Here is a 72,089-nt window from a genome sequence, read left to right as displayed (position 1 = left end):
TGGTCTTTGGTTTCTGTCCATTTGTTTTTCTGCTTTTCATTCAATAATGTCTGTGTCCTTCTGTTAAGGCTTTAAAGACATTAATAAGAAGGACTACTTTATTTATCCCCGTAGTAGAAATTACATTTTCTAGAGATAACAGGAGGACATGATCAGTTAGGCCAGATATTTGACCTGTGGGTGGAGGAGCAATGTTTTTCCATTATATGCTGGTCATTTTATCCATGTGTGTCTGTGTGGGGTGTGTGTGCATCACTGTGTTGTAGAGGTAGGTGTTAGTGACTATCACCTGCGCACCTGCATGACGTCATTAGTTTTGCTTTGTGTAAGCGAGGGGGTGAGGGTGGACGCATTTCCAAATGAGTGCTGTCACGGCTTTGTCCGGTGTGTTACTGCGCAGCATCACATGGTGTGTTTATAACAAACAACCACATCACGCTCGACTGAAGGGACGTGACTGAGGAGATCATGTGTATGCAAGCACAGAGGCACAAAACACGTTCACACATAAAAACACAAACTGAGTGTGTGCACAACAGGCTCAGGATCAGCAGTGTGTGTGTGTGTGTGTGTGTGTGTGTGTGTGTGTGTGTGTGTGTGTGTGTCAGAGTGTGTTTGCAGAGCGCCATCCGCCACGTGGCGCCACAGCGACATCAGACAAACCGTTTCCATGGCAAGGGCCAACTGAAAGGATCGGTACGCTCTCTCTGGGCACTGCCAACCCAGGGGGCAGGTTTGGCGGGAAGTGTGTGTGTGTGTGTGTGTGTGTGTGTGTGTGTGTGTGTGTGTGTGTGTGTGTGTGTGTGTGTGTGTGTGTGTGTGTGTGTGTGTGTGTGTGTGTGTGTGTGTGTGTCTCGTTGGGCCTCAGATTCAACTATCAGGCAGTACAAAAAAAAGGTCACAAGCCAAAAGATTTGGGAGGCTGTGGTTTGGTCTTCCACACTGGCTTGTATTTTTAGTTTTTTATATATATAATGTTGTAGAAGTATGAAGTGAGTAAGTTTAGACTCACCACTTATCAACATCTTTGTTTGTTAGCGGAGCCAGAAAGTCCTGAAGATCAGAGATAAGATGAGGAAATGAGCGTGATAGAGTCAGACGTGTGTCAGTCAAAACAATTATGACAAAGTATTGGAGAGAGCAGAGATAATGTTGCTAAAAAGGCAGAAGAAAAACTTCCTATGGACAAAATCTAAAAACATTTTCTGTGGGTGCTCAATAATATACATTATTTTAAAGCGCACTGTGTTAATAATTGCCCGCTGGTGATTTTTTTTTTTAAGTGACAGGAGGGAAATGAAAAATATGAACCTGATCAAAGAGCTCAGAGTCAGAGGCTCTTCAGCTCCCATAAAAGACACCTGAACTTCTCTGATGGAGGCAAATGTTTGGAGTGTGTGCGGCTGGCTTTATTCTCAGTCAGTTGACCTAGACATGCAATAATATAATTGACCTATATGTGGCAGGTTGTGTTTTTAGCCCACAGCATGTTTGTTTTGCCTTCTGTTACTGTACATCCTGAACACGCATCGCTGAGAGGCCGGTTTAATTAATATCTGTTTTTGAGCCATTTCAAAGGACATACTGAAGGAAATAAGTCATACTCTGTGTCAACACAGATTGATCCGGAGAGTAAAGGAGTGACATGATAACATTTTGTCACATTTGTCCAGCTTGCAGACTCCCACCTGTTATCAGCACGCTCACCTGTCCTCACAGCAGTATAACCATAAAATACTGCAATACACAGTACAGCTCAGAAAACATGGACGGCTATGGCTGACATTAGCTGGATGTTTTGAAATGTTGAAAATGCTTTTGAAAATTGAGGGAAAGGGTGAACTCATATATTTAAAACGTTTCTGACAGCGTGCGCTCGGGCAGACAGACGCTCTTTTTTCCACCGTCATCCGTCTGTTATCTCTGGGAGTCTTGGAGGCTGTGGCCTTCTGCCTCCTTTATCCTGCTGCTGTTTAGTTTTAGATAACAGGTGGGTTGAGCACACAGTGTTTGATCTTCATATTATCATTTAACCTTTCATGTGACTCACCTATACCCAGTTTGTTCCTGCTGTTATGTGATCTGGAGCCATAACGGCTCTCAGGCACAAAGTTTTATGTTTTATAGAGGAAATGCTGCAGTGAGTGTGCGAGTCAGACATTATAAGAACAGAAAGTGTGTGGATTATTGTGTTAATCTCCAACATGTTTTAAGGAGTTGTTCAGGAAGCCTCAGCCAGTGGAGGTACTGATGTCAGAAACTCACATGATGTGACTTTACAAGAACATCAGTTCTTCTTTTCCACACGGTTTCAGTTTCACCAAACAATGCGTAACTCACATTATTTCCAAGGTCTGAAGTGTCCAAAGGGTACAACACCATAAGAGACTTATCTGCTGCTTCGTGTGTGTTACTGAGCCAACTGAATGCTTCCACCTTGTACTGCTGTTTAATGTACATGCACACACCATCCAAAACAAACAGCCTGTGGTTGGCCATTTAATGCCATTTTAAGAAGGTATGTGCCTGTTTAAGTTGTTTTTTTGCTCATGTTGAAACATTTTCATCTTGGAGAATTAAGCAGTGTAATTCCAGATGACCCCGGGGTGGATGAACCCAAACGGTTACACCTGGATATTTTTCTAGTTTGGTGCATCTGAGGGAGGAAACTTTAGCCACTGCATGGGATGAAAACAAGCCCTGGTTTGAGTGCTGAAAGGTGACGTTGCAGACAGTTTAGGGTCCATGCATCATCACATGTAATGTTTTACAGTCAAAAGCTGTGAACTCTTTCTCCACTTCTCACAAAATTGAATTTAGCTCTTGGGGATGACATCATCCCAAAATTCCATATCAGGCAAGATATTTCACTAAAATCCATAGTGAAGAACATGTAAACAACATACTGGTCATTTTATCTGGCTACTTCATTCATTGATTCCTATAGAAGGACAGGTGTTGTTTACCTGATATGTTTTCACTGCCATTGCAATGACCTCTCCGTCTTGCTTCATGACTGTCCACGTCTTTAGTGGCGTTTCACCGGACCTTTGCGAGCGGGTTAACCCAGCAAACAACCGTAACGTAAAGGTCATCATTCAGCACCGTCCAGACACAAGGCTGTCTGAACGTCTGGACTTTAATACTGAAACATCACACACTGCTTCTAATGTCCTGAATGATGTCTGTCTGATCAAACTCATCTATGAGATCACACACACACACACACACACACACACACACACACACACCTCTCTCTCTCTCTCTCTCTCTCTCTCTCTCTCTCTCTCTCTCTCTCTCTCTCTCTCTCTCTCTCCCTCTCTCCCTCCCTCCCTGGAAGTGATTTATCATTCTAATGTAAAGCCAAAGATAGCACAATGACATTACCCACCTGCCTGTGTGTGTGTGTGTGTGTGTGTGTGTGTGTGTGTGTGTGTGTGTGTGTGTGTGTGTGTGTGTGTGTGTGTGTGTGTGTGTGTGTGTGTGTGTGTGTGTGTGTGTGTTTATCCCTGTGTGTCCCTATAAAAAACACTCAGCTTTGTGCTGATAATGACCTCCTGGTGACATCACCATGATGCAGGACCAGGGATGAACTCTGGGTGATGACGCAGATGAAATACACACTGTTGTGTCTGTTGCACACACACATACTTTTTATTTTTATCCTAAGGGAGGAGGAAACATTAAGGATTTTATTTACTCAAGCGTAAAACCTCGTCATTCAGATAAAGTCCTTTCAACCTGTTCAATCTTAAACCATTTTCATTCTCAAACCAGACACTTTGTTCAATGTGTAATGTATTATCCATAAAGATCTGTAATCATTCCTAGTGAAATCTAACCCTCTTCAGACCCTGTGTAATATCCCTATTTGATCTGAATTCCTTGGTTTGGCTGTAAAGCTATCCACCGTAGCAGCATCTTCTCTTTTTTGGATTTTCATTGGCTATGCAAAACACTAGTCATCACTCGCAGTCGGGCCAATCTTTATACAAAAGAAGAGAACAAGGTACTTCCTTTCAGTGGGTCTCTCGTTGACTATTGTCAGCTGTGGACATGACATGGAAGATCCTAATTAGTCCTAAGTGAGAACAGACTGCAACAACCAAACAACATATTGCACATGTGTACTTGCTTACTAGAGTTATAATACCGTGTTCCTGTCTTAATTATTCATTTATCTCTTGGAGATTGTAAATATGTGTCAGACGCTTCTTATAACAATCCCTTTCCTTTTTCCTGCTGTTAAACATTAAAATATTTTTGATAACTCATCTCAAACTCAGGGACAGTTACATTAATGTATCCAATTAAATATGATTTTGTCTGACAAGCTAATAAGAGGGGAATGGGAATCACAGAGCATTTTGGGATGCTGCAGCCATTTTTGGTCAATGGAGTACTAGCTGTCATCATCTGTCACTGTCACGTCATGTGTCAATCATTCAGCATCAGAAATCATAAATTATATACCTGAAAGACAAATGTCCATGTAAAGAGAAGCTCTCAGCAGAGGCAAACAAGTAATATATTACAAAATAGAAGCTTGTTAAGGCTAAAATGAGCTAATTTTATGCAAACTGAATGACAGTTAAACATCAGCTAATCACGCATAATTAATCTACCGGTATCTAGCACAGTGAAACGTTGGTGGATGACTGTATACTGCAGCATTTCATGTTTTGTATGTGTATTTCATGTGTTGTATGAGTGTATTTGTGCTTCAGTATTAAGTTCACAGAATGACAGCTGTCTTCTTTTCCAGTCCAGACGAACTCTGATCTGCTGAAGCTTCGTCTTCACTCAGAGAGCAATTGGTCAGGATGATGGGAAGAAGGCTTCATATTTACCATTAGTGAATCATATTGTCCATGGTCCAGGGTATTTCTCCTTTCCTCCTGGCAGACTTTGCAGCCATACCCAGAGACCACATTGTACTGTCTCCAACCTTAAAATCCGAGGTGGGAGTCCCTGAGTTTAAGCCTTCAGAGCCCAAAGCAGATAGTGATCAAACCTCTCTGGGTTTTCAGGAAGCTGCTGTCCTTCTTGTCGCACACTGGTCAGATCTTCAGACAGGATGAGTTCTGGATGAGCAGAGTTTGGATCCAGAATCACAGGAGTGTCGGAGACCATCTCCTTGATCTTGTTCCAGATGTTGAAGGCCAGGTATTCAATTATATTTTTATTGCAAGCGTGTTAAAAAAAAAAAAAAGCATGTGTAAGAGGTTTTTATAACCTGGCTTCTCCACAGTGCTCAGTGAAGTATGTCTTTAGCTATATGATATGCCGCTGCCTCCGTTATGTCTTTGTGCCTTTTAGATGATTTGTCATCAGGCACTGAAGCAGAATACGGCTGCGCTCCAAAGAGTGAGTGCGGCCAAGGTGGTTTAACAAGTTTGTGGTTTTACCGGTCTTGGTTGGGGCCAACAGTCTTGCATAAGTTAAAGACCACATTGGTCTGACTATGGTCCGACTTATAAAATCCAAAAAACTGCCATACTGGCGAGCTGTCTTTCCCTGTTCTATCGACAATTTCTTCGCTCGCTGCAGCGCTCACTTTCTGTTTTTCATCTCACTCGAGATGACGCAACCAAACTTGATACTGTTACATGATTGGCGTGTTAGCGTGTCACTCCCACTGATCAGCGATTACTCCCTACGTTGCTCAGTTACCTGAGAACGAGTGCCTTTGCTCATGCAACCAACCTCGCTTTGCAACTTCAGGTTTCTTCCGACGAAGGAAAAAAATTATCAAATGTTTTATTGAACGCATTTTTTATTGATCTTGATTACGTGTCTATCGCGAGACATATCTTTATCGTCTTATCGCCCAGCCCTAACACCAACTTCACAAAAGATTGTGAACACAAAATAAGATGAAATGTGTGACATAGTAAAATTTAAAATGAGGGACTTGCACAGACAAGATCATCAGTAGAGTTGTCCAATGTTTTACCCCTTCCCCTCCATTTTACTCATTGTCTACTTGAGTATTCATTTCGAGATAGATCACAATAACATTACATTTAGCTACACGTATTTCCCTTTCAGGTGTTGTTAGAATAACACACTTTTTTTTTTATATATTACTTTATCGAGGAGGATGAAGTTGAGTCATCATTATCATCCTCATCCTCATCACTGTCATCGTCCTCATCGCTGTCATCGTCCTCATCGCTGTCATCGTCCTCATCGCTGTCATCGTCCTCATCGCTGTCTTCATCGTCGTCCTCATCGTCATCTTCATCATCTTCATCCACCTCTGTTATAATCTTTATTGGGAATTCATCTCCATTGTTTATGTATGGAAAGAGCTTCTTGGTCCAAGTGTGTGTGAAGGTGTGTATGTGTGCTTCAGTATTAACTTCAGAGAATGACAGCTGTCTTCCTTTCCAGTCCAGGCGAACTCTGATCTGCTGAAGCTTCGTCTCCACTGAGAGAGCAATTGGTCGGGCTGATGGGGAGATGGCATTATATTTGCCATCAATGAGTCCTATTACCCATGCTCCAGACTTTATTTTCCCTTTCCTCTGGACAGACTTTGCTGCCACACCCACAGACCACATTGTACTGTCTCCAACCTCCACATCCCAGCTGTGAGTCCCTGAGTCAAAGCCCTCAGAGCCCAGCACAGAGGGACAGTGATCAAACCTCTCTGGGTTTTCAGGAACTTTCTGTCTCTGTCCTCGTCTCACACTGGTCAGATCTTCAGACAGGATGAGTTCTGGATGAGCAGAGTTTGGATCCAGAATCACAGGAGTGTAGGAGACCATCTCCTTCATCTTGTAAAAGATTTCGAGGACCAGGTTGCCCAGGTGTTTGGCCACGTCAATCAGAGCTCCTGAGGGCAGCTGTGGATCATCCAGCAGGGGGCGCTGCTGGACTCTTTCCACTGCAGCCTTGTAGCTCTGCAGGAATGAGACGTCTTCAGCTCTCAGCTCCTCCTCTGTGGCTCTGACTGTGTCTGAAAGAGCTGCTATCTCTCTGCTCACATCCTCCATCTTCTTCTTCATCACTTTACTTTTTTGCTTTTCTTCCTTTCTCAGAGCGCTGATCCTGGCCTCCTCTTCCTCTTGTAGAAACTGGTGAAGCTTCTTAAACTGCTCCTTAATCTGCCTCTCTGTGTGTCGGGCCTGGACCTTAATGTGTTCTGCTGTTTGATCACAGTTTCTTTTAACTTGTTCAAAGAGCTTCAGCTTCTCCTGTAAGGGCTTCAGGGAGTTCTTGAGCTCCTCTTTGTGATCCTGTGCAGCTTCATCGGTGGGTCTGAATTTGTGGTTGTTGTGTTTTTTTGAGTCTCGACAGACCACACACACTGGCTGCTGATGGTCCAGACAGAAGAGCTTGAGTTTCTCAGAGTGCAGACTGCAGAGAGCCTCAGATCCTGCTGCAGAGCTCTGATCTCTCTTCGGTGAGAAGCCCTCACACAGGTTCTTTAATACCAGGTTACGAAGTGGTTGACTCTTCGATGATCTTCTCTTACAAACTGGACACTGCTGTGTTTGTTTCTCTCCCCACCAGGTCTGCAGACAGTCTTCACAGAAGCTGTGGCTGCATGATAGGACAACAGGATCTCTGAAGATGTCATGGCAGACAGGACATGAGAGATCCTCCTCTGATATGGAAGCCATTGTGTTTGGAAAAATGCAGAAAACAAAGCAGGCAGGCAGACAACACACTGCAAGTTTGCAGCAGTGTTTCCAGTTTTCCCTCCTGTACTTGTCCTCTCTCAATGGAAGTCCTAAGTTTTCAGCAAAGGTAAAACTTTCATCGTCTGTCTGTCCGTCTACGACTCTCTCTGTTGAGCACTGAAAAATGTGTATTTCCTGGTCTGTGTTAGGTGAGCCACGCAATGGGTGGATCTTATCAGAGCCCTTTTTGTAAATGCTGAGCTGTTAACCGTAATAAACCGTGGGTTCATCATTCTAACATGATGTATTGCTCCAGGTGGGCTAGAAGCCAAAGACCTGCACTGTCCCGTGTTATCACCTCGTTTGAATCTAGCTGGTGATCTTTGTTCCATGTCCTTGTTTTTGTCCTTCTGCTCTTTACTTAAACACAATACTTAATCCCCATCAAATTGTTTCTGTACAGTTTGAGAGCTGCTACAGCTCTGTGTTTGTTTTTCAGTCACCGTGCACTAACTACAGGACAGACTGCTTCAGATCAGTCCTTCTCTGCTCTCTGCTGTGTCTTTAGAGGAAGGCTACTTTTCTCACTCGCTGATGAAAGTTCAGGGCTGATTCAATCTTTGGATGTGGTGCTGTTGGTCACTGTGTTCATGCTTCTGTACCTTGTAAAATGATCCTAAACCTGCAACCCAAACCCTTCATCCTGAAGTGTGTGTCTGCAGCCCATTTGACCTTCTGCTTGGATACTTTGGATTCCTGCCTTCTTTCCTGGATTTGTTTTCAACCGCCTCTCTGGCTTTGACGCTGCCTTCCTCATGGTCCTGTAAGCCTTTAACCGTATTGCTTTGTACAACCCTGATTCCAAAGAAGTTGGGACGCTGTGTGAAACGTAAACAAAAAGAGGCATGCTTTTGCACCCTAACCTTTGCAGCTTGCACCTGAACTTAAGAGAGTTGGCCTGTAGCGAGTACAATAAGCCGCAGGACCCTGAACCTGATGCACTCTCTGCACACACTGCCGGGGTCGAGTTGTTTTTCCACTCCTGAAGATTTCATTGTAGTTGTTAACATACTGCTGTTCGATTTTCTGTTTGATGCTTCTGCACAGCCTTAAACTGCATCTTCAACTGTAATACATTAAATGCAATCACAATGAACCGCTGTTATCAAGGTACAAGGTTAATTTATGATTTCTCAAGGCAGGGTTGTGTAAGGAAATGCCATAAAGTCATATAAATAGATGAATGTTTAATAAGTAATAAAAATAAACTATTTTTATTATGGCGCAGTGTGGAGGAGGTATTGAGGAGTCTTACAGCTTGAGGAAAGAATCTGTCCGATGGTCGAGTAGCAGATACTTCTGTATCTCTTGCCAGACGGCACTGTGTGTGACGGCACCTCACCAATATCACTGGTGCTCAGTAGATACCAGTGATCTGGGCATATTTAGTCACCCACTGCAGAACCCTCCACTTCTGAGCCGTGCACATCCAGTATATGATGCTTCCAGTTAGGATTCTTTCTATCACTCTTCTATAAACGTTGACAAGAACCTCCTTACATATAGTCTACACAGTGGTCCACTGAAAGTCTTTTGTCCAACACCAACATTACTTCACGCTCTGTTTACTTCCTGGTTTCTGTTTAGAGTTTCCTCCTGGATGCACATGTAGAATAAGAGGAACTGGGGGAAATGCATTAAGGACAGCACTCGACCATGGCCAGTGAGAGAGGGCAGCCATCCCAGTCCAGGGTCATCTCATGCATTCGTCAATCAGATCCACCTTTGCCTTCCCTGAACCTGTCCCACAACATCTAAATGAGCGTGAGACTCGGTTTCCACTTGTTGTGCGAGGGACTGCTGCGAGACATTAAGTCTAGAGGGCAGTTCTGGGGGCAATAAGGATTAGGTTGTGTAAGTGGAACAAAACCCTGATTCCTGTGTAATGGCTCCAACACCATACAGTCCACACACTGGAGAAAGTGCACAGAGCCAGAGAACAGCTGATTTGGTGCTGATACTATTGTTATTGTCTTTGAAGGAGAAGAACAGGAATTTTCTATGCCTGGGAATGGCAGGGGTGTGGAAATACTCATTTCACAGGTTCCAATGTTGTGAGCGAACCAGTCACTGGGATACAAGCATTCAAGCACGTCTGATTGTCAGCATATGGAACGGCCACTTCATTATGTGCCTGTTGAACAGAGACAGGTCCTAAATCAGTCTCATTTGTCCCCATAAGGAAACTGGGTCCCCACAATGTGACAGTGCGAATAGATGTTTGTCCAACAATGTAAGGAATACATGGACACAAACACACTTACTTCAGTCACTTCTGGGGACATCACGTAGATTTATATTAATTTCCTGGAGACTCACTCTAACCCTCGCCGTAACCACTACTTGCTTAACCCAAGCACTTACCCTGATTTTTGCCTGTCAAACACACGCACGCATGCACGCATGCACACGCACACTTCTGTTATTGAAAAATCCAGGACTTTCTTGTATGAGTTCATTTTTGTTATTCCTTTGATTTGTGTACATGTACAGATGTCAGATGTTCTTTCATGGGCAGATGAATAAGTAACTCAGCTCTTTCACTCAAGGACAATTTTGAGGTTCTTGCACTTTGCTTGCGTATTTCCATCTTATGCTTCTTTATACTTCAACTCCACTACATTCATTCAGCTGCAGTTACCAGTTACTTAACAACACAAGATCAGTTTATGAAACAACACAGTGTTGAATCTCAAACCTATTTCTTGTCGCCTTCTGTCACATTTCAGATGAGCTGTTCGGTTCCCCCAAAGAGATATTTTCCCTCAAAACCTCTCACATGGTTTCCTTTCAAGGCCCTTTCAAATGATCCATTGTTTCACCAAAAAAGAGATTGCACAACTTTGTTTAATCTTCCTCCATTCATCGTCTCATGACCCTTCAGATACATTTTGTGACCAATTGGAGGGGCCCGACTGTCACGTTGGGCACCGCTGCTCTAAACTGTAAATACAGCCATGAACACTAACACCACCTCCATCACATACAACAGCACAACACTGTTGTAGCATCAGTGTGTGAAAGATCTGACGTCACATATACTTTAAGTACATTTAGCTGATAATACTTATGTACTTTTATTAGATGTTCTTTGCAGAGGACAAACTCAAATCTCTCCATTTGTAGAAACCAAAGATTGTGAATCAGAAACAAAGAAGACATGCATCTGTTTCCATGTAGGGGGAATATTCTGGTGGTGAAGCAGCCTCTGCTCTGCTCTGCTGTGGCCTCTGCTCTGCTCTGCTGTGGCCTCTGCTCTGCTCTGGTCTGGTCTGCTGTGGCCTCTGCTCTGGTCTGCTGTAGCCTCTGTTCTGCTCTGGCCTGGTCTGCTGTGGCCTCTGCTCTGGTCTGCTGTAGCCTCTGCTCTGGCCTGGTCTGGTCTGCTGTAGCCTCTGTTCTGGTCTGCTGTAGCTTCTGGTCTGGTCTGCTGTAGCCTCTGCTCTGGCCTGGTCTGGTCTGCTGTAGCCTCTGTTCTGGTCTGCTGTAGCTTCTGGTCTGGTCTGCTGTAGCCTCTGTTCTGCTCTGGTCTGGTCTGCTGTAGCTTCTGCTCTGGTCTGCTGTAGCCTCTGTTCTGCTCTGGTCTGGTCTGCTGTAGCCTCTGCTCTGGCCTGCTCTGGTCTGCTGCAGCTTCTGCTCTGGTCTGCTGTAGCCTCTGCTCTGCTCTGATCTAGTCTGGTCTGCTGTAGCCTCTGCTCTGGTCTGCTGTAGCCTCTGCTCTGGTCTGCTGTAGCCTCTGCTCTGATCTAGTCTGGTCTGCTGTAGCCTCTGCTCTGGTCTGCTGCAGCCTCTGCTCTGGTCTGCTGCAGCCTCTGCTCTGATCTAGTCTGGTCTGCTGTAGCCTCTGCTCTGGCCTGCTCTGGTCTGCTGTAGCCTCTGCTCTGGCCTGCTCTGGTCTGCTGTAGCCTCTGCTCTGGCCTGCTCTGGTCTGCTGTAGCCTCTGCTCTGATCTAGTCTGGTCTGCTGTAGCCTCTGCTCTGATCTAGTCTGGTCTGCTGTAGACTCTGCTCTGGCCTGGTCTGGTCTGCTGTGGCTTCTGCTGTAGCCTCTGCTCTGGTCTGGTCTGGTCTGCTGTAGCCTCTGCTCTGGTCTGCTGTAGCCTCTGTTCTGCTCTGGCCTGGTCTGCTGTAGCCTCTGCTCTGGTCTGCTGTAGCTTCTGGTCTGGTCTGCTGTAGCTTCTGGTCTGGTCTGGCCTGGTCTGCCGTAGCCTCTGCTCTGGTCTGCTGTAGCCTCTGCTCTGGCCTGGTCTGGTCTGCTGTAGCCTCTGTTCTGGTCTGCTGTAGCTTCTGGTCTGGTCTGCTGTAGCCTCTGTTCTGCTCTGCTCTGGTCTGCTGTAGCTTCTGCTCTGGTCTGCTGTAGCTTCTGGTCTGGTCTGCTGTAGCCTCTGTTCTGCTCTGGTCTGGTCTGCTGTAGCCTCTGCTCTGGTCTGCTGCAGCTTCTGCTCTGGTCTGCTGTAGCCTCTGTTCTGCTCTGGTCTGGTCTGCTGTAGCCTCTGCTCTGGCCTGGTCTGGTCTGCTGTAGCCTCTGCTCTGGCCTACTCTGGTCTGCTGTAGCCTCTGGTCTGGCCTGGTCTGGTCTGCTGTAGTCTGGTCTGCTGTAGCCTCTGCTCTGGCCTGCTCTGGTCTGCTGTAGCCTCTGCTCTGGTCTGCTGTAGCCTCTGCTCTGGCCTGCTCTGGTCTGCTGTAGCCTCTGGTCTGGTCTGCTGTAGCCTCTGCTCTGGCCTACTCTGGTCTGCTGTAGCCTCTGCTCTGGTCTGCTGTAGCCTCTGCTCTGGCCTGCTCTGGTCTGCTGTGGCCTCTGCTCTGATCTAGTCTGGTCTGCTGTAGCCTCTGTTCTGCTCTGGTCTGGTCTGCTGTAGCCTCTGCTCTGGTCTGCTGTAGCCTCTGGTCTGGCCTGGTCTGGTCTGCTGTAGCCTCTGCTCTGATCTAGTGTGGTCTGCTGTAGCCTCTGCTCTGGCCTGCTCTGGTCTGCTGTAGCCTCTGCTCTGGTCTGCTGTAGCCTCTGCTCTGATCTAGTCTGGTCTGCTGTAGCCTCTGCTCTGATCTAGTCTGGTCTGCTGTAGCCTCTGCTCTGGTCTGCTGTGGCCTCTGCTGGTGCACAGTTGAAGTGCAGCTGGTGTAACACTGGTGCAACACACCTGACGCACGGATTTCTGCAGAGTCACTGTGATGTGAGCTCTGAGTCATCGAGCAGCTGCCACACTGAGAGGCTTAGTGTCCTTCAGTATGTGGGTCAGTCTGACTCACCACCGTGACTTCTGCATGTGTGTGTGTGTGTGTGTGTGTGTGTGCGCAGTATATGTAACGGTGACTAAGTGCCTTTGATGTGGATCGACTTGTCTCTCTCTGTTAAAAGTGACTTTGCTGGCCTGTAAACTGTCTGATGTCCACACAATAACATCTGATTTACTGGATGGAGAAGTGTGTGTGTGCGCGCGTGTGTGTGTAATCCAAGTCCCTCGCCCTCCACCTGTTGCCCCTGAGCATCCGATGACTCACACTCGCAGCAGGTGAGGACAGACAGAAGAGGAGGCTGAATAGAAAAGGTCTGAATCATTGTTGAGGTGATCAGAGAGACCAGCCTCTGCTTCGGTCTCATCAGCTGCTGTTTGTGTTGGATTGTTCAACTTTGGCCTTAATCCTGAGAAACATGTGACACAGTACAGTGGTCCTATTTATGTTTCCCACTTTAACCCCAAGGCTTACTGATTCTTCTTCTTCATTAGTAGTTGTAGCAGTAGTGTGTTTCCACCAAGTTTTGACTCCTTCCTTAAAGATGAAGAAGAAAAGTGAGGTGGAGGAAGATGAAGAGGAAAGAAGAAGAAAAAGAAGAGGAGGAAAGAAGAGGGAGGAGGAAGAGGAAGAAGACAAACTTTGTTGGTCGTCTTTGTGTGGAGGCTCAGCTGATCTGTCTCAGGGCTCAGGATGTGGGTCATGTTTCAGTCCTCATCCAGTCATAAAGAGCAGCTGCTGCCTCTCATCGAGCTCTTTGCTCCCGCTGTGATCTGAGTACTCAGCCTGAAATTTGACTTTTAAGTGAAAATGGAGCACGTAGCATCCACACGAGGCCTGTTTGGGAAATGATACGATGAGAGAAAAATGAAAAGCATGAGCAGGATAAGACCCAGTTAACGCTCAGTGAATGGACTCCAGGCAGGTGCTGGTTTTCTTCCATTAAAGGTCATCTGAATGTCATTAGCAGCTCCTGTTTGGATGTAGCCAAGAAGTCTTAAAAAGTGATGATTGTCACGCAGATTCTTTTCTTCTTCTATGACTTCTAAGTGATTTATGGACGTTTATTCACAGTGGAGCTCACAGGTAATGTCTCAGGAAATGAAAGTCCCACTGATGATCGATGAGTGTTTCATGTCCGTGTGTGAACATTTAACTGAGTTACAGCTTTGAGAACTGTTCGATTTTTGACTCAGATTCACCTCAGGGAGTATCTGTGCCTCCACGCCTCACTTTCAGCCCTCCCAGGCCGCCCCGAGGAAGCTTTTGGCTGCAGACCTGGTCTTGTTTTTCCCCGGCGAGCTGGAATGAAGAGTTAAATTATGGAGGAGCAGAGAATATTTCATCCCCCACCTTCCCCTGCAGTGCAGCTCCCCGAATGGAGCTTTTCACACATCTTAGATAAAAGGCAATAACAGAAATGTGGATTATGAAATGAGGCCTTCTGCTGACGCACCTGAGACCAGAGAAGCCGTTTCTATCAGCGCCACGACGAGGGTCAACAAGTTTGTCTCCCTGTGTGTGATTTAACGTCTCCTGGCAGCAGCGAGTGTTTCTCACTTGGGAAATAACTCATAGGAGATCCTGAAGTGACAACAAGATAACAGAGGGAGCAAATCATAACGTACACGCACACACACACACACACACACACACACACACACACACACACACACACCCCTGCAGGGTTTGATTTGTGTGCGTCTGTGTGTGTTTGCGCTCCGCCCTGGCCTAAATTAGGATGATGGGTAATCACTGAGGATGTTAAACCACAGAGTGTGAGTCAGAGGAGCTGATGGTTTATCAGCTCTGCTGCTCTGAAACTGATCTGAGGACGAGACATTTCTGTCCTGTTGGACAGTGAATGCCGTGGATGGACATTTGACCTGTCACGTCAGCTATGACAGCTCTGACCTGAAGTGGTAGAACGAGCAAACTCAGAGCGACGCCAACGAGTGCTGAAGGACGTAATCGCCTGCGCCAGGAGCTTCATGAAATGGGTTTTCAGGGCAGAGCAGCTGCACCACAATGCAGAACGCCAAAGGTCGACTGGAGCGGTGTAAAGCACGCTGCAGCTGGACTCTGGAGCCCCCCTGAACACCTCTGGCAGTAACTACAACGCAGACTGTGAGCCAGGACTTCTGGTCCAACATCAGTGCCAGACCTCACAAATGCTCTTTTGGCTGAATGGACACAGATTCCCTCAGACACACTCCACAATCATGTGGAAAGCCTTCACAGGAGAGTGGCAGCTGGTATAACCATAACAGGAGGTCCAGGTCCACATTAATGGCCACGGTTTTACAATGGGATGTCCAACAAGCTCCTGTGGGTGTGATGGTCAGGTGTCCACTGACTTTTGGCCATGTAGTGTATGTTTGTCTAATCTTGAAGCAAACAATGTATGAGCCTCATAATGAGTTTACTCATTGTTCAGCTGTTTGGCCACAACTTGTGATCCACTCAGCTCTCATGACAGACAGTCAGTGACTAGCTGGTGAACACAGTGGAGCATTTAGAGACAGACATTCCCCTCAGGAGACCAGAAACAGCTCAAAGAGAGGGAATGTGGCCGCACTCCAGATGAGTCATCACGTTGCTCTGTAACTGTTGGATGTGTAAATACACTAAATCAACTGAAAACATGATGACCTTCATGTTCACGTGTTTGTTTCTGTTGCCCCCAAGTGGCCAAAAAATCCCTTATTTCAGGTTTATGAAGAACAAACTTAACTGCAGTAATTTTAACTGTGTGTCAACCTTTCTGCTTTTTTTTTTTTTTTTCAGGCAGCGTTCACTGCAGAGCTGCACGTCACAACTCGGTCTGGTATGTATGAAGCCACATTTGACTTCTTCACTTCGTGGAAAAAAATGAGCAGGTCAGGTCCTTCTTTAAGAGCCATCATAGTGTGAGTGACAGTGGAGCTAATTAAAATATTCTGTCATCATATCTTGTCATCTGTTTGTCTTAAGGTTAAATTAATACAGTTAGGATCATGAATTGATTGTAATGATTGTCACTAATGAAAATGATTGCTAATCACAGCGCTCACTGTTTTTATTCATCGCTGTGTCTGAACATCCTCTGAACTGAGTGAGTCCATCGTCCAGCTCCTAACCTGGACGTGACCAGCAGAGGGCAGCAGACCTACAGAGAGGTTGAAATAAATGACACACATCTTCTGGGAGAGCGGAAACAATACGTCTATTGATCGATTAGTCAAACCACCGAAAACCAATCTGATTGTCTTTCAATCTTAATTTTTCAAGTAAAATGCTAAATTTTCTTTATCTTATGATAAACTGAACATATTTTGGGTTTTGGACTGTTGGTTAAAAAAACGGTTTGCAGATATTGTGACACTTATTTAAGCTCAAGATTAATTGATTAATACAAAATAATCCTTAGTTTTAACCCAAACATTTAAGATTAAACATTCTAGCAGCAGTTTGTGACTGTTGTAATTCTGCTGATGTGATTCTTTACCAACTTTTAAATGTAAAGAAAAATGAATCCCAGTAAACACGAAATATGAACTGAAATACAGGACCAAAAAATAAAAAAAGAACCACCAGAATCGATGAATCAGTTATTATTATTATTGATCCCACAGCGAACATCAAAAGGTGAAAGACAAAACATTTCTACATTCTGCTGGTTCAAGTCGTCCATTTGTCTGTTTAGTCCTCCGTCCGCTTCTCGACAGTCAGACGTCCAATCAGGCTTCAGATCCTCAAACATCAGGAAGTTCACTGGGTCTCCTCCTTTAAAGCTTTTCTACAAAAATAACGACGAGTGACAGCCGCCGGCGCCGTTGGATCTGATCACATTGTCTGATTGATAAATCAACAAAAATACAATCAGGATATGTTTACATACATTTTATATATAGATTTAGATCTCTCCCAGGAACAGAAGCACGAATATATACACAAACAACTGCTGCGGGGCCAATCAACCAAGTGAATATCAGACACAATCCCTAAACACACCGAAAGGTTCCTCTGAGAACGGATCGACACTGGACTGCATTTCCCAGCATGCAGCTGGTCTCTGCGGGGCGGCTTCCAGGCAGGGCCGTAGAAATACTGAGGTCCTGAGCACGAGTTCACACCGGAGAAGTGTTTGATGAGCCACCAACCAAACTCTGTTCACTTTTGTGAGTATTTAAAAGAGAAAAACTAAATTTTCCTACATTAGAGTCTTTCCTATCCTTTGAAAAGTATTTGGATACTTTAGTGTTGGTTATTTGGTCTACAAATTTACCAGAAACACCTTTAAAAACAGCGTCTGAAATGTGTTCAGAATGTTAAGTGTAGAGCTGAGACAATCAGTCCATCGACATGAAGTTTCTTTCTATAACCTTTTAATCATTTAAGACGTTTGTGCAGCTCCTGGTTTAGCTTTTCAAATGTTTGTTAGCTTCTTTGGACAAAACAAGACATTTCTGATACTTTATAGACCAAATGTTAAATTAAATGATAGTAAAAACAAACATTTGTCGCAGCTCTTAAGTCCCCTAATTCCCCGAAGCTTTACCCGAGGACATGAGCTCAGTCCTCAGAGGAAGCTACGGCCCTGCGTCCCGGCACGCGGACAGCTCGCCGTATGAAGCCGACACTCGACGGGCAACTTTTAGAGGCAACGCATCATTCATCAAATCTGAGTCCATTCACGTCATCATTCAGTCTGACGTCATGTTCACAGTTGAGAAAGGGGGATTATTTTAGCCACAATCATAGAAGAAATACGCTGATTTAAGACTCACTTCGTTAACTAACACCGAGCATTAAAGCTGCTTTGATCAAATCCACGCTTGTTTCTATTTTTCTGGCCACGTGTCTGAGATGTCAGAGATGAACTACAGGTAAACAAAACAAACCTAAATATTTTACCAGCTTGGAACAGGATCCAAAATAGAACCAGCTACTGGAGCCCAACCAAACTTAAACAACCACAAATACAGTTTCATTTAAAAGCTGAACGCAAACACAAGTCCTCACAGTCCTGCGCTCTGATTGGCTGCAAGCAGCTCATTCAAAACAAATCCGCCAAGTTGTCCAGTTCAGATGCTGCTAGCTGAATGTAAACACGGCAACAAAACCAAGAAACCAACAGAAAGTTCTTTTCATGTGACGGTCCCAGATTTCTGTCTTTGGAGGGTAAATCGGAGACGGTGAGCAGAGGTTTGGAGTTTCATGGTTCAGATTTAAACACCGCCATGTTGGAGGAGCGACAAAGGAAAGCGCCGTATCAAAATGATGATATTCATGTTAAAAAGGCTGATCAAGGCTGTAAATATTAAATGATGTCAAATCACAAAAGATTTATTTTCTGAGGCAGCTGAGGGTTTAATGTCCAACATGGCGGCGTTTGCCCTTTAACTGCTAACAACCACCTTCAAACCATCCCACCTGTCGGCCGCCATAAACAACGACGCCTCTAATAGTTGCATCAGCTTCGTCTTATTCCTCAAACTAACCAGCGAGTTATTTACAGTAAGCCAGACGTCTGCACACAGTAACGTTTTTCATCCTCTCCCACAAACGGTCAGCCGTCAGTGACGCCGTTTGGAAACTTTGGAAACGTATGACTCAGCTTCACTTCAGATGTCTGTGCGGGTCAAACAAAGTGAGTGACCTTTAACGACGCACCGTGAAAGAAAACATCCAACCTGTCCAGGTGCTCCCAAAGCTTTTTTTTTTGTTCAAACATATTTACAGTCTACAGACCCGGGCGGCCATCTATTCAGAGTCATGAGCGTCTGGTTCGGTGTTTGACAACCTGGAACAAACCAACACTCAATGCTCAGATGCACTGACCCACAGCCAGCCAGTTAAAAGCTCCACTCACATCATGGTTCGACCATATGATGCAGTGCAGCAACTGGACTAATCACTAAACCCCACCCTTCTGGGATCTAGGCTAAAGGCAAATCAAACACACTGAGGACTGAAGAGGATCTGAGACACTAAAAGCTTCCTGTGCGGCCAATTACCAAGCCCCACAAGGATCACCTGACCAGGAAGTGAGGACTAACTAAAACAATGAACAGTTCAATGGGTAAGACTCACACAAACACTTTATGCAAACATGTACCAAAAAAAAAAGGCAAAAGATGGCCGCTGCAGCAACAAGAAATGACAAAAAGAGCTCAAAAATGTTTAAAACTAACAAATCTAAACAGCCTAAATGGAAGCAGAGTTTTAGAAAATAAGACAAGTGTCGAGTTCCAGCAAATCGTCAGTCCACACTCTGCGTCTAACAGGAAGTCTACGCGTTTGATTTTTCTGTGTGGTCTGAGCTGAACCCATCAGGCTGAACAGAACCTGCAGGGAAGTAAAACAATCATTTGTGATTGGTTGGAGGGGGCAGGAGAGGGGCGGAGCGATCGTTGGTGAGGGTTCTTTTGAGCTTTACTCCTTTGATCTGGGAGAGCATGTCTGCTCCTTCCCTGTGGGCTGGCTGCTCCGGGTTCTGGTCCTGGCTGGAGGGTGGAGGAGGCTGGGGCTGGTAGTGAACGCTGTGGCCCACGCCAGAGGGCTCTCCCTGGGGTGCAGAGGCCTGGACCTGGGCCTGCTGCTGCTGGAACAGCTTCTGTTTCTGCTGCTGGTCTGGATGTTGATGTTGCACTTGCTGCGGTTGCTGAAACTGTTGCTGTTGATGCTGAAATTGTTGCTGCGGTTGCTGAAACTGTTGCTGTTGATGCTGAAATTGTTGCTGCGGTTGCTGAAACTGTTGATGCTGATGTTGAAAGCGGTGCTGCGGTTGCTGATACTGCGGCTGCTGTAGTTGATTGTGTTGCTGCTGATGATTTAGGTGTTGGTGGATCTGCTGCTGCTGTAGCTGCTGCTGGTAGTGACTCTGCTGTTGCTGTTTGGCACTGCCACCTTCTGGTGGCAGGGAGGGTACAGTGGGTACAGGCACCGGGATGGGCATCTGACCAGGGATCAGCTGGTAGTACGGGGAGGGAGAAGAGGGAGGTAAGGCACTGAGGCTCTGTGTGGAGGTGCAGAGTTTACTGTAACCTAAACCTCCTGCTCCTCCTGCGGAGGGCACTGCAAAAACATTCTCGTCGCTCCCGCCGTTTCCTCCGAGGGCTTTGAGGGGAACCTGCGGGGTGCAGATGGGGATGGGAACTCCCCCGCTGATCGTGCCCCTGCGATACGCCGGCTTGGACGACGGTTTGCGTCTGATGGTTGCCGTGTGGGACGGCAGCTGGTGGACGGACCTGCCAGTCAATTCGGGCTCGGCCAATAGGCTGACGGTGGAGGAGGGGCGTTTGGACTGAGCAAACTTTCTGTACTGTAAACTGAGGTCGGAGTTCCTCGGGATGGTGGAGGACTTGTCGAAGTCAGACTGGTTGTTGCCGTGGGAGAGGTGATGTAAGGAGATGGAGTCGGCGTCTCCGTGGAGAGAGATGGACTCGTAGTCAACTGGAGAGAGAGACAAAGACGATGTTAGCTGCTGCTCCGCATTCAGCCGGACTGCTGTTATTTCTTATCTCGATGACATTTGATAAAGTGTTTTCGTGTCCACGGACAACAGAGGCAGCAGGAACACGAAATCACATCAGCGACTCGGTCGTGTGTGCATCACCGTGGAAACTCTTATCGCACAGAAACAGGGAACACACAACTCAATTACTGTCAAATCACACGCACACACATCCAGCATAATGTTGTGAGTAATGACGTTAAACAGAGACATCACTTCACGGGAATAACGTGAAACTGTGCTTCATAACGTAAAGCGCACAGACGACACGGTCCAGTTTGTTTGTGTGGACGATAACGATTCAAACAGTGAATTATTGAACATTTCAGGAGAGACTTCATGCATGTCAGCAACCAGTTAGTTTAAGTCCCAAACAATTCACAGGTCGGAAAAAATAATGATCAGTAACAATTCTGACAACATGCAGACGTGTCAAATATGCTGCTTTTCTGTTTCATTTCACCAAATGTATCTGGGTTTTAAAGTGAAATAAGCAAATTGAAGATGTCACCATGAACTTGGAGAACTTGCGATGGCCACCATTTTTGGTGACTAAGAATTGTTTGAAAATAAGTCAAATGAATCACTGTTGTGATCAATGGTTGCAACCCGAGTTAGTTTAATCTCAGGTCTGAGTCTGAACTCTTAACTTTGTCTGAAGTCCTTCAGTTTAGACCTCACAGGTCTACAAAAGAAGGCGACATTTAAATGACTTGTAAAATGTCTAAAGGTGAAACAATCAGGACGTCCAAGGCTGCTACTTTAGTCCTTTACGACTTTAATGACGGCATGCAGCAGAACCCGACATTAGCTGGCAGGTAAGCAAGCGAGAAGGCAGGCAGGCAGGCAGGCAGGCAGGCAGGCAGGCAGACAGACAGACAGACAGACAGACAGACAGACAGACAGGTAGTCAGAGACCTACCATAGAGGGGAGGGTCTCTCTTTACAGCTGGAAGAGAAGGAAGGAAGTTTAGCCAAGAAACACAAAACTACTGAAAGACCACAACAGAGAACCAGAGAGGAGGTGGTACACCAGTAAGAGAGAGAGACAGCAGAGACCAGGTGATAACAGAAGACAGACAGGTCAAAAACACGGCAGAAGACAGCCGAGATTCAGTCATACGGATGGACACTAACAGAGTTAAAGCTGCCTGTGTGTGAGTGTCAGGCTGGTGTGTGTGGGTGAAGCTGCCTCATCAGTTTCTATGTGAATCACAGCTGCTTCATCAGATGCTTCATCAGGAGCTTGTTCACATTTTTTATTTCTGAAAGCTGCAGGAAACTAAACATCTTCCAGATGACTGAAGACAAAAACTTGAAAATCAATTTGTAAAAACAGAATGAGCCTTAATTAGTCAAAAGTGTGTTTTTGGTTCTTTAAGCGTCTCTACTTCAGTGTGTGTGTGTGTGTGTACTCACTGTGTGTGTGGATGGTGTCCTCAGAGCAGGACGGGGTGGTGGTCTGCGTGCTGTAGCCGCTGGAGCAGTGCAGAGAATCCCTGCTGCTCCTCGGGGCGTCCGAATTCAACGCACCCAACGTCAAGGCCAGCTGATCCCGGGCCGAGCATGACTGAGAGGGAGAGGACGAGGGGAGGTCAGAGAGTTTGATTTCAACAAGAAAGATTCTTCCAGAAAGAAACAGAGAGGGGAGAGGAGGTGAAAGAGGAAGAGGAAGAGGAGATGAGACAAGGAAAGACGGAGAGCAGGAGGGGAACCGAGAGGAAAGGAGACAAGGCATGGATAAGAAAGAAAAGGGGAAGAAACAAGGGGAGAGGAAAGGAGGAGAGGAAGTGTCCTTCTGTGGTCCTCTGCTGCCCTCCAGTGGCTTAAGTGATAACGCCACTTCTGTGTGTGTGTGTGTGTGTGTGTGTGTGTGTGTGTGTGTGTGTGTGTGTGTGTGTGTGTGTGTGTGTGTGTGTGTCTCCATGTATTACTCATGTTGTGGGGACAAAATGCAGGTCCCCACAAGGTAAATCATTAAATTTTAGGGTGAAACCTGGGGTTAAGGTAAGGCTTAAGATTAAGGTAGTGATTTTGGTCATGGTTAGGAAATGTCTCTAGGAAATGAATGTAAGTGTGTGTAATGTGTGTGTGTGTGTTTTTTACCTTCCCGGAGGCGGACATGGCTCGAGCTCTCTCTCCATGGTGTGAGTAGGCGTTGTGCGGGGGGGCCAGCATGCCGTTCTCTGCCCCTCCGCTCCCCCCAGCAGCGAGCTGATTGGTGGAGCCCACGGCGTCCTGACGGAAACACACAGTGTCAACGATGAGACGCAGAGCAACAGAATATAAAGCCAGTGAGCCACCAGAGAAGTCCACTTCATCAGCATCGCATCGAGTGTGACAGCAGGTTAGGAAGGTTAATCCTCCTCGAAGAGGAGCAAAACAGCATTTTACAAGTGACAAACTGGACTTCTACGCTGGCTGCTGGTCTGCGAACATCAACACGACATGTTAGCACTTCAACTCGTTCTCTGTGGTGTTTCAAAATAAAGGTTTTCAGTTTCTCTTCAGGATCCAAAGTGAAATTTGAAAACAGCGTAAAGGCTTTTAAAGAAGCTGCGGCTGCTTTCTGCTGTTCCTGCTGTCAACAAATCCCACGGAAAGACCAAAACCAGCTACGTATGAGTCGGCCTGTCCACACCTGATGTCTCTCCTCTGAGCCCGCTGCCTCCTACTGGAGACATTCATGTTAGGAGCTCATAAATACGTTAATTCGGTTCAGAAAAGGCTCATTGCTTTTAGTAAACTCTACTCAAACTGGAGGAAATGAGTGTGTTTGAACAGTGGAGCTCAGAGGAGGACACACACACAGTGCTCGTTAGTACATCGATTCACTGTTGGTTTTGTGGTCTTCGTGGGATTTGTTGGCAACAGACAAATACAGAATATCACCAGACTTATGTGATGGAAAGAAAACACAGTAACCACGGACAAAACACCACTGACAGCAATATTAACACCTGTGTCAGGTAACAGGAGAGAGATGTGTGACAAGTATCTAAGAGTGGGACGGGAGGTCTGAGAGGTCTGCAGGGCGGGGGGTCTGATACTGCAGTCTGACTGCCACCTTCAGGCTGTGTGCTGCTGTTTCAACGCCCAGAAAGCGTCTCCAATGTGAGGATTCGCTGCTTTTCTCTCTAAGCTCATAGCTTGAAGTAAGACAGTAATCACTCATTGGTTAAAGTGTGACTCAGACAAACACAATGCACCAGAAGAGTCAGACACAAAACAACAGATTCATATCACAGATACAAATAAATGTTAAGAGGACACTGACAAGGCAGAAAATACACTACAAACACACAACGGTCAAGCAAACAGTTACACCAAACCCGCACATGTGAACACGTGTGAAACAGGATCGAGAGTCTGACACGACACAAGTGAAATCCAGATTTTATGGGATGAAACCGGAGCTGGATTAGAGATAAATGAGGGCTGGGGCGGGCGAGACACAGCAGGTGGAATCAAAGGCGATGGGAGTCAGCGCTAAGCATGGGCTGATGGGAAACACGAGGAATGAAACAGCGAGACATAAAGTGATGGAGTCAGATTCAAACGATGGAGGACAGACGTAGGACACAGACGGAGCTCGGGCTGGGAGGAGGTAGTAGTTGTTTTTTCTCACGGTGGTCATATCTCTGCGGCTAACGCGGCGGCTTGGCGCAGGGTGGTGGACGTGGCCGGCAGCGTAACCGTAGCGACCACGGCTGCCGTGACGACCGAGGCGAGAGGGGGAGTTCCCTTCGCTGAGGGACCGCCCGGTTTCATCACGGCCAATCAGCAGATAGGGGGAGGAGCAGCGCTACACACAGGAGAGGGTTAGAGCGGCGTCTGTAGTCTTTGTCACGGAGAAAAGCTTTTATTTTGAAGAGCCTCAAAGCTAACAGTGTTGGGGTGTGAGCAGCTGGCGGGGGGGCAGAGTGTGTGTGTGGCTGAAATGTACCTTTAAGATATCAAACACGTTCAAACCCAGCGTTTCAGTGGAGTTTAAGCGCTGAGGTCTCTGATCTGCAGCACGTGGCCAAAAGTATGCGGACACCGGAGTATTTGACCCATGTGTGACACTAGAACATGTGACTGAGAAACAGTGAACAGCCTCCACCCTTCTGGTTTCACAATGGGAAACTGGGGAAGATCTTCACCAAGAAATTCAAAGCACCATTGTCCCAAATATTACTGAGAGCTGTAGCTTTAAGATTTCTGTTAACGGGAGCCACAAACACCAGACCAGGAAGAACTGCCCTCTGAAGTGTGTTCTGTCCACATACTTTTGGCCATATACTGTATATCAAATGTAAGCTTATTACTAACAACCAAGGAGCATTATATTAAAAATATAAAGATTTATTATCAGGAAGGTTAAAGGTCATCTAATGAATTCAACTATTTTTCAGGACAAAATGATTCTAATTCTGTGTGTGTGTGTGTGAGAGAGAGAGAGAGAGAGAGAGAGAGAGAGATTTACCTGGATGTGTACTCCATCCACAGCACAGCTGATGGAGTCCAGGGAGGGAACGTGTCTCACAGATCCAGACTGGTAGTTACTACGAAAACACACAAACACACCTCAGCTGTAATCTGGAAAGAGAACCACGACTGAGGTATAAACGTGACGGAAAGTACTCTCCCAGTATTTCTTCAGTCTCCTGTGAATCACACTGACCTGTGTGTAACGCGCGATATTAATAAAGTTTGATTGAACAGTGTGGGCGTTTATCAGGATGACAGAGCAGCAAAAGCAGAAGAAAGCAGCAGAACAAACTAATATGATCAGAAGTACACCAGTAACAGGTGTGTGTGTGTGTGTGTGTGTGTGTGTGTGTTACCTGCTGACGCTGCTCTTCCTGGACAGAGTGCTGCTGGGAGAAGCTGGAGGCGTCTGATAGGTGTAGCTGAAGTCAGAACCTTTCAGGTCCAGAATCACCTGAGGAGCAACAGTAACAGTAAGACGGCTGCAGCGGTTCAGTGTTCCAGATGTTTCTAACATCAGTACATCACCATGACACAGACGATATGTCCTTTAATCTTCATCGTGATTCACAAGTGTTTGGTTTCATTGGCGCTAGAGGAAACGTCAGAGGGAGGAGGAGGAGGAGGGTACCTGCTCGCTGGCTGCTGGGAGTTTATTGGGCTCAGCGGTGAGGTTGGTCAGGTCTTCCAGAATGGTCTGGAGGTGGGTCACCTCGCCCAGCATGTTGATCTCGTGGTCCTGTACGCACACACACACACACCAGTTCAATGGGCTGCCACAGTCCGCCCTGCTGTATCTGAATCATCACACTCGCAGCACTGACCAGCACAGGCTTCAGCATGCCGACGAAGCTGCAGTACCGCGCCCTCTCTTCTATCAGCGCCCTGCACACGGCGCGCTTCTCCGTCTCCTCCAGGACGGCGTAACGCACATTGACGTCCTGCAGAGCGCTGTCCAGCTGGCCCCGAGCCTCGTCCTTCCCTGCAGACACACACACAGGAGGAACCGATGAAGATCCAGGTATGATCAGCTGATCCTGTTCAGACAGGTCGTCCAGTCGCTGAGATCTCCATCTTACTCCAAACACACAAAACCTGAATCTCACTTTAGTTTTTTATAGTTGACACAAACGACAGATGGACCCTCTAAAATAAAAAAGATTAACTTTCATTAAAACTCATTAATGGTGAATCTGAACTGTCACGCTGTGATACTTGGATCCTGCCAGCAGGGGGCAGCACAGCGTCAAAAGGCCGATGTAACAGCAGCAAGGGAACAAACACACACTCAGCTGCTTGTGGCACACGTGCTGCCCAACCTCGTCCTCCTCTCTGACCTTCGTCACACTCTTAAAATGAGCCTCAGCTTCAGTTTGTGGATTCTGTCTGATGATCACGTCACGATCCTTCATCATTTCACGCCGGTGAAGCACAAACTGTGATGCTGTAGAGAGGGAGTGATTCATTACATTGTTTACTGGACTCCACAGCCAGCAGATCCAGACCAGCCTCAAACCAGCACACGAAAAACCCCAAAACCTCCATCATGACAACTCCAGTCTTTCTTAGACAGAAACTGCTTTGACACCAACCCGAGGACGGCTTAGGAGCCGCCTGACTCGACAATTTTGTGGCTCTTTCATCGCATAATTTCACACAACCCTCATCAGGCCAGCGAGATGTTCAGCCGGCACGTTTTCAGTGTTTGGACCAAAAACTCGTCATCGCTCGAGCTGCAGCAGTTAGTGGCTGAACGAGCTGATCTGAAGGAAATAACTGCTAAATATTCATGTCGGCAACGTAAACGCATCATCAGTTAATCTGCATCAACTCATCAGATTACAAGCTGAACAGTTAGAAAAACAACACGAAATACTGAGCTTTCAGTAACGTCCGACTCTGACAGGAACGGTGTTTTGGAGACCCTGACAGCGCTGAGCTGTGACTGTGTTGATGTGGCCTCAGCCCTGCAGACCACCCAGCTGTGGAAACACCCCCTCCATGTAAAAATAAGTCCAGACACGGAGGAGGGAGGCAGAGTCAGAGGCTGCAGCCTCCATCGCGGCTTCGTTCACTACTTTCATCACGTACTTCACTGCGGTTTTATTCTACTTTATGCTTCCGCTTTGTGACATCTCAAGAGAAAATGCTGTCTTTTACTCCTTCACCTATGACCAATGTTTTGCATGCAAAGAATAAACTAACAAAAGCTCATCTTCTCCACCAAGTACAAGTATTTGTACATTGCAGTATGCTTCCTCCTCTGTTTCCCGCTGACACCTGAACGCAGCACGTCCGTTCGGCTTGAAAAATCAGACCTAAAATCTCCGTCACTGATCTCTGAGCTTATCTGTCCACCTCACTTCATTGAACTGGCCTTTGTCGAACGTTGAGATATTTTTCCAGCAAACACAGTAAAAACAGAACCTCTTTCTAACTGTGAGAGGGAAGGAGGCAGAAAAACAGAGAGGTGGACAGTAAATCCTGTGGAAAACACTGAGGCGGCGTGCACACTGTGGACTCTGTGTCTCAGAGCTCAACCCAAACACGGCCTGTTCGCTCAGGTGTGCGTGGGAGCGCCGACGGGACAGACGCTCGTTTCCACGCTGAGAACAGAGGCTCAGTGTCGGCGTGCTGTTTGTCTTCCTGACGTCTGGCCTCTGAAAACACACACGGCTGCGTGTCGTCGCGCTGCGTCTCTGCCTCGACCGCTCGAGCACCAAAGAGCCGAGTCGACTGTCGAAGGTGAAACACAGTTCAGACGAGCTGATTCTCACCAGCCTGTAACAACAACTGGTGTTTGTGTCCAATCCGTTAATTATCGGTCTGACTGAAAACGAAAGGCTTCATGCAGCCAAAGTCTGAGAAACTTAATCCTAATTTAATTCTATTAAAGACAAACACACGTAATCAGCTGAGTCACTGTGAGAGGGAGTTCTTCCATCGCCGTGGAGGCGAGCTGTCAATCAGCTGAGAGAAGAAAAGGCCTGATCATATTCTGCTTTTCTTCATGTCAACAAATCCCCCAAAAAGACCACAGGGACAGTTTGTCTGTGTGTCCAGAGCTGGACGGATCGTCCTCTGTTCGCTCCGCTGTCCTCCAAAAACTATTAAGAACACATGAAGGAGCCTCACTGCTGCTGAGTGACATGTTCCTTCATGACCACGAGCACACACACATTACTGTCACTCAATCACACACACACACACACACACACACACCGTCCGGCTGCCAGAAACACTCATCAGAGGACCAGACGTGTGTTAATCCGCCGCTGAAAGTAGTCCCATACTTCACAAGTATATACCATACTTCAGTTGTTTACTGATGTGAAAGTCAGATTATTTCTTTAGAAAAACTCAAAGCATGTGGACTCACGAAGTGTGAAAGCAACAGTTCCAACCCCTCCGTACTTCAGAGCCTCATTACTTCCACTTTCTTCAGCCGCGAACCGGTCACTCAGCATTCCTCGCTCGCACAGGTACAGCTCGCCTCGGGCTGGCTTAAACGAGGAATCACCAGCAGCGATGACAAGCCGCAGAGACGGATTATCCCCAGAGATTATGAGGGAGTTTGTGGGTTTTTCTGTCTGAACTACGTACAGATGCTTTTTATGATGACTGCTCTTTTGTGCAGCGTCTGAGGGAATCGAACCCGCGGCCGGTTTGTCTGCACCAAGAACTTCACTCACTGAACAGCCAATCATGTTCCAGCTTTGTAAAACTCTGACATCAAAGAGGCACAAACAGGTCTAAGTTAAAAGGCCGATTCACACAGGACCAGTATAACCAGAGGCCCTCATGTGATTCAGAACACCACACGCACGCACACATATTCACACACACACACATATTCACACACACACATATTCACACACACACACACACACACGCACACACACACACACACACGCACACACACATACATCCATCTGTGCTGTGCTTCCTGCAGGATGCATGAAGTCTGCATTTCACATCATCTCCCGGACGTGATGTCGAGACGTGAGAGCACAGGCCGAGCTGTTCTCCTCACTTCCTGCTCGTCCTACAAGCGTAAACGCTCGTCTGCAGCTCGTTCAGATCGAGCAGCAGACGTCCTCGTGACGTCTTCGTAATTCAGGAAGGAGACGACTGAGAGCAGCTTGATGTAAGTCTGCATCTCTGGTCCCTATGCCATCGTCTGTCACTGTCTCTCTCTCTCTCTGTTTCTCTCTCTCTCTCTCTCCCTCTGTCTCTCTCTCTCTCTCTGTCTGTCTCTCTCTCTCTCCCTCTGTCTCTCTCTCTGTCTTTCCCTCTCTCTCTCTCTCTCTCTCCCTGTCTCCCTCTGTCTGTCTCTCTCTGTCTGTCTGTCTGTCTGTCTCTCTCTCCCTCTGTCTCTCTCTCTCTCTCTGTCTGTCTCTCTCTCTCTCCCTCTGTCTCTCTCTCTGTCTGTCTCTCTCCCTCTGTCTCTCTCTCTGTCTGTCTCTCTCTCTCCCTCTGTCTCTCTCTCTGTCTCTCCCTCTGTCTCTCTCTCTCTGTGTCTGTCTCTCCCTGTCTCTCTCTGTCTGTCTCTGTCTCTCTGAAGTGGTCACACACCACATAATGACAGAGCGCACACACAGAATCGTATGGAATAATTAGCGATGGAGCAGATGTTAACTGTTATAGAGTTTTTCTTTTCATGCGAACACGCTCCATCAGACGTTTCTGCAGCCGTCCAGCACAGAGAGAACGAACTGAAAACTGAGAGTTTCACGTAGAAACAGCTTTTAAAATCAGAGTGAAGCATCACTTCGTGTCGGTGCTTCATGAGTCTGTGGATCGTGTGTGTCTGGGAGAACAACGCTGTCTTCAGACGGCGGAGCTGCAGACAGAAAAGTGGACTTACTAAAGTTTAGTTAGTTTAGTCCTTCTGTCTGTTCTTACTTATTACATGGTGTGTTCACACACACACACACACACACACACACACACACCCACATACCCACATAGCACTGTACAGCAGAGATAATTATAATGTGAAGCTTTGATTGGTGAGTGTACAGAAACAGTTTTGGTACACTGTGCCGGAAAATGCTGTGTTCCTCTGTGTGTGTGTGTGTGTGTTTGTGTGCGTGTGTGTGCGTGCGTGCCTGCTGTGTCATTACGTGGTGACACCATGTGAAGCTGTGGCTCTCTCTGTGTTTGAATTTCCTTTGCTTACTTGTTTACTTGGTGTCTCTGAGCCGTACAGTCCTCAGTACACACGATAACCAGAGTTCTTTGATTGGATCGGTTCGGTGTGTTGGCTCTTATTTCGGTAGTTTTGTCTGTCACTTGTATGACTTATGATAACATTTGGTTTCTAACACGTTGGCTCTTATTTTGGTAGTTTTGTCCATCGCTCATCAAGTTATTATCTAACATCTGATCGACTGACAGGGAAACCTGTGAAACGATTACCCGCAGGTCAGCTGTAAACGTCCATCACAGTTCATGGACCCACTTCCTGCTTCAGCCTGACCGACCGGCCTTACTCTACCTGTGTCACACAGGTTTCCTGCACTGTGCTGGACTTCAGGTGCATCTACGAGGAAGTACCAGCTGAATGGGCTCGTTTCCTTCTCAGGCATCTTTTTGCTTTTTGCAGACTGTTCAATGAAAACATGTGAGGCAGCAGAGGCTCAGCGTGGACGCTTCACATCAATCACAGCGAGCACAGTGTTATCATAGAGCCAAACAGCCGAACTGTGACTCAGCAAACCTTCTTCCTCCTCATCTGACGCTGCTTCAAACTGATCGAGACGAGAGACAGCGAGCGGAGAGCAAAAATAAGGCACGCAGCAGAAAACATGTTCAGAGATGTTAAAGCCACATCAGACATCACTCTGTTTACCATGGGCGGGTCTGCACTGAGTGTGTGTGCGTGTGTGTGTGCACGCGTGTGTGTGGACTATTTCTGTGTCTGTGCATTTGCGTATTGGATTTGTGGAGGGGGAGGACAGAGAGGACATTTGTATAAAGGCCTCGAGGTTTCATTTTGACTGTGGTGTGTGCGCATGCATGGATGTGTGTTTGGGCGTTTCCGTTCTATTTCTACCAAATATGGCCATCTGCAGTCTTTCCTGGCGAGCTTTCAGGCTCTTTGATTATGGGATGGCAAAGGCCAGGTGCAACCGTGGCAACCACAGGGTGTGTCGCCTTGATAGCGGGGAAGGGCGTGGCCCAGGTGCCTGCCTGGCAGTGTGTCTGGGTTGCTATGGGGATCGGCGTGTCTGCAGGCGTCAGAGCGCTGAAGCCGCTCGGCGCGAAGTGACGACTGAAACGCACGACAGATCAAAAGCAGCAGCTTTGATCCAGGTTTCAGTTCAAAGGATAAAACACCGACGGCTCAGAGGACCGAAACACTAAAACAATTAGTCTCGACGTTAACGATGGAGTCCAGACTCAAGACTGAAGCTCTGAGTCTGACCATGTGCTGGATGAATAAAACTTCAACAATTCAACAAGAAGACGGTGAAACCGAGTGAACGTCAGTGAACCTGATGTAAGGCGACACAGACGGAGGCTGCGCTCACGTTCAACGCTTCCCCTCGTTTACGCTGTTTGACCAGAGAGCGGCGACGCGCCTTCACTGCGTCCTGCATACATTTCCTCTACATTTGTCCGATTTCTATGATTTTTCACATTTTACCGTTGACTCTATTTTCAGTATCAAACTGCACTTTTCCTCATAGCAGAAATCACGTGGTCGTCCGACTCGTCTGTCCGCTGGCCTGTGCTGACAGACACGTGTGATTGGCTGCTGATTTGAGGTAAACCTGTCCTCAGCTAACGTGCTAACCTGCTATCTGTTTGATGTGATTCTGTCAGTTTATCTAAGAAGTCCTGCAGCTCATTTTTGGAAAAGGTGAAACGACGGTTTGCGTTTTGTTACCTCTGAATCTGACTGACAGCCTGCACCCGCGGGGAGAAGGAAAGCAGAATATTTAGCCCCAAACGATAAAAACTCTGATCTGTAACGTGCTGAAAGAAATCCTTAAAACACGTCATGAAGAAACCAAAGCAAAGAAACATGTTCCCCAGGGATCATTTCTGCCCGCGGGGTGTCAGCTGACAGCGAGGAGGCCGAGCTGAACATAATGCAGCAGATGTCTGAAAACACGTATCTCAGCTCAGTGAGGGCAGGATCACCTGGACCGTCGTGTTTTTACGCTGGAGGATTATCTCTGAACGACGCCTTCAGCATCCCGCAGGCGGCTTCTTCCTCTGCTGTGGCAGCGTCCTGACTGCTGTCCTTTACCTCTTTTAGTCTTCATCAATTAACCCGCAGACAGTTTCATTGTTGAAAACCTGCTGAGCGGCGTTCTTCTTACCTTTCTTCACTTTCTTCTGCAGTTTGATGGTGTCTGATGATTTCTTCTTGATGTCTGCTCTGGCCCTCTTGTACTCTAAACAACAACAAAGAACAAGCCGGCAGTGAGGAGAGGCTGTGCGTGTGTGTGCGTGTGTGTTAGCCTGTGTGTTAGCCTGTGTGTTAGCGTGCTGGCATACCTTTAGCGTGGTCTTTGTCCAGCTGACTGGCCACCTTCTTCCACTCCTCCATCTTCAGCTCCAGCGGAGAGATGAGACTGTCTGAAAGAGCTCTGAGGAGAAAAGATTCATCGTCTTATTTAACTTGAATTAATCCCATAAACAAAACAAACAAACACCTTTTTGAGCGAGTCTGAGGTTCAAACCAATACCTCTCTGGTAGGTTCATTTTATTCTATTATTCATTTATGTGGTGCTCAACTGACAACTATCGACATCATCGGCCATGAGCTCAGACACCTTTACATGTCTTGTTTATGTTGAAGTTAATGCATCCAATGATCATTTCTTTACACGCGGCTTCTTTTTGTAGTTTTGTGACATTTGATGCCTTCACTCGCTTCACTGCTGACATGTGGAAATGCTGAAACAGCACCTCGTGCATCTTCAAGTCCGTCAGTCTCTGTTGTGCAATAATAGGTTTTTTTGGCGGAAACAGGTCGTGAACAGACCACTGACGAATCATTGATAACATGATATTGGCAAACACACTCAGCAGTTCTGGACTGAGGCTGAACGCTGAGGCTCAGTTTGAGGCTCCGCTCACTGTTTACAGAAGATCGTCCATTAGTCACTGTAAGGTGCATGACAAGCTAAATGATGGCAAAAGGTGAGAAAATTAAGAGCAAATGTAACAAAAAATGTTATTATCCTTTATATATGAGTGTGTGTGTGTGTGTGTGTGTGTGTGTGTGTGTGTGTGTGTGTGTGTGTGTGTGAATGATCTGTCTGACTACAGAGAGCAGACAGTAATGACGGAGGAATGCAGATGTTGCCACAGTGATGACGGGTAAAATCAGGGCAACATGCATCTCCTGCTCTCTCTCACTCACACACACACACACTCACACACACACACACACACACACACACACACACACACACACACACACACACACACACACACACACACACAGTCTGGCTGCCATGTGTCTGAGCATATGTCAGCTGAGAGAAACTGAATCGTCTGGTTCCCACACTGTCACATAAATATGCCATCGCACCTTCATTCACACCTTCACCTGTCTTCCCTCTTTATTAGATAACATGTGCGATGCTCCTGCGTGTGTGTGTGTGTGCACGTCTTACGTGGTGAACAGTTTGAGTTTGGACTCGATGCTGCGGTGTCTCATGCACATCCTGGTCAGCGCCGAGCCGATGTCCTTGGTGGCTCCTGGAAGAAGAAAGCAACAACACGACGATCAGAAAAACAGAAACAAGCAAAAATAAACAACATTTCAAATTAAAGTTCCGTCTGGAGCCTTGAAACTCCAAAATAAAACGCCAGCTGATGGCATCTCTGGTCTAAGCTGAGAAAACCTGAACATGGACTACAAGCCACAGAGTTTGTTAAAGTGCTGTTTGCACCCAGAACATAAGGAGAGATTAACTGAAGCTCCACAAACAAAGAGCTGTGTGTGTGTGTGTGTGTGTGTGTGTGTGTGTGTGTGTGTGTGTGTGTGTGTGTGTGTTTGCTATCATTGCTTCATAAAGTGGTTTAAAGGAACCTCAATCTGATTAAGATCTTATGACGAGTGTTGTAATGTGTGTTGAAACAATAGCTGCGTGTGCATGTGTGCGTGTGTGTGTGTGTGTGTGTGTGTGTGTGTGTGTGTGTGTGCGACACTGTTAACGTCCAGCGGAGGCTCATTGTGAAAGGAGGTGTTTGTTTCTTATAAAATTCATAAAGAAAATCAGGTCCTCTCAAAGAAACACCATCTAAGACCACCTCACCAGACAATAGCAGCTCATGTGTGCAAACACACACACACACACGCACACACACACACGCACAGTGCCACTGATTGTTTTCGCCACACACATTAAAGCATCAGCAGACGAGCTCTCTCTGAAATCCATACATTCTTCTTAACCACAAATCTTTAAGGATTTTGTCAAGAAGAGCGTGACGGGATTATTTAAAGGCCATAATTAAGTCGTTACAGCCAGCAAGTATTAAAACAGCAAAATCAGTGGCACAGAGGGGTTAAGATGAGAGAGCACACAGGATATAGAATAAAAAATCCACTGAAAACACAAAAACATGCTCAGACTGAGGCCAGAGCTGCTGTGACCTGCTGCCGCTTGTGCGGCGCCATAAACATGTGATATATGAACGGATGATGACATCAAACGACCTGTTTTCACCTTTAGTTCTTGTTTTATTTCCAGCGGCGTTTTCACAGTATATTTATGCCACCGACAGTGACACAAAAGCCCGTTTGACCTGTTTAATTACAGCAGCTAACCAGCTAAAGCTAAAAGTAGTGGGTCGCCGGCTGATTGGTCGCTTTCACTCCTGGTTAGATTGCCATTGGCTGTTGTAGCTTTTGTCACTCATAGATTTGGTTCATTTGTTCGATCAAACAGGACCTTTTTCAAACTGTGGATGTCGAGCTGAACGATTAACGTCAGAAGAATCCAGAAGATTCATGAAAAGCAGCTGAAACGAACACATTCAGTCTGTTTTCGGCGTTTTCGACAACATTTATTCAGATTTGTGCAACGTTTGGTAGGAAGCAAATGTTTACGCAGACAGAAAGAAGGAAAAGAGCTCCGTCACTCCACAGTGGGTCCTCTGTCAGCCCCACACACACACGCGCGCGGGCAGCTCTCTCACACACACACACACACACACACACACACACACACACACACACACACACACACACACACACACACACACACACACACACACACACACACACACACACACACACACACACACACACACACACACACACACACACACACACACACACACACACACACCCCATAATGGTTTCTTTGTGGCATTCAGTCTGTTTGTGGACATGACACTTCCTGTTAACCTGACCTCTCATATGCACGATGCATGCACGCACGCACACACGCACGCACACACACATGCACACATGTATCATGCAGTGCTGGCTACATGTTAAAGCTCTGGTAAATCTTAAAACAAGACTTCAGGCAACTTTTAACCTGAACGAGTTTGTCTGCTGTGTGTGTGATCTGTGTGTGCGTGATCTGTGTGTGTGTCAGCGCATTAAACTGCATGTTTTCTTGTACACGTCAGTCCTGCAGACGCTCTCTGTCTATATAAACCTCCCACCACCACCCAGTGACGTGAGACTGGATCACACCTGAAACGATCCTGATTAACTGATCAGTCAGTCGACAGAAAAATAAAGAGAAACTGGTTTGATAAACGATCGCTTCAGTCGCGTTTCAAGCTAATGTTGTCTGGATTCAGTAGCGTGAACACGAGCGTTCGCTGCTTGCTGTCATTTCGAGGATCACACTGAGTGGAGCCTGCAGCGACGTTTCATTTTATCTTCATCATCTTATCTTCATCGCTCGGCTCGATTCTGCGCTGGAACACTGAGTCTGAACTGTGTGAGTTCACACTGACTCAACTCAACAACTCAACATGTACATCTGAGAGCTGCCCAGAGAGGAAGCAGGCAGTCACACACACGCACACACACGCACGCACGCACGCACGCACGCACACACACACACACACACACACACAGAGCAATGCTTAGTCACAGCTGAGTTACGTAAAACAATGAGAACAATCACAGTGAAAGATCTGTGTGTGTGTGTGTGTGTGTGTGTGTGTGTTTTCATCCAACAGCTCCAGCAATAACAGGAAGTGATGTCAGACTGAAACCTGGACCAGCACTGACTGTACACACTTGACACTCTCTCTCTCTCTCTCTCTCTCTCTCTCTCTCTCTCTCTCTCTCTCTCTCTCTCTGTTCCCACTCAACTCATCCTCTAAACATCCTCTCTTCCCTCTCTCGCTTCTGTCTTCTTATCCATCTTTCCCTCTTTGTCCTCTATCTGTCCTTCTGCTTCTCCCTCCATTCGTCATCCTCCCCTTTCTCCTCATTTCCTCCTCCTGTCTTTCCTCCTCCGTTCTGCCAACTCTTCAGAGACAAAGCATCAATTATCGACCACACATGTACGGGAACGTGTCGGGGTAAAAACACACACACGCTCAGGTATGAGGCGTGGGTTAACGTTAAAGGTGTGGCGAGGTGTGTTCGCTTTGTTTGCCGGTCCCTCCCTGTTGTAGCTCGGAGCTCAGGGAACAGTGAAGTCCTGAACACTGAACCGCAGCAGCAACGTTACCTTAACGCAGCTGCAGAAGATGTTCAAAAGTCTGTCACACGATGTTTTGTGAGTGTGTGTTAGATCCTGTCTGGTTTAAAGATGGTCCACTGTTTATAGTCTGTCACAGCAAGACACATTCAGAACAACAAATCACTGCTCTCAAATAAATAAACAATGGATCAAATGATTACCTGTAATGTGAAAAGTGTCGTGGTGGAGACAAACACCGACGGTTCTTTATGTCACGTTTCCCGTTTGTTGTCCTGAGGACACAGCGTGAGAGACTAAAGACATGTAGCTGCTGAGGAGCCTGAGTTGGTGGAGACCAAAATGGAGCTAAAAAAAGGTTTTAACATCGCACCTTAATTCATCGAGTGAGTTCTGATGTCGCTATCCAGACTAAATTTAAATTATTTCCATCTTTAATCTATGTTTTACTCCAACTTAAGTCTATTTTCATCATTTCTTCCGGGTACGTCGTGGCAACAAGGCAGATGATCAGACAAGCAGCAAACAAACAGCCGGTTGATCTGGATCACATGAACCACTTTGGACGGAGGTCAAACTGAAAGTGAGCACAAAGGAAATGCTGGTAACGCGCCTCCGTGCCAGGTCAAACCTGCGGGCCTGGAGACATGTTTTCCACAGCGTGTGTGAGTGAGAGTTTCACCGCTGGCTTTAGTTTTCATCGTCAAATAACTCTCAATGATGTCACCACGTTCGCAGCTGGGTGACGCTAAAACAATCAGCATCTTTAAAACCACAACCACGACACAGAAACCCAGCTGCAAAGATGAAAGCCACGGATCATAATCTGCTTTTGTCTCTTTATTTCCATGGATAATGTGTATCTGATGGCGCTTGGGTTTCTCATTTCTCTTGCGTCTTCCATCCAAATGTGGTCTGTCCTCATTGGACTGGATCGACAGACGGCATCAGAACATCAGTATCACAGTGCGCCGCCACACCCCGTTTAATGGCATAAATATTCATTCAGTAACACCTGAATTACAACGTGTGTGTGTGTGTGTGTGTGTGTGTGTGTGTGTGTGTGTGTGTGTGCGTGCGTGCGTGCGTGTGTGTGCGCTGTAGCCAGGTGCTAAACACCGTAGGCATTTGGAGCGTGTGTGTTCAGACATGTCTCACGGACGCAGGAATCGACTGGCGATGACTTCAGAGGAAAATGTCACCTGACAAGACGAGACAGAATCGGCGTGGGAGCGAGTTTGTTTTCGATGTTCTCGTGTTGCTCTGCTCTGCTTTTAATGGCCTGTTGACTCACGGCTCTGAAAAAGCTGTGCAATCACAGAGAAGTGCGACACTCGATCCAGGAAAGCTTTCTTTGTGTGTCGCTACATGTTTCTTGTGTGTAGTGTAAACAGACAACATGGCCAAAAGTATGCGGACACCTGAACATCACACCCACGTTGATGATTAGTGGACGTGTCTTTTCAAGACCGTGAACATGAAACAAACAAAGCTGTTTACATCCAGTGTCAACAGACGACGTGTATGCTACAGTGTGCTGACGGCGCTTTCCTCTCCACAAAACATTTAGAAAGCTCTTTATTTATTGAAACCCGCTTTGTTTCCATCCATCCAACTCCTCCGTCTTCATCGACACCAGTAACACTGCACCAGTAATAAGCCCAAAGTGAGGAAATACGACCCTGAAAACGTCCAGTTTGGATTCCTAAAGGAAGGTGGTCCTTTACGTTAGCAGAGAGCACAGCAGTGTTCTTCAGTGTGAGTCAGCGTGGAAAGGTTTGCTTTGTTATTCAGAAACGTTGAATCACGTGAATTCATGGCTGGCTCTGGTCCACGTCGTTTCCACACTCATTCCTGTATGCAAAGCAGACCATGCTGCACAAAAGTGAATGATTCGGCTAAAATCACTCCTCCGGGTGGAAAAAGAGGAAGAGGAAAATAAGAAGCTGCTCCAGTCGTTTATAATTTCCCTCCATTTTCCAAAGACACAAGGCCAGAGAGACAGAGAGAGAAGTGTTCGCCCTCCTACTAAACCCAGATTTTCCAGCTCCGCTCTCCTCCTCGCCGCTCATAATGTGGCCCTTTCAGACGAGCGTGTGGATGAATTCCTGCTGATTTCTCTGCTCCCAGGTCGTTCCACAAAGACCTCATTTTCCTCTGGATCTGTTCCCCGTCACTCTGCAGGTGACGGTCAGACCCAGAGGCCGTCTGACCTCACAGTCTGGACTGGAAATTTAAAGTTTGTGTGCAGGTAACTACGATAAAAACCACGATACTGCCTGCATCCTGCATCAGAGCGAGGCTGCTCACCAGCACAACAACTCCAGCCAATAGCAGCAGCAGCAGCTCGCTCGCTCTCTCTATTGATCCTGTTATTGATAAACTGACCAGTTTACCAATCAATCTGGATGGATCAAACTGTCTCCTCTGCAGCTCAAAACAAACACACACAGCTGACCTCAGGAGGCCTCCATTACAACCAGTCAGCACTCGGCAGGCCGTCTTGTGATCTGCGTGTGTGTGTGTGCGTGTGTGTGTGCTTTGAAAGCCCCATGATGCCAAAGACGTCAACTGTTCCTCAGTTGCCGGGGAAACCGGTCATGTGGCATCACCAGAGAAGAGACAAGAGGAACCTGCTTTCAGAATCAGCTGATTGTGGCAACACTGAATCCGAGTTTTAGCTCGGACGCTATTTTTACCGTCGCTCCTGAACGCCGCCGCCGAAGCCTGCAGCGATCTACAGACGTCAGCTATCCGCGTTAACGGGGCACTAATGTATTCAGTCTGCACGTTTTCAGCCTTCGTCTCTGTTTTCCTGAAACATAATCGAGTGAAATCACGTGATTTAATTTGCTGTGAACTCAATCTGGCGTATAAGCCGACACACAGACACACAGCCGGGAGAAAGAACTGACATCAGCAGAGACAGAACGACGCCTCGCAAAGTCTATTCAGGGACGCCGATCGATCAGCGTTAATCTATATCAGACAATCAATAGCTCCCTGGCTCGACAGGCGGCCCTCAAAGCTGGCACTGGGAAAGTGATGATATGAGACGGACGAAGCCTGGTGGTGTGTGTCGCTGCTCGTTAACAGACTACATTTAGACCACATTTATCTGCAGATATTTGCATAAAACCAAACAGAGAGTCAAATCCTCTTTCTGTTGCTGCTTATACACTAAATATTCAACTTTGTGTGATGGAGAAAAACTCACTGGCAGAAATCATAACTTTATGAAATGAAGACTGAGGTGAGAGCAGGTTTGTCATCCTTTCATTTATTCAGTGTATTATCTGAGTCATCATCACGAGCCATCAGATGAAGGCGGACGAGATGACGAGGAATTAAAGAGCTTCAATACAACAAAGACTTAGCGGCTCTGTAAAAACAGCTACACATATGATCCTACTGCAACAGTTAATCTGATGAAAAGCAAAATATCGCCGCCACTGCTGGAGTTCAGAGGCTCCATTTCTGACCAGATGTGCAGCACCTTTAATACACATGTACATTAAACACCATTAAAATGACGTTCAGTCACTGCATCTGCCCTTTGCACCAAAGCTCAGACACAAACAGCAGCGTTAGGAAACCCCAACGATCAGTTTTTCCTTGACGGCGACACCTGTTTGGGATTTGTTTGAACTCCTGCTGAGTTCAAGTCCTGATGTTACACGTGCTGACATACCACGAGGACGCCTGCAGTGCCTACAAGGCACCCACGCTGATGAACTACAGCCGCCACTGAAATATGTTCCCACGTAGGGTGTGTGGTGTCACCGGGATGCCTTTGAGCAAGGCACTGGCCTCCCAGCTGTCAGGCCGTCCACGCTGGTAAACACTCAAACATGCAGCGTTTCCCACTTCTCAGATCACGGAAAGATGAGAGCGGGGGTATTACCGTGGCAACCAACCACAAAAACCCGCACACAGACCCACCAGACCGGTTCTGACACACACACACACACATATATATATGCACACACACATATATGCGCGCGTGCGCACACACACATATATGCGCGCGTGCGCACACACACACACACACAGTCTCCTGCAGGCATTATGAGGGGCTGAAAGGGAGAAAACAATTAAGTGTTTTTACCCGCTGACAAGACCTGTCAACGCATAGAGTGCAATGGTCTGTGTGTGTGTGTGTGTGTGTGTGTGTGTGTGTGTGTGTTAGCTTGGAGGTAACCAGTGGTTTTCTGCTGAATTTTTCGTGTGTCTCTCTCAGCGCAGACTTTGAAAAGGACATGTCTCTGACGCCTCGATGCGTCCTCTTGCAGCTCACTCGTCAAAAATGGCTGTCAGGCGAATTGTTGTGATACATGAGTGCTCAGAAGCTGCAAACAGCTGGAGAAAATTAAGAGAGCGGACTCACAAACGAGCGTGCACACGGTCAGGTTGAACGGTCAAATCTGATTCTGCGACTAACGCAAATCTGTGACTTTCAGAGCGAGCGGCGCTCAGAATTTGCGTTGCGTTCTCTCGAGTCTTTTGTCGTCGATATATTTCAGTAGATGAGGACACAGCTGTCAAAACACAGAGACAGAGAGAGACAGAGAGAGGAATGTGCTTGGTCAACATGCAGTGTGTGGCAGCCGTATTAGCTTTGAGCGCTGAGCTAACTGCTAACAGATGGCAACAGTCTTGTGTCCACTGCAGAGCCAAACGAGGCTAAACCAGACAAGGGCCAAACAGGGCCAAACCAGGCCAGGACCGAGCACCGAGCAGGGCACAGCCACATGAATTCAGGCTGCGAAGGCTTTGAGTGAGTGACACGCAGGCTTCGCATGCACAGCGAACTATCAGTGCGTCTCGTGTGTCCTGGTCTGTGGAGTAAAGACACACCAGCTTCGGCGTCAGAGTGCATTTTAAAGCCCACATCACTGCAGCCAACTGGTGGTAAAACATAAGCCTCGTCTGTGGAGTCTGTCGGGAGGAGGAATCATCTGGTGGACTGCGTGTTTCCCGGGAGTTTCTCCTGGGGTTGCCAGTCTGGCTGTTTTGTGGGGATCCGCCGTAAAACCCGGAGCAGACTTTCGAGCGCTCTCTCTTCTCGTGGTGGTGAACTCGGCTGAACTGGTTTGGGGTTGTGGGGGAAACAGGACGCCCTCCGTTTTCACTGACTGAAAACTGGAGGTGCGAGATTTGTGTTTTTAGAGGCAGATATTTAATGCTGAACAATCGATCGAAATATAACTGAAATCAGAATACGACCAAGCGCAATATTCACATTGCAGGAGCTGCAAGTTTTTGATAAAGGTGGAACGAGTCACAACATGCTTAGAAATGAAGAGTGACTCATATCACATATCTGTCGGCCAGCCGTTAGGTTTCACAGGAGCAGCTGTGGGTGACGTCACGTCATGCTTTATGAAGTCTATGGGTGAACACAACTGACGTGCCGATGTGTCAGAAACCTGTGAGACATCCACATCGGCCGCTAAATGTCTCGCTCTGTCCAACCGAAACTGAAAGATATTCGACACAAAAGCATTTGAGAATTTGCTGTTCTTCCATTGGTGGAGCTGGAGCTGCAGATTATTGGCATTTGTCTCAATGTGCGATTAACATTGCTGTTAATTGAATAAGTGACTAAAAGCTGCAGCAGCCAAAGCTCATGAGCAGCTGTGTCATCTGCGACCTTTGTTTCTTCACCGAATGTCACGTTTGATGGCAGCGATTCAGAAATATCCTGCTGATCAAAACGGTGTGAAGAGGTTCTGCACTTCTTCTTAAACTACACTAAATGAATGTGGCGCACACACACACACACACACACACACACACACACACACACACACACACACACACACACACACACACACACACACACACACACACACACACACACACACACACACACACGCTTCTTTTGGCGACTCAGAGGCAAAACAGGCAGTTTTGACAAAATACAATGTTTCACCACCAAAACCACAACCTACACACACGGCTAAAGGCCAGATATACTCTGAGAGACACGGCCAGCAGATGTACATGCGGTTGAACTACAAAGTGTAATGTCAGCTTTCATGAGACACGTCCAGAGCGGGCGTGTGGGGGGGTTGGAGCGCCGTCCCTGACTGTAAAGGACGTGCAGCGGCTGCAGACTTTGAGCGTTAAACGGCCGTCGTTATGATGGCGTCCCCGGGGTTTTGTGGATTTTGGTAACCCTGTCCTGCTGTCGTCCACACACACAGACAGTGCACATAACAAAGGTATGAGACGCTGTCCGTGCATGTCCAACATAAAGACTGAAGTGCTGATCGCTGCGTGTGGCTCAAACTTTCTCCTCCTGGTCTTTCTGCATGTCTTGTGACATGAGATGCGCGATGATGCCGAGACGTTCAGGCTTTAGTTACGCTCCAGGTGATGTCATGTGCTGCAGAATGTGATCTGAAGCCGCCTCCAGCTGCTCGTTTGACATTAAAGTCTGTATTTAAAGGAGTGCACTGTCATTTATCTGCAGGCTGCTCTGTCTGAGGGGGGGGCTGAGTTTCATGGTGGTGGGAGGGTCAGCTGGCACAGCCATAGAACAACTACATCTACCCTGATCACAGTGTATTTCTTCATGACTGATAAACAAAAACAAACACTGAGACATGACAGAGCAGGTCTGCAGAGGCTTCCAACAAGGGGAGCGGCCATGATTCACCTCCCTCCCACACACACACACACACACACACCCACGTTACTGGATTTCCTTTAAATGCAAACTGGCTTCTGTGTTACATAATCACAGCAGCAGTCGGCTGTCTGAACAGAGCTGCAGCACACAGGCACCGCCGGCGTTCGCTGTGCACATCCTCCATGTGTTTATACAGCCTGCAGTCTGCCTCAGCAGGGCTCAGTGCCAACACTATTCACAGAAGAGAGGACGTTTTATCCATGTTTCAAGCGGCCTGTGATAAAAATGGTGCGTGTCAGTTAATCATCAGCGAAAAGCATCGCTGTAAACACAACGAACACGCTCAAATGAAGGAGAATCATGAGTTCATGAGAGGGAGAGGAAGCTCCACAGCCGTCTCAACGTGACAGCGGCCTTATGCACAAAACCAGATCCATAAAGAAATGGCTTCCTCTGATAAACTGCCACGAGTGACACCACCTGCGTCAGTATCACTCAGAGCTGAAGACCACGACTCTGAACATGAAAAAAATCTGGTGGTGTGACGTTAGAGAGCAGTGCTTGAGGCTACATGAGCTGCCTGTAGCATAACGCGCTGGAATCTCAGACTGAGTTATCAGTGCTCGAGTTGCATTGTGGGTAACGCACAGAGCCAGGTTGACAAGGAGGGAGAGTGTGTGGAGAACAAAAGGTGATATCTCTGGTTCTGCTTAAAGCCTTTCTCTCTTTAACTGTCCACAGTGAGCGCAACAGTTAGCGGAGCGCTATGCTAAATCACACACGGGTCCATGAGGTTTATCTTTATATTTGACAAACTGATGTGGAGAAACTTTCTGCGATATCTAATTCTAAAGGCAAACGCAAACAAGAGCATTTCCCACAAAACTGGAGCGCCGAAGAACCGAGACCTCCCCGCAACGCGAGGTGTGTATGTGTGAATGTGTGCAACCTAATCCAGAGTAAAGCAAGGCAGCTGCACACACTGTGTCACTTCAGAGGGAGAAAGACATGAAGAGCAGGAGAAAAAAGAGAAACACGACCCAAAGACAGTCAGAGCAAAGAAAAGAAAAGAAAAGAAAAGAAAAGAAAAGAAAAGAAAAGAAAAGAAAAGAAAAGAAAAGGGATGTGCTGAACGTTGGCTGGGCGAGTTTCCTGGCCCTCCAGCAGCACAAGCCTCAATGGTTTCTACATCGTGTTTTATCAGAATCACACACACACACACACACACACACACACACACACACACACACACACACTCTCTTAACGAAGCTAATTAGTTCCCTCATGATCTCACTGTTTTTAATAAAAAGAGAAACACAGTGAAAGATCAAACTGTAAGAAGGAAGGAAAGAGCAGACAGATGAAGAGGGAAAACATCTCCCATGGCTCACATGATGTCACACACACACACACACACACACACACACACACACACACACACACACACACACACACACACACACACACACACACACACACACACACACAGCTGAAGCTGATGTCTGAATGATTTTCCTCTCGGCGTGTCCGATCATCCAGCTGTGTGTGTGTGTGTGTGTGTGTGTGTGTGTGTGTGTGTGTGTGTGTGTGTGTGTGTGTGTGTGTGTGTGTGTGTGTGTGTGTGTGTGTGTGTGCATCGCTCTGTCTCTGTGTGTGTGTTCGTGCTCACCTCTGGTCCCGGTCGCCATGTCTGCCACCTTCTGAAAAGCGTCCAGGAAGGCTCCGGTCACCACGATGGTCGTCCTGAGTCAAAGACAAACACGGCGCGTAAATGAGCTGGAACTGTTTAAAACGCGACATTCAGAACACAAAGTCTGCGTCAGGACGAGAAGCTGCCAGTTCAAGCAGAGACCAAGAGGACGAGAAGCTCAGATCAGTTTACTCTGGGACATGTTGATCAGGGGTTTCTGTCCACGGGCTGCAGGCAACGCTGCCGCCATGCAGTCCATATTTTGGTTAAAGCAGGTGTTAAACATACAACAGAACATTTACAGTCACGTTAAGGAAAGCAGCGGTATTATTTGCTACAGACAAAAACAAAACAAGTTTCTACTCGTAACAAATTCCAGTTTCATGCAAATCAAACACGAGGAACCAATCGTTCCTCGCTGCCCGTCTGCGGTGGTTCTCCTGACGAGTTCTGACAAACATCCCGAATGTGCTAACAGGTGGGAGGCCGGTGAGGGAGTCTGACTGCTCTCAGGTGTGTCAGACTCAGGTGCTGTGTTTGGACAATGCATTTATGCATGAGGCTCAAGCAGGACTTCCCCAATCTGACTGTAATGACAGCCCCGTCACTATTCTCACCTGGTCTGAACACCTGAGGAAAAAACATGATGATGAACGGAAATAATATTAACTGAGTCAGATTTGTGGACTCTGCTCCTGCAGAATGGACAGCAGGTCTCAATTTGAGACAGAAAAATGTCTTCTCTGGTTCAGATCAAAGACGCACAGCAGAGGACGGATCAGTCTGCTGCAGAGGACGCATCGTAAACACACTCTGCTGCTTTTAAAAAGGAAATAAAGGACTTTATTCTGGAAGCAGCGCCGGTGGAGCCACATGAGAGGCCAGCGGCACGAGTGCAACTGGATACACCCGTCATCATCTTCATCTTCATCTTCATCTTCAATGGACCGATTGTCTGTGTGTGAGTGTTCCATTACCAGTCAGGTCTATGCTTCTATAGCTGTGCACGCACACACACGCACACACACTCGAAAACCTAACTAAGAGGATCAGATGACACTCCTGTCAATAGTTTGTGTGTCTTTGTGTGTTAGTGTGGGTCTGAGCTCAGTGGAAATCCTCTTTCATATGCACACACACACACACACACACACACACACACACACACACACACACACACACACACACACACACACACACACACACACACACACACACACACACACACACACACACACACACACACACCATCATCGTCCTTCAATGTGAGCTAACAGTCGCATCAAACCTTCCAACGAGCACCTGAAACACCTTTAGCATCTGGGCTTTAAGCTAACACGGTACCAGAAACCAAAGCTCAGAACACACTGCTGTGGCTTCATGTGTGCGCAGACGTGTTTGATCCGCCGTCCCATCATCCCCTGCTGCCTCAACACTCGGGCGGCGCTGCGGGAAAACTCACAGTCCCACATTCCTCGGCGAGGACAGAAGAAACCCCGCAGGAGTCTGACAGAAGCTCCGGTTTGTCTGCGCTCACATGGTACGTTGTTATTGGTCTACACTGAAGATTTGGATTACAGATCACAATGTCCAACATTACCGATGTTTACATTAAATTCATGTATCAGAAGTGTTCAAAATCAAGTAAATAAAATCCGTATGAAATAAAAAAATGGGCTGTATTTCCATCAAAGGCCTTGATCTTGTGTTGCAATGTTTTTGAGCTGATTCCTACAGATTCCACACACAGACTGAGATACAGCTACACACCTGTCCACACACCTGTCCACACACACTCGAGGAGAGTTTTGCTACGATAACTGAGCCATGCCTTTGACTTTTATGGCTGTTAAACAAACAAACACAAATGTGGAGTCTGGATCGAGGCTATGAGTGCAAATTATCCGCAGCAGATCTTCAGCAGTAGTATTAAGCATTAGAGCAGATTGAACAGTGAGGATGTCCTATTTGTACATGCATCTGTGTGTGTGTGTGTGTGTGTGTGTGTGTGCGTGTGTGCGTGTGTGTGTGGGGCTGGCCGACTGGCAGGGCTAATGGACTGTGACTGTCTGCAGCAGGCAGAGTGATGCTTATCAAAGTAAACTGGCCTACTGGGAAACACCATTACACTGTTATTACACTGAGCCAGCTACTGGGTCACTGTGTGTGTGTGTGTGTGTGTGTGTGTGTGTGTGTGTGTGTGTGTGTGTGTGTGTGTGTGTGTGTCACACAGAGAGTCAGTCAGAACACATACAGTATTCATGTGAAGTGCAGTATTCTGTACAACAACAAGCAGAACCAATAACAGGCCTGAGCTTTAATACCAAAGGCAAACTTCTTCTAAAAGTGTGCAACGCTGTCACGCACTGACTTTAATGTGTGTTCATGTGTGTCTCACCTGAGCTGTGACTGCAGTTTGGCTCCTTTGGTTACAAAGTCCTCCCACGTCGGATAACTGGCCTGCAGCAAACACAGAAAATTGATGACGTTAAACCTCCGACAACTTCACACAAGTCTGACCGCAACAGGATTCAACAAAGACACAGAGCTCTGACAATATTTATTTCAATCCAGTAATCCCAAAGAGCTTATGACCTTAATGAGGGAGAGAGAGCTGTTATTAAAGTATTAGTGTGAAACATGGCAGGTATGTCGCTGCACAGGGTGGAAATTAGCGGATGTGATGCTAACAAACCTGAAACGATGGAAACAATGAAATCTTTCATTTTAATCCACACATCAATACCCGATGAAAAACACATTACATTATGAGACATCGTGCATCTTAATGCTCATCACTTCACCGTAATTACAGAGGGAGGTGCATGTATGAACCCGGCAGCCATAAAAACCACCAGTTGTATGTGGAGCGACCGAGAGAGGACGATTATAAAGAAAATCTTTCAGAGCATTACAGCTGCAGCGCGAGCGTTCAGGCCAGCGAGGATTAATGGACCAAACTGAAATGATTCGAGGTCGGATCTAAATGAAAAAAACAATGTAATGAGAGCCCGGGGGTGTGAAATGCACAAGGCAAGAAAAAAAGACATCAGAGCATGAAGAGAGGAAGAGGAGGACGTGGAAAGTTTGCAAAAAAAGAAACGAAAAGAACAGCAAACAAAAGAGGAATGAGAAAGAACGAAGGATGGAGACGGAGCAACAGAAGCAGTTTAATCGTTCAGGAAAGATTAGCCTCGGGGGTCAAAGGTCGGGGTTACTGGTAAACAGCTGGTCAACTCAGTTCTCCACTGGTTTTCTTCTTCAACCTGCCTGTTAATAGTTCTTCATCACCACTGAATGAAGATTCCTCTGAACGGCGTTAAACCCATCACCAGCTGACAGACTCGTGCTCTTTCGGGCTTCTCGGGGTTCCACATGAGGCCGGGGGCCGGGGGCCGGGGGCCGGGGGCCGGGGGCCAGGGGCCGACCCCGAACACACAGAAACAAACAGAAGGCAGAGCCGTGCCGCTGGGATGGATTCCCCATCAAACTGCAGCTTCTTTCTGGGCTGAACGTTCAGCTTCATCTCTGCTGAGCCCCGAATCCCGTCGACCACACAGCAGCGTGAATTTCACTTGTTTGCATGCAGCTTCTTTATGTATATTTTAATTTGAAAAAAAAAAAAAAAAAAAAAAAAAAAACACCAGTGGAAACGCCAGAAACTCCAAAAGACTTTTTTTTTTTTTTAAATAGGCTGCAAATCATCACGGCTGAGAAGCTGGAACTAAATAATGCTCAAATTACCAATAAAATGCTTGTTAAATTAGTTTTAATAACATTAAATAAATCAGAGTTTTTCATATTTTACTTTGCTGAAATTGGTCTAAAAAACGTAACAGAAACAAAGTATATTAATATGTTTTGTTGATCACCAACACAGCGTGAAAACGAGCTCCACATGAGGAGAAAAGCTTTGTTTCTCTCTTCAGCTGAGATTAAAAAGCTCCTTCGTGGGGTAAAAGCTGTTTCTATGTCTGCATTTTGTAACGGCAGCTGACTGGTTATGTAATGGGAGGCCGGTTGGTGCTGCAGGCTCTGACCTTGGGTTACATCTGCGACCGGCAGCTGCTGGTGAGGCGTTCTGGTTATTCAATTAAAATGCAGGAAAGCCCTCCCGGAGCAGAGGCCGATCCCGCTTTCTCTCTCCTTATTTTCCCGAACCCAGTCACCCTGTCTGTCCTCTGCTGGTGCACCAGAGAGCGGATAATACCGATTTAACCCCTAGCACTGCACCATTAGCCTCTTAGCTCCACACCGCTAAAGCTGTTAGCCAGCCTCTGGTTCACAGCTAGCACACGGCATGGGGCTGACAGCTTTACTGGCTGCAGGGACTTAACGCCGCGCCATGAAATACTGCAGGTGAACGGCCGAACGCCTCCGCTGAACAACTCAGAGCGAACCTGGAATAAATGCAAGAAGAAGGAAATGAACAGAAACAGACTGCGCTCCAAAAATGTTACTGATCCCCACGGAGACAAAATAGGTTGCGGCTGGAACAAAATTTATGCTGGGATTTAGAGCAAAACAGAACAAAAAGCAAAACTCAAGATGAAGCACATTGGAGTGAACTTAGCATTCATTTGTACGGAAAGCTTCTGAAATCATTAGTGGTTATTGAATTGCTGATATTGAGTGAATGACGGCACATTTCAGGCAGTAAATCATCTGGACATGATAATATAGAGTGCTTTGAATTGAAGTAATCTTTCCAAAAGCTCATCTCATGCGAGGGGTTTTTCGCCGTATTAATCTTTCAGAAAATCCATGCGTGGAAAATTGTCTCGTGTATAAATCTGCCTGGAATCAAATCTCTTGTACCTCTTGTGCTCTCCCGCTTGCATTTTATGACATTTCTGAACATTTTTGTCCGCTTAGTCTTCAGTGTATGTTCACAAGGTAAAACGGTCCACGTGTTCACCCTGAACACTCGGCACAGGCGGCAAACAATAGCTGTCAAATTAGCACGAGTCAGGCGTTCAGAAAACAAACAGGAGTGGTGACGTCCTCCACGATTTCCCACAGCGCTGAACTACAAATGTGCAATGAGCATTACTGGCATTTATTTCATGCTAAGTGCCTGCTTTTTTATCGCCTTGATTTTCACAGCAAGAAAAATATCCAATGAGTCGACATCTGATGGTGGAATTAAAAAAATAAATCAAGACCCTGCAAAATATACGAAACCATGACCCCAAAGCCAAGATACACACCAAACAGTGAATGTTAAGTACCATTACTCCTCCACAGACTGTGCACAGGACTAACTGCTGCAGCTCTGACTCTTAGCTTCCTTCATGTAACGTCGGTTATCTGAAGAATGAAGTTTATTCCACACAATCAGTCCCTGAAGGTCACCCTGGACAAAGAAGCTACGCTGAAAATCCAGTCTGCTGCTTGGATTTCAGTCTGCAGGCTCCTGGAGGGCCCCTCTCGTTCCCCCGCCACTTCTCGCCTAAACCTTAAATTCTGTCAGGATTTGTTGTGACTGCCAGGAATGTCGCAGTCAGACGCAGACAAAATATTCCAGCGGTGGTTTTGTAGCAACTGGGCTGAAAAGACCACAGACAGACAGATTATCAGGGTCAACTGAAGCTTGATACTGAGAGCTTTACAGCAGCGGTCGCTAAATTAGAGTCCTGGGATCCACAAGGGTCACTGTGTCCAGAGGGCTCCTGGAGACTAAAGAGCCGACTACGTCCAAGACAACGCACCAGAGGTCGTGGCTGAATAACGTTATGAATGAGGTTTCAGTCTGAGCAAGCAGCCATTAAACGGATTTATTCATGGTACGTATTAAAAAAGGACTACATGCCAGTATTTTGTTACCAGACTTTAGCAAAATCAACCTAAAAAAATCAGGTTGTGCCTAACATGATGAATCATCTGCAGCGCTGAAAAGGACAACTCACAGAATACGACTTGACAAAGTTTGATAAATTGAAGAGTTAAAATATCAAACATGAATCAAACAATTCATTTCCCACTTTCTAAAAAGGTGGTCGCTCTTAGTCTGTGGTGGCTTGGGAACTTCGTTCCAGGCATCTGATGAACTGCAGCGGCCTAAAAAAGTTAAGACGAGTGGACGAAGGCCTGCAGGCTCCACCAGCTCTGACACACTAAACTCCACTCACAGTCTGAGCTCTCCATGTATAGAAGACGCACAGAGCTGTTATCCTACCTGCTCAGTCAACCAGACAGCATGACCAGGTATACTGTTACCTATAGTCTGTGTGTGTGTGTGTGTGTGTGTGTGTGTGCGTGTGTAGTCAGCTGCCATCAGCGTTTAATCCGACCACGCTAATCCTGACTCGCTCTACTGACCGGCAGAGAGACAGAGACAGAGCTGAGGACAGACTTGCGTGACGCTGCCAGTGTTGACTTTTCTAGAGTCCTGGACGACTCTAGAAAGACCTCGAGTCACTCGGTCGGCTAGTCAACCACCAAGCTGGCCATTCGTTCATTTAATGGCTCAGTCAGATGGAGGAGCAGTAACAGCTGTGGTCAGTGGTCAGGTTATCTGAGTGAGAGCTGGCATTGGGCAGAACGTGAGCTGCCTCCATCCAAACGGCTGAAGCTGCCTCACAAACACACGGCGGCTTTGTGCCGGCCGACCGACCGACGCCGCCTGACCAAACGCCGGCCGGCCCGCCTCTCGTTCTGCCACGCCTTTCCGCCTGCGCTTCACTTTTAAAACACACATGCTGGTGATTTTTGGTATGTGGTTGGGCGTGTGCGCGGCAGCTCTGTCTCACTTCTGCATGTGCGCTCATGCATTCGACTGACTGCCAAGTGCTGCTTGTATACGACTGACTGCTAATTTGCAGATAATCCGGTAACAGTTTGGGGAGGTGCAGGTATTAATCAGAAGTATTTATCAGTGTAAACAGCCTCTAAGCACAACCTCCAGTCAACTGGTTTTACGGTTCACTGTCAGGAGACACGCACAGACAGACGTTTTGGATTTAACATGCTCCGTTCAGTTCAGTCTTTCGCTTCAGGAGGCCGGATCAGCCAATCAGCTTGTCTCACAGGAGAGGCTGCACAAGCGTAGTTCAGATTTGGGAGGTGTGTGTGTTTGTGTGTGTGTGTGTGTGTGTGTCAGCTCATGTTAGAGCCTCCTGCCTCCTGCATTACTTCACCGTGTGGACGCCAAACAGACGATAAGAACACGCCGGGACTGCAAACACTGTTTAAATGTTCACTTCCTCGTTAGAAACAAAACAAATCTCCTTCGCAGCGTCCTTCTGTAAACCATCGCTCTTCATGCAGCTTCCAACACCACTGCTGCTCATTTCGCCTTCCACCTGTGGCTGCTTGGTTGCAGGAGGGGAAACAGGCTGGCGTGGGGCGTATGGGAACACTGACGGACGTCTTATCATAACTCACTTTGTCACTGTGGCATTTACCAAAAGCATGTGATGATGGAAATTCCTTTGAAACCAGTTTGAGCGTGACTGCACACAACAGAGGAACACCTATCAACCATCAACCCTTCAACTATCACTTTTCCTTTAATGAAGAGGAAACAATGTTCAGGTTACACACATGTATTCTCCTCCATGTCTTTACCTCACCGGCCTGTTGATTTATCGTTCTTCATTGTTCTTACTGTCAATAAATCTCATGAAAAGACCAAAAAACAACATTGGTACATCTCTCACATCTGGCTCTCAGGCTGAAGCCCACTGAAGACATCACTGGACATTTTGTCCACTGCTGTGGCATCGAAGCAACTGTGCTGAAGCCGCATGGAGGGAGAGAGGGCGAGAGAGGGCGAGAGAGGGCGAGAGAGGGCGAGAGAGGGCGAGACTGTTCAAACAGCAGGTCGACGGTTTGTTTGACGCCGTGTTTGAGCAACGCTGGTTGACTCAAAGAGAAAGAGGGGAAAGCGGGGTGTGTCAACATCAGGTTAATGGTTTGTTCAGTGAAGTCTACGAGCAGACGGCCTGGATGTTCACTGCTCTTACATAACTCACGAGCTTTTCTTTAACGCAGGGCGCAGGCAGACTGTGGCGTCCGGGCTGTTCTGCGCTCCTCTCGGTGTGTCTGAGAGGCACACGGTCACCTCTTAGCTGCGGCTCGATCAGCCGATGTCCAGGCTGAAATCTCGTGGTGAAGCCTGACGCCTGAAGTGACGCCGAGGAGTAAAGAAATGACAGATTTAGAGAGTTCAATCGTTCGTTTCTCTGCTCCGTCCTCCCTCTGCGCCTCTGCAGCGACGGCAGACAGGTTGACTGATGTCACACTGACTCAGGCATGTTTGTCTGTCTGTCTGTCTGTACGTCTCTCCATCATCATCGTCATCATCGTCATCGTCATCATCAGGCAGACCGGTTAGCAGCAGAATGACAGACATGAAGCACCAGCAGCAAATTCCTCACAGCTCCTCAAAGCAAACCAGCCAAAAGACGAGCAAAACAATCCAAACACGCAGAGGGACAATGACCCTGGACATGACAGAGACGACCGTCCAGGAACACGGACAGAGGACATCTCATTCAGCTCTTCACGCTACACTTTCTGAATGGCTTCTTCCAGGATTGGTCAGATGCCCTGACTGAGACAAACAGACCATCATCTTTAATCTAAATAAAAGAGCGAAGTCCACATGCTCGTGTCCTGAGTCCACTCAGAGTTTGGCTTCGGGTCAGAGGTCAGCTGGTAGAGACGACTGGCTACTGTAGCACATGCAAACGACTCTTATCTGAGAGTTTTGAGCAGAATGCTTCAGTGTCTGCACGCACTGGTTTAATACTGCCAGCACTGTAAGCATCGTCAGAGCGTTTCAGGCCTTTATTAGAGCTGAAGGTGAAGAAAACGTGTCACAAATGGGGACTGAGGTGCCCCTGAGCTAGGCCTTTAGCAGCGACTGCTGGAGCTGCTCAGCGGCCACACATCAGACTTGTTCTGGGCCTTCCTGCTCTGAATGTGTGTACCTGTGTGAACGTGATCTGGGCGTTTCCAGTTCCAGGTGTGCTATCACACCTGCATCACTGACAGATGAGATAAAGACTTTGGGAAGCTGCTAGTTCATGAAGCTGCATTCACTTCACTGCACTCTGCTTCTACCCGGTAACAGGATTTCTCATTATTCATCTTCTCTGGTTTGATTGGGTGTGTGTACGTGCTAATCTGCTGATCGTGACACCACACATGTACTCTGATTACGGGAACATCGTGCATGATCAAAGCTGCTGACTGAACAGCACATCATGACGCGCCTGCTGCGCTCACACTGTTCTGATGGTGACGTCAGCTGATCTCCACGTGGAGTTTGTGTGTTTCTGTTTCTTGGCATACTGTCTGTGCGTCTCTTACTGATTACGCATCAGTGTCTCCAATTAATATAATTCTTAGATCAAGATTAAAAAAACACATTGAAAGTAATCAAAACTTCCAAATCTGTCAAATCAAAGTCTACGCGAAAGCAATGCATCAAATCTGCTTTACAAACCTTTAACTCCACACAAGAAATTCCACTGATAGAAGCTCAAATTTCCTTCCTAAATTCCTCAAACATCTGCTCATAAAAGCTCCTGGAAAAGCCTCAGTCCTGAAAGCTGGTGCCTGCCGTGTGCAGGTGTCACCCAGCAGCGAGGTGTGTTACAGACCCACGCCCTCTACTGAACTGCAGCCGGCCATGCCGACTCATCACCTCCATCTCTCTCCACCTGTGGACTCACCTTCACCCTTCCTTCCTTCCAAACTTTCCATCAAGCCTCTGGCTGCGATGAGCCGGATCCTAGTCTGGATTTCTAGACCGAACACGTCAGAACGGATCCGTCTCCTCTAAAACGCCCCTTCACATGATTTAGAGAAACTCAGCGTTCTTTAAGTGCATTTACTCAGTCAGCAGCATCCCATAATCCACAGTCCTGGTATCAACAGCCTCTGATCTGCGAGCTTTGGTCACTGAAAAACACGTCTCATCGAGGCTTTCTTCCATCTGTCTGTCTGAACGAGTGAAACACGTTCCTATCCGCTCTGAAATACACCAGCACCCTAAAATCAATGTACTGCTTCCTCAGCTCAGCAGCGTCATTACAGCTCATCTACCCAGCAGGTGCCTTCAGCCAAAGCCGCTTAGAAAGACTGCATTCAAGAACACAAAGATTTCAGAAACACTATTAAGTAAGTTGAATTTACCGTCCCTACACTCAGCAGACTCTAGAGTGCTGCTGCTTTCGAAAATGAAAATTATGACTAAATATCGCCGTCAACGAACCTTTATCAAGTGACGAAAACCAGACGAGACGCAACGTAAATGCTGGTTCTGTGACGAAAACTATAGTTAAATATATAATGCAATATTGTTTACGAATAAAAACGGGACTAAATGTTGTTTACAAAATAAAAGCTCTGTTAAAATGTCTCTTCATTCTCGTTGACTAAAACAAGACGAGACGAGATGTTCTAACGTTATTTCGTCTCGTTTAGTCACTTCGTTCTTATCATTTTGCAGTGTTTCCGTTTCCTGTGTCTCACTTCAGGGGCTGCATCAGGTCACGCTGCACAGTCACAGCGACATCACGGCATTAGCTCCCGCTCGCGGCGTTATTTAGAAGCTGCAGCTGCGGTAGGTTAGCGTTAGCGACAGACAGCTGACGCAGAGGACGGGACCGATGGCCGGCCAGCCGAGGTTCATTCTTGCTTTGGCTAAAAGAAAATGTTGGTTTCGTCTGTACTACAAGGTACTTATACTATATTGACTGGGTTAAATAGAACTGCATTACTAAAAAGAGACTAAAATACAGTTTTCATTGACTAAAACTAGACGAAAACAGTCACGGATAATTCTGACAAAAATAGGACTAAAGTGCTCAGACTATTAGTCGACTGAAACTTGACTATGAACGTGATTAAAACTAATAAAAACTAAAATGACAGCTTGACACAAAGACTAGACTAGGACTAAAATTAAAACAGGCCACCAAAAACAACACTACTCTTAATGAAGGTAATGGATGTTTAGTAGTTTGCACTGTCGCAAATATCAAAGTCACAGTCACAGATGTCCAAATCACGTTTTTTAGCCCCAGTCTGAGTCTTTCATTCAGTATTTTATTATCTGCTGATACCAAGTCCAATCGAACACTTTAACGTCTGCAGAAATGTCCGACACCACTGCTGATCACCTGTTCAGGTCCTGATTCAAACGTGTTCAGTCATACGACAGACTTACTGACAGGACTGACATTAACTGGTGTGTTTGTTTGTGGTTTTACTGGACTTTGCTAATGAGAAAGACAGAAGAGATTCATTAGTGTCGGAGGTGTTTCAGTCTCGGTCTGAAGTCAGAGCCGAGCCCCAACCACTCTTCACACCCCCACACTCGACCAGAAGAGATCTGCTTTATGCTCCATACACACACGTGGATCACGGATCCACCCAAAGGATCTGCTCTGGACCGCTCTGACACGTACTGTGAAGCACTGTGTCTTCAGGTGAAACAGAAACCAGTGAAACCAGTACTGGAAAGCTGGAAAATGATCCCAGTCTGGCTTATTGTTTGAGGGTAAACTTCCTGGTGACAAAGTTTGAGATGACTAACAAGTTGAGGAGCACCTGAACGCAACACAGTTTTTGTTCCTCATTTGAGGAGGAGGAGGAGGAAGAGGAGGGGGAGGCATGGCTCCTCTTCTCCTCCCCCGTCCATGTGCACCTGAGGCTGCCCATTTTCCTGTCAGCAGTAATCAAACACTCCCTCCTCCCATAGACACACATACACACACACACACACACACTATCAGGAACTATAAAGTATTATATCAGTGATGTGACGAAGCCTTGATGACACCACTTCACATTATGGCCTGTAGTTGTAGGGTGTGTTCTTGAATACACACGTGTGTGTGTGTGTGTGTGTGTGTGTGTGTGTGTGTGTGTGTGTGTGTTCCATGTAATTGTGCCGTGATCGCTCAGGTCAAAACAACTTGTGTGAGAAAAGCTTGTATTTTCCTGAGCGCGTAACAATGGTTATAACTGCATTACTGTGTTTTATAATCAGTCCTGTCTATATATGAGTGTGTGTGTCCATGTAGAAATGGAGAATGGCTAGTTCTACACACACACACACACACACACACACACACACACACACACACACACACACACACACACACACACACACACACACACTTCATACACTACAAGTGAAGGAGGTCGATGTTGTTCTGAGTGACATTTTTCCTTTAAAGTCGAGTTAACGGAGAATAAATTTAATACTCAAACACTGATCAAATCCTGGTGAATGGGGGGGGCTGGAGGAGGTGGGACGAAAAGAGGAAGAAGAAGAAGAAAGGAGCAGATGGAGAGATGAGCTGGGGGGGGGCGACCGAGGAGAAAAGAGAGCAGAAAAGATGGAAGACGGAGGAAACACGAGGCTGAAAGCGAGAGTGAAGGAGGATGGAGGGACGGGTGAGAGCGGGGACGGAGAGCGATGACTCATAATGTCGCTCCTGATATAGCAGGACAGAAATCAATAAGCTGTCTGTCTCTCTCCACGAGAACCCGAAGGTCCCGTGAAGCCGCTTCAGAACGCTGACTTTCCTCCGAACAGGAAGTAATACGGCCGGGCCTTAAATGACCATCTCTTCTTCGGGGTGATTGACAGTCTAATCGATTTTTTTCTTCAGTAACGCAGAAATACTGAAGATTAAAACACTTGAAAGGCCGTCACAGCGCACGTATTTAAGAAATGTGGTTCATCCCATAAAGCCGTGGCCTTTCGGCGCCGCAGGCACAAACGACCAGTTTCAAAAATCAGGATGTTACAGGCAGGAATTAAAACAAGAAAGCACAGAAGAGACTAAAAAACACTAAATAAAAAATCACCCACTCCCACTTCTTGACACCGTTGTTCCGCATGCTGAAGTAACTCCATTACAAACGCTTTTTTGTTCACACAGCAACAACCAACCTGAACAGATTTGTTCCTCGGATGCGACCCAACAGATGCTGCGGAGTAAAACGAGCTCACAACACGCCGACAAACCTGAAGTGTTTTCTCTCCATTTTCACCTTTCGTCCACACGAACGCAACGTTTTCTCAGCAAGCGTCACACACAGTCTGCTCGGGTTCAGGCCTGTTCCAGAATACAGCTTATAACCTCGTTAAGAAAGATGCTGCACAAATAAAGATGGCTGTTATTTTTATGTTTGTTGTTATGAACGGAGCATTTGTGGGATATGATGACATCATCAGGCTGGCAGCCCTGACAGCGTCACTCAGCTCACGCTCGCCTCTGCAGGCTCGCCGCTTCGACACGCTTCCGTCTTAAGTCCGAGTATTTCGGATCAGTTATCTTGTGGGAATCGGTGTCACAGCGGTCCTGAAGCCCTCAGCTTCAAACTTTAAACGGCTGCTGGTTAAATCACACAGTGAGCTGTGATCTGCAGCGAGCGCCGTCACGTCTGCTGACCGAGCAGAGCGTGAGGCGTGTGACGACGCCCCGAGGAGCGCTTTATCCCAACAGCCACTCTTTAATCAGACATGACGCCTGTGTGTGTGTGTGTGGGGGGGGGGGGGGGGCAGATGGCAGGAGTGCCCTCATTGGTTCTTTGCCATGTTGGTAAAATATCAAGATATGATACCACAATCTCCAAATCACAATCACAATCATGCACATGCCGACGCGCACACACACACACACACACACACACACAATAACCGTCCCCGCTCCCTAACATCTGACAGCAGAGGCGACTCGTGCACCGCTCGCTGTTCTCGCGGCAGAACGTCTGCAAGTTCCATCACGTCACATCCAAAACGTTCTAACTCGGCCTGAAACGACAGACCGCCTCATCTTCCTCAAATCCTTCATCTCGCGGAGATCTAACCTCTCCGGTGAGGCGCAGTCACTCGCGGCAGCGGAGCGAACGCCCCGCCGCTTCCTGTCGTAGAGCTCGTGGGAGTCGGTCTGAAAACGTGGCGTTGAGGCATCTTTAAAACGCGCTCAGCGGGACGACTGTGAATCCAGCGAGTCACCTGAAGATCCACCTTTGCACAGTTTACCTGTGCTGAACCACCACCTGCGGTCTGATGAGTCATTTCCATGCAGGCCTTCAGGTCCACCATCACCCTCTGTGCCTCCATCACCTGCTGCAGGTGTCATATGATCTAACGTCTCAGCGCCGCCTCTCGTACTCGCTTTTCGAGCATCTCACTTCACGTCAGACTGTTTCCTCTGAAACGCACACCACCGGCGGCCGGATTATTAGTATTTTCTGCTTGTTTGGGGTCTTCTGCTGCGGCTGAACGTTTCCTCTGATGGTTTCCAGCTTGAAGCTCTGCAGCGTGATGTTTTTTTAAACTTATTCTGTGAATCAGGCTTCTTGTTCTTTGTGTTTGTTTGTTGTTTGTTGTCTGCAGAGTTTACTTGTGGTGTAGCACAGCAGCAGCTTCACTGACGCATCTGTGATGGCGTCATCTCAACAGAGTTCAGCTTAAACAGAGAGTCAAAGCAATCATTACAGGCAAACAGCTGATAACAATGATCTTAACAGTATGTGATTTTTGATTGTCAACCAAGGCTGTAACTAATGATTAGTTTCCTTATTGATCAGTCAGCTGACTATTCTCTCAGTTAATCAATCAGAAAATAGTGGAAAATGAGCACCATTGTTTCGCAGAGCTCCAAACGGCGTCTTAAAATGGTTTTCTTTGTTCGACCACAATCGAAAAATATTCAGTTTACGGGAATGAAAGCCTGAGAAAAGCCGCAGGACTTCAGCTTGAAGGTTTCTGCTTTAAAATCCTGATTAATCGATTATTAAAATAGATGCAGAGCTGTCATCTCATCAACGAACCACCAACACCAGCAAATATTTTGCTGGATCCCTTAAAATCTGGGTATTGAAGAATTGTGACCGAGATAAATGAAGCGCTGAGAGACATTCAGCTGAAACATAGAGCGGCCAAAGCAAAAAACACTGACAGCAAACACAAAACTAAGCGAGAGCTGCAACAATTAGTCCATCAAGTACTGATGGACAGAAAATTTCCATTAACGTTTGCTGGTTCCAGCTTCTTAAACGTGAGGATTTGCTGCTTTTCTTTGTCATTTATGAGAGTTAAGCAGGTTTTTGGCGTCACTTCTGGCTCTGGGAAACCGTGATGAGTATTTTTCAATATTCATGATGTATACAGAGTAAAAAGCCAATCAGTTGGTTTGACTTTGATCACGCTGATCAAGTCAAACGTGAACTGACGTGTGGGGAGGGCATCCGAGCATCACTCAGCTGGACTGTGATCTCTTGTTGCTCTAAATCGATGCAGATGCTAAAACATCTGTTAAAACTGGTCAAAACAGAGGCTGTTTACATCATATGTTGACGACGTAAACAAACACTTTGGGTTTGTTGTCGTACCTTTTAGAGACGCACAATCCAAAATCTGGGGACGTTACGACAAAGTCAGGGAGTTTGTCTCTTTAAGGTGACATTTTGAGACTGTTCTTTGCACTTTTTATATTTTGGACCATCCAAACGACCTGTTTTATCAGGCAGATCAGCGCTCAGGGGTCTGTCTTTAACTGGAAACCCACCGACAGAAGCCAGCGGGACCTCTGTCACATGACGAGATGATGACGTTTAGTCCAGAACAAATATTCACTGAATGGCTTCGGTTCCATCCTGAAGACACCAGCAGGTCGTAAACACAGCTGAGTGGAAAACATCTGAGGGCAGTGAGACAGGCAGACAGACAGGCAGGCAGACAGACAGGCAGGCAGACAGACAGACAGGCAGGCAGACAGACAGACAGGCAGGCAGACAGACAGGCAGGCAGACAGACAGGCAGACAGACAGGCAGGCAGACAGACAGACAGGCAGACAGACAGACAGACAGACAGGCAGACAGACAGACGGACAGGCAGGGGGACAGACAGGCAGACAGACAGACAGGCAGGCAGACAGACAGACAGACAGACAGACAGACAGACAGACAGACAGACAGACGGACAGGCAGGGGGACAGACAGGCAGACAGACAGACAGGCAGGCAGACAGACAGGCAGACAGACAGGCAGGCAGGCAGGCAGACAGACAGACAGACAGACAGACAGACAGACGGACAGACAGACAGACAGGCAGGCAGGCAGGCAGGCAGACGGACAGGCAGGGGGACAGACAGGCAGACAGACAGACAGACAGGCAGGCAGGCAGGCAGACAGACAAACAGACAGACAGGCAGGCAGACAGACAGACAGGCAGGCAGGCAGGCAGACAGACAGACAGACAGACAGACAGACAGACAGACAGACAGGCAGACGGACAGGCAGGGGGACAGACAGGCAGACAGACAGACAGGCAGACGGACAGGCAGGGGGACAGACAGGCAGACAGACAGACAGGCAGGCAGACAGACAGGCAGACAGACAGACAGGCAGGCAGGCAGACAGACAGGCAGACAGACAGACAGACAGGCAGGCAGACAGACAGGCAGACAGACAGACAGGCAGACAGGCAGCAAAGGGCAGCCTGCTTGACAAACATCAAAGAGCACACAGCTGGTAAAATCCACCCCCATCCAGCTCCGTTACCCTCTCAGATGGCCCACTTCCAGTTTTAACCTCAGCTCATTCATTACCCAATCAACATCAGCACACTCCACTCCACTCCTTCTAAATCCAGCCCATAATAACCCATATTTCGAGGTTTTATGAGCACCTCCGGCTTACGGGCTCATCCCTGGGACTCCTTCCTTTGAATTTCACCTACTTTTCACTGCGTTCAAGCGTTATTTTAGGCTCATCGCCACTTTGGCAAGTGTGAAGTAACGAAAGGCACAATAAAAGAGAGAAATGTAAATGTGGATATCAGATCTGAGGAGGAGGAAACGAGTGAAGAGATGCAGGAAAATCTCCATTTAGAATGAATGGACTCAGACCTGCACTGCCAACATTAAACCTGCTCAAGTTCATGTACTTTATTTCTCATTTCAACATGGAAGCCCTGCATGTGTCCGCGTGTGCAGCGTGTGACGTCTGCAGGAGAAGCTAAAACATAAAGCAAATGCAGTGAGAAAAGGTAAAGAAGGGGAGAAATAAGGTGGAAAGAATGAGACAAAACCGGAAGAATGAAGACAAACAGCTATTTTTCAATATAAAATACAAAATATATAAAGAGCATAATCTAAAAAATAACACGCTGAGGTGATTTTCAGGGATTAAAAAGTGGATTTCACTGTTTTTCCTACCTTCATGTCGTTCATGATGAGCTGGAAGAGCCCTCCCAAGGCGCTGCATTCCTTCTCTATACCCGCATCCATTTTTCCACAGGCTCGGAAAAATCCTCCTCAACTTCCCAACACGCAAACTTTTTACCTCCCGAGAGAAAAAAGAAAAAACTTCCAGCCAAGAAATATTCCGAGAGAAGAATCAATGGAGGCCTTTTAAATTTAGAGTTACGACACCCACAGAGAGTAAAGTCCACCTTTAGCAGAAACAGCCAAAAACGGCCGTGAAAAACGAGAAAAAGCACAGAGGAGTAAAATCCAGGTCGAGACAAACCGACACACCAACGCTCGTCAGCCGATGCTACCGGCCGGCCAACTCGATAAACGTCCCAAAAAACACCACATCGTGACTGAATCAGAGAGCAGGCTGTCTGGAAAATGTCTGACGGCTTTTTTGAAAAGTTTATCCCGCTGGTTGAAGAAGCGGCTGAAGGGAATACACAGCTAACCGCGGCTAGCTAACTTGGCTAGCTAGGTTAGCGTTAACTCCGCTAGCAACCTGTGACTGTGTGTGTGTGTTTGGCTTTCCCAAGGAAAACACACACCGCGCCTGATCAATCAGTTCGACCAAATAAATCGATACGCTCTTATCGGATGTCCAGCTCGGATGTGAATCCCTCAGTCGTTGTTTCCCGAAGTGTACCCGAGTGATTTCACGTTGTTTTCCTGCGAGTTTGGACGAGAGCGCGAGCCGTTTTCCTCCGTTTACTCCAACAGGAGTCCGAACCTGAAGTGAATGAGTGTCTGCGTTTAAACCGAGTCAAGTCAGGCGAAATGACGAACCTCACATCCTGCCAAGACTTTCAAAATTAAAGCTTGTAATTCGCCGATCAAAACACCTCGAGCTCCTCCTTTCAGTGCAATTCAACAGTGGTGGAAAGTAGCTAAAGCGCATTTACTCAAATACTGTGCTTAAGTGCAATTTCAGGTACTTACACTTAATTTTTCTGTTCACATTTCCTCTTAAATGATGCTTCTACACCACCACAGCTCAGAGAGAATTATTGTACTTTTACTGCACTACATTTATCTGATGCTTTAAATAACTGATTATGTCACAGGTTCAAACCAATAATTCAAAATGTTATCAACAAATAAATTATGATATATAATAGATATAGATAAGACTTTGTTGATCCCTCGATGAAATTCACAAACAACCTGGCAGAATATAAAGTAAAAATATAACAACATATTTTTACCCGCTGCAGCATTAAAGTGATAAAAAATATCAATACTTATAAAACAATAACATAACATTATTCTGAAATGGGCCATTCTGCATAATAGGTACTTTTGTACTGGTACAAGTATATACTTTATTGCTTAAGATTGTGTACCTTCATTTAAAAAAAATAAATAAATATAAAAAAAAAGTCTGAACGCAGAACTTTTATTTGTGAAACTTCATATCATCATATGACCTCCATCAGAGTGCAGATCTCACACACACTATGAGATTCAGTCATTTTTTTAAATTTCAAAATCTAATCAAGCATGTCAGGAAGATAAGGCCCGTGAAAACTTTGAAGACCATGTACCAAACTGCAGCACTAATCTGTTAATGAATTTGCTGTACAGCTGTACCAGAAGAGTAATGTGATGTCCTGACTAAAGAGAAGCGCCAAGATTTGAAATGAATGTTTATTTATTATTTTGTATTGTTAAAGTTTCTAAGCTGATATTTAATGTCCGTTTGCCATCAAATGCATCTGCTAAAAAAAAACCTGACTGAGCATTGTACTGTGACTCACAGCTATTTGCAATTCACTTTTACATACAAGTAATGCTATTATGTTTGAGCTATTAATTTTATTTTTCTGATCAGCATGTACCTACCCATGCAAAAATCTAAAAATATCTCCTGTGTTTTGGTTTTTGAATCTTGGGCTGTTCCTGTGCAAATCAAATAAATCTAAGGGGCTGACTTTCTACTTCCTGAAATAATTGTACATGTCTGTTTTAGTACAACACTTGAAATACTTGTTCACGCTCGTTTGAGTACATGACGGACTGATCGTGAAACTAAAAACTAATTTCAAGGAGAGTATTTCTGTATAACGCCTTTTATTTTGAATGCCTCTACATTTCCGGTCGATGCTAAGTTCGACTCACTTGATACTGCTGCGTTTCTGTGTATGGTGGAGGTTTGTTGTGTGTCGAAGAGGCGACGGGCCGGCGGGGCGGAGCTACATGGAGAAAAGTTAGATTTTTCCCAAACGGAAGAATATAATGTTATTTTACTGATAACTCGACAGTGACTTTACTGAAAGCGACAACAGAAATAACTATCAAAACAAATTAATCACTAACTGCCGATTTTAGCCATTAAAACTATTTACCAAACAGTGAAACAAGAGACATGAAATGTAAAAGAGGCACATTCAGATGTACAGACTAACAGCAGAGAGAGAAGCAGGCTACAGAGCTTGAAATCAAAGTGGAAAATATGACAAACATTCATTTAAAAAAGCCTTTAAAGGCATGGTTCCCAACATCAGGCCTGTGGACACGACCGGGCCCTCAAACATTTGGTGTGAGGTCACAAGAAAATAATAGGCTCTGTAACAAACAAAAAATGAAATTTTAGCGCTTACTTTTGCTTTGATTATCTTGAACTTGTAGCAGTCTGTGTTTCATTTCCCTCAGCCAACTGAGCTCATCAGCATGCAGGTCAACAGCTGCTGCCCTGCAACCTGCACGGCCTGGGTCACGTGACTGACAGGGGATGCCGGGCTAGCATGAGTGCTAGCAAACTAATCTGCTGGGGGTTGACAGTGCTGCATTTAGATTTTTTTTAAATGGACAATGGACACATTTCAACAGAACTGATTTTTGAGAATTACATTTGTTCTCTAACAGAAGACAAGCAGCTACGAAAAACCAGCATCCAAGATTCTTTATTGTCATGTTCTTGTAACAATGTAACATGGTCACCAGTAATGAAATGTTCTTAGTGCCAAGTCAACTTCACGGTGCAATATTCAGAATAATATATATATATATGATCATATCATCATGTGTGAATCACAGTGATTGGCCATCGCAGTGGTGTGAACATTGTTTGAACTTCTTTTTTTGTTTTTCAGGAAGCTACTTCCATCACGTTTACATTGTATATTGACGATGTAAACAAACACTTTGACGTTGTTGTTGTGCCTTTTAGAGACACACAATCCAAAAAATGTCCTCCCACATCATTCGGGCACAAAAACAAAAAATACGATATGAAGTATCAACTTTCTGGGACATTAAACAAAAATTTGGGGACACTATAACAAAGTCAGGGAGTTTGTCTCTTAAGATGACATTTTTTGACTTTTATTTACAATTTTTCATCCAAATGACCTGTTTATCAGGCAGACTCTCTTTATTTGTTGTATTTGAGTGATTTCAGCTGGTTGATTATGGTTGAGCAGCATCAACGCTCAGGGGTCTGTCTTTAACTGTGTGCTGGGTGGCACAGAGCAGGAAAGGGGGAGGTGTGCCAATTACTCAGGCGGGGGATATAGGGCTACCTGCAGGTGGAACGCAGGTGGCAGCAGGTGTTCAGGCCGGTGGAGTGAGGCAGGTGCACACCTCATTCCACGCTGGCATACAGGGAATAAGTGGTAGGCCTTTACTGTGTTTAATGTGTGTGTTTAATTATATTGTTTAGTTTGAATAGGTGTTGTATTTACTGTTTCCATGTATTTCAGACCTGCTGGGTTAAAGGCGGCTGGTAGTCGATGATGAAATAGATCGACGTACCAGGTATTTTAAAGTTTTAGTTTGTTTTTTTTTTTAACATGTGGCCGAAATCAGCATGTATTTTAATTTTGTTAATAAATTGTTGATTGGTGGTGTTTGTTCCTCTGCAGGGCATCAGTGGTCCATTCGCTGCTCTTGCAGTGGGACTGTTTTGTTGTTTTTATCTGTTTTCTTGGGGTTTCTTTTTCTGTCTAGTTCGCCTCGGCAAGTGAGCTGGTAGCAGGCAAAAAAAGAGCTTGGTATTGCCCTCGGGGCAGACTAGTTTTTCTTTTCTTTATTTTTCGTTTGTTCGTCTTATTTCTGGTTCGGCTTGTTTCCCCCATTCAATCATTTATCTTACCTATACGTCGCACTTCAGCCTGACAACGAAGTAACTCAATCAAGTAATCAAATTAAAAAAAGTTAAAGCCAGTACCAGTAACCGGCAGCCGATAGCGTTAGTTAACTAATTAGTTAACTCTACCAGTAAGCGGTAACGGTCGAGGTAAAATTAAATTCAATACATCATTTAGCTAGCGTTACCTAACCAGTAAATTAGCTACCACTAGCTAATTAGCAATCAATGTTATCTAGTTTAACTGATGCTATTGAGCCACTAAGGCTAGCAGTTAGCCAGGAATGGGTAGTTCATTTTTACAAGGGGCCGCATGAGAAACCTGAGCTATGTTGAGGGCCAAACCAACAATAAGTTGAACTTAATTACTCCCCCTCCCTCTCCGCTACACTCGTTCCCTGGCTCCAAGCCCCTCCTCCCTGCTGTGTCTGCACAGCTGCCATGACAACCAGTAACATTAGCCTTAGCATAGGAAACAAGCTAACTCTGCCCAGCTGCTACATCACAGTTGCTAACATACCGTACGCTGCAGTGTTACTGTGACAATCACCATATTAGCTTTATGATTATTCGTTGTCTTAGCCATATATGCTGTTGTTGGCAGCGGCGGCATGGGCAGTTTCTCCTTTGTGATTGGCTGTTGCTCCGCCATAGCTTTCACTAGCCTCCTGACGCTGCTCACAGAGCTGTTTGACTGAGGGGCAGCATGAGCAGAGGGAGGGGGCGGTTCACAGCGTGTAAGTAGTGATTGACAGATGTCAGACGCCCTCAGACGCTCCTCTGGCTCTGATTGGCCGTTTTGTGTCGGGCACGGTGGATTCTTGCAAATCCCAGCAGGAGCAGTGGGAGGGACCAATGGAGCCGTTTTTTTCAAAGATTAGGTGTTTCATGTACTGCTGTCTGGGCATAGGGACCGTTTTAGCAAATATGGCAAAAAATGTCTTTTATACAAGTTACCTAGTGCAGCTTTAACGCTTACCCCTCGTATTTTTGTCTCCTTTCTACACTTCCACTCCGCTCCGTCGGCCTCCAGTCCCAGTTTGTGAAACTGAGGCGGAGGAATCCATCCTCCTTTGCAGAGAGAGGTGGCAGTGGACTGTGCCAAGTGTGGTTGACAGAGGGGGGATTAATGTATATATGTATTCTTTAATGCATCTAACAGATCATAGGGTCATTGCAGTTTATTACGTTTTGTTACACGTTTATGATAATGTAATAATGGTTATATTGAATTGGACCTGTGATGTATTGGTGTGTTAATTGAGAACCAATTATGTTTGGGTTCACTACCCGAAGCTTCATTCACTTCTCACTAGTGACACCTGCTGTGCAAAGAAATAAAACAAATTTTGCCCATCACCCGAGTGGACACTTCGTCTGTGGTTGTATATAATAAAACATTCATCTTTGTCACAGTTCTCTCAAACTTTGCTTTTGTGCTTAGTGCAGGGATGTGGGACTGGGAATGTTACAGGGTTAATCATAATGTTGGCACATCCATACTTCAGCCTTGTAACAGTCTCGTGAAGTCTCCCCTGATTTAAGAAGCCCAGGGGGTGGGATGGCTTCTCCATGATCGATGTCAGCTGGGCTAACATCCCCCTCTCACCCACTTCCTCGATGGTGTCCAGAGGGCAGTCCAGGACAGAGCCAGCTCTCCTGACCAGTTTAAGTCTTTTCCTGTCCCTCTCAGAGCTCCCCACACCCCCAACAGACCACTGCATAGAAAACTGCAGATGCCACCACAGAGTCGTAAAATGCCAGCGAATGCATGGTTCCGCCGGCCTAAGTATAAACAATGCAGCTAACGTTAGATATCAAAGTGACGCAAATGAGCGTATTTTTAAGAGCTGGCCACTGTGTTTGAACGGATGTGTAAAAACAAACCTGCCATGTTTCGGGCTCATTCTCAGCTGAGAGTAACCATCAACAACACGCCGACTGCGTGCGTAGCTGCTAGCTAGCACATTAGCTACCAAACAGCGGTAGCTCAACGGCCCCTGACGCGCAGGCCGAGCGGAGAGGTTTGGAGGACTGTGGACTTCTTCGTGGAATACATTTCCGGCAGGCTGTGCGCTACGAACTGTAATGCTGCCCTCTACTGTTATTTACACAAAAGTGCGTCATTTCGTATCCCATTAGAAATGCCACGTTGAATCCCTGAAAACCATCAGTGAATATCTGCAATAAAAAAGCTCTTATTTGATTCACATATTGATTAATTGAGTCAAGCAATGATTAATCCATCTGAGACTCTGGGAGGAAGTAAAGAAGTCAAACAACATAACTCCTATCACTCCACCTGCCTCCAAATTAACTGGCAGAGATTGAAACTGCTTGATTTGGGCCAATAATGCAGTAAAACCAGTTTGATCACCCTAAGCAGGGATGGGAGTTGGTCTGAAAGCTCCACAACAGTCACTCAAGTGGCCTCAGACTGAATCTGGTCTTTACTGAAGACTGCAGCTCCAAACACCACATACTGTAACCATAATTTAAATCCAGTGTAATAAGTGCTTGATATATTAAAAACAATGAATCTGCTGCCCAATCACTGTCGGAGAAACTGCAGAGGACATTGATAATATTTTCACATTTACTGATCATCAATATCAACATGAGGATCCCAAGAAGTCTTTGAATCCAACCAAGCAGAGAGGAAACCTTGTTTAAAATGTGTATGTTTTTTTTAAATAATCTTAAACTAGTCCAGATTTATAGCCTACGATAAACCATGTATGCACAATTATTTAAACTTTGAAAAAAGCAAATCCTACAAACACAAGAAAATATATCATCCATCTATTCATTTATTTTCAAGGCCCCGTTATCCAGCCGAGAGCTGCGGAAATGACAAAGAAATCAGATTTTCTCCAAACTTTATTTCTCACATTTAACTTATTACACAGCCAACCAAAAGAGTGAAACAGTATGTAATCAAAATGCATATAAACAGACATACAAAAAAGATGTGTCAGATAAATAAACTGAATAAAATACCTGGAATTAATTCATGAAAACTCAACAAAATGAACAAGAACCTGGATGAAAATCTTACCAGGACACTAAGCTCGTTATCTTTATACGAACGAAGGGTCACTTGTTTTTTTGTTTTGTTTTGTTTTGTTTTTGCTACAGCTGGATCCCCGTTAACTTGCACTAGCGCTGCTAACAAATGCAAACACACGAGGCTGCCGTCAGATTCTGAAAAGAAAAACATCCGTGAAAACAAATTTAAATGACCAGAATCTGTGAAGCATTCGGTTGATTTCTAGCAACGAAAAGCGACAAAATTTGCCTCTCGTTCAGTCTTAGGGCAAATAAAAGCAACAGAAGCCGTATGTTTTGTTATATTGGTGTTTGCTTCAGCGCTGGAAGCTACATGCTCATCTGTTCTGTCTTCCACTGGAGGACAAGGGGACCGTGTCCTGCCTGCATCTTGTGCTCTCAGAAACGGGTAATCTACAAAGCAGGCAGGTGTTTAATGTAGTCAGGATGGACAGCTGTCAGTCCCAGCGTGTCCTGAACGCTCCATAATTCCTGCTTAGCTCACAAAGTGCATATCAATCAGCGTAGTTTATAGTGAAGCCATATACAGTATTGTTACATCGAGAAAAGTCAGAGTAAAAGAGTTGAAACACAGGCAACATCTTGACGAAATGCAGATGGGCAATACTACCTGGAACAGGAATGGAGACAGAACCGCATCATCGAATCATAGAAAGCAATCTGAATAAAAGTTAACACAATAAAAACAAAATACGCTGAACATCGCTGCTAACAGCCGTCTGTCTCCATTCCAGCTAAGTGAGCAGCGACTTGAGTCAACTAGTGCGTCTTACAAAGATATCTGACATTATTTCTATCCATCTGATGAGTCTGATGTTACTGTGTGAGCGATGACACTTAGCCAGTCATTTATTAATGGTGCCCTGAACTTTTCACATCCAGAACAAGTCCCACGTTTGAAGACTGACATGCTGATTGGTCAGTCGTGACTCGGACATGATGACAGGCGTGATCATAGCAACTCAGACTGGGATCACAATGATAGTGACTTGACATGACTTGGACATTAACGCACTGACTTGGACATGACAATAATGACCCTGACATGACTGTATTCATTTAGATATGATGGAGATTAATGTTATTGATCCAGACATGATGGTAGTGACTGGGGCATGAACGCAGCTTAGGGCACGATGTTAGTGACTCGAACATGACTGTGCTGACTTGAACATGACTGCATTGATCCAAACCTGACCGTAGTGACGTGGACATGAGACTCAGACATTACCATCGAGATTCACACTCGACCACTGACTCGGACATGTCCTTTGTGAATCTGATGTGACTTTGTTGGGTTGGACATGACCACAGCGACTTGGACACGTCACAGTGACTTGAACATGACCTCTATGACTCTGACACGACCACAGTGCCTCCAGCGTGACTGCAGTGACTCGGACATGACCGTGTTGGGCTGAATGTGGGTAGTGATTCAGACAGTGACTTGCAGGTCGTTGGCGAGTCAGACAAACATTTAAAGTTCTCCTGAAGTAAAAAATGATGCTTGTTTTAATCATATCTGTCTGAGCCAACGGTGACAAATAAGTCATTTTGTATTTATTATTAACTGGATCTCAGTTTGTCATTTCCTGGAAAACGTGATGCTGCTGCAGCAGTGGGGTAGGGTTTAGGGTTAGGGGTTTCTGGGGGCCGGGCCTCAATGATTACTGTCCAAAACCTTCTAACTTTTGTGCCTGTGAATATTCTCATTCATCCAGGTCATTGTAAGCTTCAGGGCATTCAATCGATCGCAACTGGACAAACTGACAAAGTCCAGTTGCGATCGATTGAATGCCCTGAAACCTTCTAACTTTTGATTTGTGTGAAACTTGATCAAATGTCATGGAGAACACATATTTTCATACTGCTAACTGTAAGAGCTGTTAGCTGGTTAGCTCTGTTAGCGGTGCAGCTATTAGCTGACTTGGTGAACCCACCTCGGTATTCCCTGTCATCAAACTGGCCTCTGCTGCTTGGAGGTTGTGTTTGGTCCCAGTCTGGCTTTGTTCACTGTGAGCTCCCAGTTCACATTTTCTTTTTCAAGGATGGCGATGGAAAGGTCAGTTGTCCCCCCCCCCGACTTCCTGTTTTTACAGGAAACACCTCATCTGTGGAAGCACTCTGGCGGCCGTTTGATGGGAAATCTAACATTAAAACACTGAAGACTTGGGGCTCGACTTGGACTTTGGTGACTTGACCTCAACACTGTAACTAACTATTTGTTCATGCGTTTGTTTGACCTCTACATGTTGCCCATGTGTCATAGCCTCAAGATTGAGCCAGCAGCAAACAGCAGCCATTCCAACACTATTGAGAAAAGCATATTAGGCGAACAGGACGTAAGTAGAACAATCACATAACTGGCTGTAAAGAGTACAGTAAATATCCTCAGCAGGTACCATTCCTATGAGCAAAACAGAGATATTTCAGTCACTGTATGTAATACATTTAACATGATGCAGCATTTCAATGACAAGAGTCACTATTTCCAAGCGGAATTGATAAAGTGCCAAAACCTTACTTTCAAAGTTGCTACAGGCTGTACTTCCTGTTCGGTGAATCAGAGGAGGAGCGAAGAGGAGTCACCGTCGTCTCTGGAGTCAGACGTCAGCGTGAAAACACTGTCTGTCTTTAATCATTGTTGATTGTTGCTGTCAGTAATACTTGGCTGGGTCTTAGGGTGAAAGAAGTTTTCTGATCTTTTAGTTAAGTGAAATGAACCAAACCACACTGTAAAAATACTCCATTACAAGTTACATTCAAAATATTAAGTTAAAGTACAGGAGTATTGGTAGAAAAATGCAAAGTATCAAATGTAAATGTACTTGTTATGCA

General features: G+C 46.2%; 2 protein-coding genes across 5 annotated transcripts; both read right to left on the bottom strand.

Moving 5' to 3' along the window:
- Nucleotides 1-6,086: 6,086 nt before the first annotated feature.
- LOC139351730 (nuclear factor 7, ovary-like) lies at nucleotides 6,087-8,701 on the bottom strand. Its single transcript, XM_070993738.1, has 2 exons — nucleotides 8,682-8,701; nucleotides 6,087-7,632 (listed from the first exon to the last, which is right to left on the bottom strand). Exons 1-2 carry the CDS (start codon nucleotides 8,699-8,701, stop codon nucleotides 6,087-6,089), a joined length of 1,566 nt encoding a protein of 521 aa, XP_070849839.1.
- A 7,796-nt stretch (nucleotides 8,702-16,497) lies between these two features.
- On the bottom strand, nucleotides 16,498-62,860 carry mtss1 (MTSS I-BAR domain containing 1). 4 transcript variants are annotated; one of them, XM_070958889.1, is made up of 15 exons: nucleotides 62,060-62,277; nucleotides 47,262-47,323; nucleotides 44,843-44,916; nucleotides 33,531-33,615; nucleotides 32,403-32,494; nucleotides 32,225-32,299; nucleotides 25,715-25,872; nucleotides 25,522-25,629; nucleotides 25,247-25,344; nucleotides 24,886-24,964; nucleotides 24,046-24,222; nucleotides 22,524-22,655; nucleotides 21,837-21,987; nucleotides 21,340-21,366; nucleotides 16,498-20,356 (listed from the first exon to the last, which is right to left on the bottom strand). In XM_070958889.1, exons 1-15 carry the CDS (start codon nucleotides 62,129-62,131, stop codon nucleotides 19,269-19,271), a joined length of 2,478 nt encoding a protein of 825 aa, XP_070814990.1. In that variant the 5' UTR covers nucleotides 62,132-62,277; the 3' UTR covers nucleotides 16,498-19,268. The 4 variants fall into 4 exon arrangements, with proteins under 4 accessions (XP_070814990.1, XP_070814992.1, XP_070814991.1 ...); XM_070958891.1 differs by lacking the exon at nucleotides 24,046-24,222 and having other exon boundaries at nucleotides 62,060-62,860; XM_070958890.1 differs by lacking the exon at nucleotides 21,340-21,366.
- Between the last annotated feature and the right edge of the window lie 9,229 nt (nucleotides 62,861-72,089).

Source organism: Chaetodon trifascialis, chromosome 3, assembly GCF_039877785.1.
Source record: "Chaetodon trifascialis isolate fChaTrf1 chromosome 3, fChaTrf1.hap1, whole genome shotgun sequence".
Taxonomy (NCBI): domain Eukaryota; kingdom Metazoa; phylum Chordata; class Actinopteri; order Chaetodontiformes; family Chaetodontidae; genus Chaetodon; species Chaetodon trifascialis.
This window is presented reverse-complemented; position numbering and strand designations above follow the sequence as displayed.

What these genes read in the sequence shown, in the direction of transcription:
- LOC139351730 (XM_070993738.1), bottom strand. Translation starts at nt 8,701, where the DNA reads ATGTTAACAACTACAATGAA. An exon ending in ATGTTAACAACTACAATGAA is followed by an intron (nt 7,633 to 8,681) that starts ATCTTCAGGAGT and finishes TTTTCCAAACAC; the next exon opens with AATGGCTTCCATATCAGAGG.
- mtss1 (XM_070958889.1), bottom strand. Translation starts at nt 62,131, where the DNA reads ATGGATGCGGGTATAGAGAAGGAATGCAGCGCCTTGGGAGGGCTCTTC. An exon ending in AGGAAGAGCAGCGTCAGCAG is followed by an intron (nt 24,965 to 25,246) that starts GTAACACACACA and finishes GTGTTTTCGTAG; the next exon opens with TAACTACCAGTCTGGATCTG. An exon ending in GGACACCATCCACACACACA is followed by an intron (nt 21,367 to 21,836) that starts GTGAGTACACAC and finishes CTTCTCTTCCAG; the next exon opens with CTGTAAAGAGAGACCCTCCC.